This window comes from Salmo salar, chromosome ssa15 (assembly GCF_905237065.1).
Source record: "Salmo salar chromosome ssa15, Ssal_v3.1, whole genome shotgun sequence".
Classification (NCBI taxonomy): domain Eukaryota; kingdom Metazoa; phylum Chordata; class Actinopteri; order Salmoniformes; family Salmonidae; genus Salmo; species Salmo salar.
Window position 1 is genome coordinate 93,273,714 of NC_059456.1, and position 72,089 is coordinate 93,345,802.

At 46.3% G+C, this 72,089-nt stretch overlaps 1 protein-coding gene across 3 annotated transcripts; it reads left to right on the forward strand.

The window, feature by feature from the left end:
- Positions 1 to 9,728: 9,728 nt before the first annotated feature.
- calcoco1a (calcium binding and coiled-coil domain 1a) lies at positions 9,729 to 45,551 on the forward strand. 3 transcript variants are annotated; one of them, XM_045696295.1, is made up of 15 exons: positions 9,729 to 9,905; positions 23,027 to 23,192; positions 23,411 to 23,513; positions 29,344 to 29,546; positions 29,773 to 29,985; positions 33,842 to 33,990; positions 37,497 to 37,566; positions 37,744 to 37,899; positions 38,928 to 39,182; positions 39,717 to 39,842; positions 40,365 to 40,460; positions 40,770 to 40,857; positions 41,128 to 41,426; positions 42,060 to 42,148; positions 42,952 to 45,551. In XM_045696295.1, exons 2-15 carry the CDS (start codon positions 23,061 to 23,063, stop codon positions 42,977 to 42,979), a joined length of 2,007 nt encoding a protein of 668 aa, XP_045552251.1. In that variant the 5' UTR covers positions 9,729 to 9,905; positions 23,027 to 23,060; the 3' UTR covers positions 42,980 to 45,551. The 3 variants fall into 3 exon arrangements, with proteins under 3 accessions (XP_045552251.1, XP_045552253.1, XP_045552252.1); XM_045696297.1 differs by lacking the exons at positions 42,060 to 42,148; positions 42,952 to 45,551 and having other exon boundaries at positions 40,770 to 40,910; positions 41,128 to 41,298; XM_045696296.1 differs by lacking the exons at positions 9,729 to 9,905; positions 23,027 to 23,192; positions 23,411 to 23,513 and adding an exon at positions 27,119 to 27,679.
- The last annotated feature ends 26,538 nt before the right edge of the window (positions 45,552 to 72,089 follow it).

Genomic DNA, 72,089 nt, shown 5'->3' on the forward strand with positions numbered 1-72,089 from the left:
TGCTTGGTTTGTGACCACACTACATTACATAAAAACCCACAGGAGCCTAGTGGAAGTAAAAGCACAACAGCCTTCTGACGCTTTGCAGAGACGAGACGGGTTTGTTTTTAATGTTGCTAGCACACCGAAACACACCAGGCTCACTTGTAAAACGGAATGCCCCGTCTGCTTGTAAATGCAGGCCGCCCAGGAGAAGGGGATGATGGGGGAGGGGATGGTTTCTGGGTAGGACAGGATTAAAGGAAGGGAGGAGAAGGAATTCCATTCTCCCAACCCCCGGCTATCCATCTATCGTTCAGAAGGGGATCAATTTCCCCTCGCAAAAACTCCCAATCTCTTTTAAAAACTAAAACCCAATTCCAATCACAATTGCAATAAAGCATATCTTGTAAAAGGGGCCAGAGTGCGACCTTAGGCTTGTCTCTATTGAATGCCTGCTGCCTGTTGGCCCACTTTGCCTTGAAATACTGCAGCCCAGGACAGCCACCACAGCCCGTCTGGAGTGATTGAAAAATGGCAGAGCCCCCAATCCCTACACCAGAGTGAGCTGCATCCTCCTTCCTACAGGGGGTGTGTGTTTGGATCAGAGGGACCACAACAGAGAGAGAGAGAGAGAGAGAGAGAGAGAGAGAGAGAGAGAGAGAGAGAGAGAGAGAGAGAGAGAGAGAGAGAGAGAGAGAGAGAGAGAGAGAGAGATGGGACTGGGGGGGGGGTTGTCCTGTCCTACAGTGGGTTTGTGGGATAATGAGGCGGTCGGTTCTGTGCCAGTCAGCGTTGGAGGGGGTGGGAGAAAGGAGCTAGACCCAAGAACTCTGGGGTACAGCGGAGGTTCATGCTTGTGTGTGTTATTTCCACAGGGTGTGTGTGTGTTATTACCACAGGGTGTGTGTTATTATCACAGGGTGTGTGTTATTACCACAGGGTGTGTGTGTGTTATTACCACAGGGTGTGTGTGTGTTATTACCACAGGGTGTGTGTTATTACCACAGGGTGTGTGTGTGTTATTACCACAGGGTGTGTGTTATTATCACAGGGTGTGTGTTATTACCACAGGGTGTGTGTGTGTTATTACCACAGGGTGTGTGTGTGTTATTACCACAGGTTGTGTGTTATTACCACAAGGTGTGTGTTATTACCACAGGGTGTGTGTGTGTTATTACCACAGGGTGTGTGTGTGTGTTATTACCACAGGGTGTGTGTGTGTTATTACCACAATGTGTGTTTTATTACCACAGGGTGTGTGTTATTACCACAGGGTGTGTGTGTTATTACCACAGGGTGTGTGTGTGTTATTACCACAGGGTGTGTGTTATTACCACAGGGTGTGTGTGTGTTATTACCACAGGGTGTGTGTTATTACCACAGGGTGTGTGTGTGTTATTACCACAGGGTGTGTGTGTGTTATTGGCACAGGGTGTGTGTGTGTTATTACCACAGGATGTGTGTGTGTTATTACCACAGGGTGTGTGTTATTACCACAGGGTGTGTGTTATTACCACAGGGTGTGTGTGTTATTACCACAGGGTGTGTGTGTGTTATTACCACAGGGTGTGTGTGTGTTATTACCACAGGGTGTGTGTTATTACCACAGGGTGTGTGTGTGTTATTACCACAGGGTGTGTGTTATTACCACAGGGTGTGTGTGTGTTATTACCACAGGGTGTGTGTTATTACCACAGGGTGTGTGTGTGTTATTACCACAGGGTGTGTGTTATTACCACAGGGTGTGTGTTATTACCACAAGGTGTGTGTTATTACCACAGGGTGTGTGTTATTACCACAAGGTGTGTGTTATTACCACAGGGTGTGTGTGTGTTATTACCACAGGGTGTGTGTTATTACCACAGGGTGTGTGTTATTACCACAGGGTGTGTGTTATTACCACAGGGTGTGTGTGTGTTATTACCACAGGGTGTGTGTTATTACCACAGGGTGTGTGTGTGTTATTACCACAGGGTGTGTGTGTGTTATTACCACAGGGTGTGTGTGTTATTACCACAGGGTGTGTGTGTGTTATTACCACAGGGTGTGTGTTATTACCACAGGGTGTGTGTGTGTTATTACCACAAGGTGTGTGTGTGTTATTGGCACAGGGTGTGTGTGTGTTATTACCACAGGGTGTGTGTGTGTTATTACCACAGGGTGTGTGTTATTACCACAAGGTGTGTGTTATTACCACAGGGTGTGTGTGTGTTATTACCACAGGGTGTGTGTGTGTTATTACCACAGGGTGTGTGTTATTACCACAGGGTGTGTGTGTGTTATTACCACAGGGTGTGTGTGTGTTATTACCACAGGGTGTGTGTTATTACCACAGGGTGTGTGTGTGTGTGTTATTACCACAGGGTGTGTGTGTGTTATTACCACAGGGTGTGTGTGTTATTACCACAGGGTGTGTGTTATTACCACAAGGTGTGTGTGTGTTATTACCACAGGGTGTGTGTTATTACCACAGGGTGTGTGTGTGTTATTACCACAGGGTGTGTGTTATTATCACAGGGTGTGTGTTATTACCACAGGGTGTGTGTGTGTTATTACCACAGGGTGTGTGTGTGTTATTACCACAGGGTGTGTGTGTGTTATTGGCACAGGGTGTGTATGTGTTATTGGCACAGGGTGTGTTATTGCTTCAGGATGTGTGTTATGTTGCCAGTGGCATCAGGAATGTGTATCCCCTCTTCCATCTCCCTCCATGCTCAGGCATGGACGGTGTCTGATCAGATGGCCGATCAAACACTAATCATTCCCTCACGGCCCATAGCGAAGTAAAGCTGTCATTAATTTTGCAGAATTACGTCAAATGTGAGGCATTCTTTATGTGTCCGGGAGGCCGCAAGACAGTTATACGATGTGGGGCTGCTGCGCTAAGCAGATGGGGCAGCCAGGCCGTGCATACTAAATACCCACCCACCGTCCATCCATCCCCCAATCCCCCACTCCTCCACCTCACACCCTCTCACTCTGTTCTGCTCCCTTCTCAGTGACTCTGTGTATCACTTACTCTCTCCTTCACATCTCCTCTCCTCCATCTCCATCCCTTCCTCTGTTCTGCCCTCCTTTCAGTGACTCTGTCACTTACCCTCTCCTTCACATCTCCTCTTTTTCTTTGTCTACTACCCTTCCAGTGCCGTTTCTCAACTCAATTATCATATAACCCTTATTGGTTACACCCTTCCTCTCTTCCTCATCCCCTCCTCCTCCTCCCCCTCCTCCTCACCCCCTCCTCCTCATCCCCCGTCCTTCTCCTCCTCCCTCCCTCCTCCTCCTCACCCCCTCCTCCTCCTCATCCCCCCTCCTTCTCCTCCTCCCTCCCTCCTTCTCCTCCTCCTTCTCCTCCTCCTCCCCCCTTCTCCTCCCCCCCTCCTCCTCCTCTCCCTCCTCCACCTCACCCCCCTCCTCCTCCTCCTCATCCCTCCCTCCTTCTCCTTCTCCCCCTCCTTCTCCCCCTCCTCCTCCTTCTCCTCCTCCCCCTTCTCCTCCCCCCCTCCTCCTCCTCTTCCTCCTCCTCCTCACCCCCCTCCTCCTCCTCATCCCTCCCTCCTTCTCCTTCTCCCCCTCCTTCTCCCCCTCCTCCTCCTTCTCCTCCTCCCCCTTCTCCTCCCCCTCCTCCTTCTCTCCCTCCTCCTCCTCACCCCCTTCTCCCCCTCCTTCTCCTCCTCCCCCTCCTTCTCCTCCTTCTCTCCCTCCTCCTCCTCACCCCCTTCTCCCCCTCCTTCTCCCCCTCCTCCTCCTTCTCCTCCTCCCCCCTTCTCCTCCCCCCTCCTCCTCCTCTTCCTCCTCCTCCTCACCCCCTCCTCCTCCTCATCCCTCCCTCCTTCTCCTTCTCCCACTCCTTCTCCCCCTCCTCCTCCTTCTCCTCCTCCCCCTTCTCCTCCCCCCTCCTCCTCCTCCGCTTCCTCCTCCTCCTCACCCCCTCCTCCTCCTCATCCCTCCCTCCTTCTCCTTCTCACCCTCCTTCTCCTCCTCCCCTCCTTCTCCTCCTCCTCCCCCTCCTCCTCCTCATCCCTCCCTCCTTCTCCTCCTCCTCCCCCCCTCCTCCTCCTCACCCCCCCTCCTCCTCCTCATCCCTCCCTCCTTCTCCTCCCTCCTCCTCCCCTCCTCCTCCTCCTCACCCCCCTCCTCTTCCTCATCCCTCCCTCCTTCTCCTTCTCCCTCTCCTTCTCCTCCTCCCCCTCCTCCTCCTCCCTCCCTCCTCCTCCTCTCCCTCCTCCCCCTCCTCCTCCTTCTCCCCTTCCTCCTCCTCACTGATAGCATTATTCAACTTATGCCCCCTGTGCCTTAAGCTCTCCGTTATTTTAAAGTGACTTTGTCACCCAGCTTTGAATATTTGTATTTTTCATGTAGTCAGTCATCCATTGCTGCAGAAAAGACATCAAAGGAGAATCAGGCTTACTGCTGAAGACCTTTGTGGCTCAAATAAGATCATATCAAAGTGATTTTGAAGTGTTCTCACTTCTCAGTCTGACACATTGAATGGTGGGATTCCAATTGGACAACTATACTGAAAAAAATATAAACACAACATGCAACAATTAAAAAATGTTTGACCTACACTGTGTGCACAATTATTAGGCAAGTGAGTATTCTGATCTTATCATTGTTTCTATTCACATTTTCGAACTCCAAACCATATTAACTTGAATGCTTATTGGATTTAATCATTTTCAGGTGATATGTATTTGTGTAATGAGGGAGGGTGTGGCGAAAGTGAATAATTATTAAGCAGCCTCATTACCTCAGGTAAAATGGGCCAAAAAATACATTTAACTGACACTGAAAAGCCAAAAATGTAAAATGCCTTTCAGATGGATGTGACACTCTTTAAATAGCTAAACTATTGAGGTGTGACCACCGGACATTCAAATGTTTTGTTGCAAATAGTCAACTGGGGCGCAAAAAACGCATGGGGAAGAAAAGGCACAAATTAACTGCAAAAGACTTGAGAAGAATTAAACGTCAAACTACCAGGAACCCATTATCCTCCAGTGCCACCGTATTCCAGAACTGTAACCTACCTGGAGTGTTCAGAAGTACAAGGTGTCAAGTGCTCAGAGACATGGCCAAGGTCAAGAAGACTGAAACAAGACCACCACTGAATAAGATTCACAAGTTGAAGCATCAAGATTGGGCAAAGAAATACCTGAAGACAGATTTTTCAAAGGTTTAATGGACAGATGAAATGAAAGTGGCTCTTGATGGACCAAATAGATGGGGCCCGTGGCTGGATCAGTAATGGACACAGGGCACCACTTTGAGTCAGGTGCCAGCAAGGTGAAGGAGGGGTACTAGTATGGGCTGCTATCATCGAGGATGAGGTAGTTGGACCTTTTCGGGTTGAAGATGGACTGAAACTCAACTCCCAAACCTACTGCCAGTTTCTGGAAGATTCTTTCGTCAAACAGTGGTACAGGAAGAAGTCCTCAGCATTCTAGAAGGCCATGATCTTTATGCAGGACAATGCTCCATCACATGCATCCAAGTACTCCACTGCTTGGCTAGCCAGCAAGGGCCTCAAAGATGCCTGAATAATGACCTGGCCCCCTTCCTCACCTGACTTAAATCCTATTGAGAACTTGTGGGCCCTTCTCAAACGTGAGATTTACAGTGATGGAAGACAATACACCTTTTTGAACAGCATTTGGGAGGCTGTGGTTGCTGCTTCAGCGAAAATTGATCGTGAACAGATCAAGAAACTGACAGACTCCATGGATGGAAGGCTCATGGCAGTTATTGAAAATAAGGGTGGCTATATTGGTCACTGAATATTTTTGAAAGGCCAAAAATGTTATATAATTGTCATTTTGTGTTACTTATCTGTTACACTTACTCTAAAAATTGAGAATAAACAAATGAGTTGAGAGAAATAATTTTTGTAATTTAGTTGCCTAATAATTGTGCACACTTATATATTTCCATGAGAAAGACAAAACGTACTTTTCCTTTGTTAAACATTCAGGTTTGAGGTTCAATAACATTTCGGATTGACTGAGAGCATTGTGTTTGTTCAACAATAAAATGAATCCCGAGGAATACAATTCGCCTAATAATTGTGCACGCAGTGTAGTTCCAGTTCATATAAGGATATCAGTCAGTTTAAATAAATAAATTAGGCCCTAATCTATGGATTTCACATGACTGGACAGGGGTGCAGCCATGGGTGGGTCTTGGAGGGCATAGGCCCACCGACTTGACAGCCAGGCCCACACACTGGAGAGCCAGGCCCAGCCAATCAGAATGAGTTTTTCCCCACAATAGGGCTTTATAACAGATAGAAATACTCCTCAACAATCCCCCCTTGGTAACGGATGGGTGCTAGGGTCAAGGTACAGTTTATAACTACTGCATACCTGCCATTGTCTTTGAATGAGACATGTAGTGTCTGTAGTGCAGTAAACTAACACAGACCAAGACTGAACCAGAACTACATCCTGCAGGTATTTTCTACTGTCTTGAGACACATCCAAAGCCCATCTCTTACCAGTCTGACCAGCAACTGACAGACAGTGTAGGCTGCTACTAAACACAGAGGCCAAGATGTATAGTACAGCTAGTGGTCATGTTGTGATATGTTGTGTTGCTTCATTAAGCCCATCAGACCTCTGAACAGATTTATACTGCTCTTAAAGAAAAGTCAACACCAGGCCATCATTCTCTACCGGGCTTCCACACCATTTATTAACACCGATTTTCTTTTTTTTAAATGAATAAATAAAACAATTGGAGAGAGTAATGAAAGAAGAAGGCGGAGGAGAGGAAGGTGTGGCAGAGAGAGAGAGAGATTTGACAGGAGATGGCTAGCTGGACCTGCAGTCAGAACAGAAGACTGTGATCAGCCAGGTTGGTAACACGCTGTCCTACAACCATTAATCACCTGTGTGTGTGTGTGTGTGTGTGTGTGTGTGTGCCAGCCAACTCCACTCTGTTAAAACCATCTTAACACTCTTTATTGGCTACTCTTATACAGTACACTGTCTGTCTGCAAACAATGAACTATGTCTGATAGCCACTGTATTAGGATAAGGATCCCTACTCCTACAATGTGTTCATGTCCAGGTATCACGTCTCTGACAAGTGGGCTGGTGTGATTCGTGGTCACATTAGAAGCAATATGAGGAAAAAACGTCAAGAAAAAAACGACACGAAACCTTCATTTTCTGTAACATGGAAAGTCAGGTGAGTATTGTCTTACCTTCACACTACTGTCTGCACTGGCTGCTCGAGGAACTATAGCTGAACTATAGCGTTGTGTAGGACTGACATCAACAGTCAGAAGACAATCAAATCAGGGGGCCATGTATTGACATCATTTGAATGTGTCTACTGTATTTCGATGGTGAAGCCTAGTAACATGAAATAAATGATCTAACAAAGAGGAAGGGATCATTTGCTTTATACACATCATCATAATCTAGAAACATATCCCATATTTCCAGCTGGTGGAAGACAATTTCCAGTTCTGACTTACAGGGATAGACTGTGAACCTGACATGGTGAAGGCATCTGTTTATATCTACAGAATATCATCTGAGAGTGGAGGTTCTGGAGGCTTCATGCAGGTTTAGTAAAAGTACACTGCCATCTGGTGTCCACTGAGGCAGATTCTACCGGCACCATGAGGGGACTACACGGCATATCATTTCTCCACCCTTCTCTTAAAGTATGCACTTGTTGCACACTTCCCATCGTGGATTTCCCAATGGTGGACACTCCTTCTAGCCAATGATTACACCAATCCAATGCTTTTAAATTCATGAGTGCACACGTTGGACCCGTTCGAGAGGATCACTTTTGTCAAGACGTTGACCAACGTTGGTCACCGCCTTTCAAAGAGGGTTGCATTATGGGTATAAAAATTGTCTGACTTGCTGTCGACTGCATGACCTTTACAACAACCATACTGTATGATCAAAGGTCATGAACTTTCGACAGCGGTCAACTGGACATTTCTGCAGTTTCCCCTCACCAACTGCAACTTGAGGTCAGAACTAAAGCATTGTGGGAGACAACCTTCTTCTGTTTTTTTGGAAGCAAAAGGCACTACATGCTCATAAATTGTTGATGTCGGTACCCATCATTGGTTATTATTAACTGTTTTGAGTAGATTACGATTTAGAGCTTAAATATATCTTTATCCTTACATCCTTACAATCTAATTACATACTGTACACCCACATGTGATCCACATTTATAACATAAATAAGTGAAACATCCTACTTGCAACAATATAGCTAATGTATTTATCTAGATGTTACTGTAATGTTGTGTCCATGTTACAGCCTACAGTTTGTCTTATCTGTAATGTTGTTGTCACCAAACAAATTAGAATTTGTTGATTGTCTATTAAGTGTGAATAAAATTGAATACATATTGTAGGCTACAAATTGGTTATTGTGGGAGATTTCTACACTGGTAATTTTAGAGACTTCATCTATTTCCAGAAAACTGACCCTCAAGTACTCCAGACACCAGTCGCGGGCTCAATAACAAGTGCATTTGATTGCTTGGCATAGTGTTTACCCAGTAACTTATGTGATCTAATGTACATGTAGTCTAATCATTTTCACATTGTTTACACAGTAACTAATATGAACTGATGTACAGTACATATATAGTTTAATCATTTTCTGTACAGTGAGTGTTTTGTTCTTCATGTGATTGAGTCAAATTCTGTTCTCTATGCACTGGTTATATATTTTATAAAAACATCACAGAAATATAAAACCTTGATTGGAGCCTCAGTGTGAGCTGAATCAGGTGGAAGTGGTACTCGCTAAGCAAGCAGTGTGATGTCAGGAACAACAAGTCTGCCTAATACATCTCCCTTGGCTACTCTGGGTCAACATTTACACCCACATGTACAAACCACCTCACATCTACATTGCTGCTATAATGGTTATTGATTAGATGTATTACTACCATTATACTGCTGCTCATTGATTATTGATTCTCCATTACCATTTGTATCCATTTATCCTGCTACTGGTCACACTTACTCCTATTTACAGTATGTCCCCCCCACTTCTAAAGCCAAAGTTGTGCCCCTGGATAAGCATGATATGCTGTCAACACACTGCACACCAGGGATAGAGAGTGAGGGAGGCAGATACTTATTATTCTAGTACCTCTTCCCACATGGAGTGTTGTCAGGTAATATTACCTCGCCAACATCTCTCCTGTCATGTCTCTTCACCTGTCAATGCTGCCGTGCTCAAGTGTCATTCCGGAGTAAATTAAGACCTCTGCTTTTCCTGAAGATTGTCATGTAATTCATAGCCTATCATTTTACCGGACTAAATAAGACCATATTGGGAGCAGGCAGCTATGATGGACAGTAGGCAATTATAGTAATTACACATTTTGTTGTTGCAAATGCAGTGGATATGGTTGCTTTCATCAAAATCTCCCCTTCATCCATTATTTCGCAATTCATATTAAACCCGATGAGTTGTTTTTCTCTGCACATCAATGACTTGCCGCTGGAGTATGACCGTTTATTATAAGGCCATGGCATGACCAATGAGGGTGACCGTGTATTGCAATCCGCGAGTAAAACATAATGAACCAGCAGCCATGGACGCTACAAGCATCAACTTACAGTAGAACGTTATGCACCTTCAAGCGTCTCATCTGTGTTTGGGGGTTGTAGTTTTATTCTATAATCTCTAGCTTCAGATCTGTGCTTCAGCCAGTCATAAAGAACAGCAGTTCCCATAATACAGCAAACACACCACCACTCTGTGATGCATGTGTTTATGTTACTGTTCTAGGTTAGTGGAACAGTTGAGCCAAAGAGACGTCGTTATGCATCGTTAAAATCGTTGTTTTCTGACACCGTTTTCTGACACTTTGCCTCACTTTAATCTAATAGTGACGGCTCAATTGGAGACCAAAAAGGCCAGAATAAGGTACGTCTCAGTAGAAGAAACTCTGTCGATCTGTATCTGCGTAGAGTTCTCCCTCTGCAGACAAAGGAAAACTAGCTTATTGTCTTATTTAGTGATGCTAACGCACAAGTATTTGTTGTTGGTGCACAAGTTTTCTTTTCTATTTCAGATTACGGTGAGATCGGTTAACGGGTCCTATGGTCCTGATTATTAGGACTTTTGCGCATAAAGAGAGCGTTTATTTTGTACTAACTAGTCTAGTGCAATGGCTCTCAACCTTTTTCGTTTACTGTAGCACCAACGGAATTCTGCTTTACCCGCAGTAGCCCTGAAGTACCCCCTCATGTCCCTCATGTGCATTTTTACCAGTAGGCCAATGATCTCACGAGTCTTCTCAAGTACCCCCTGTGGTTAGGCCAAGTACCCCCAGGGATCCTAGTACCCCTATTTGGGAACCACTGGTCTAGTGCGTACACTGGAGGGTACTGCTGCTAGGCTACTGGGCCTTGTCTTGAACACTCATCTCCTGCGGTGTTATTTCAACACTCACACAGTTTAGAGGTATTTTTTGTTTTATCTTATAAAGTAAAATAAGTAGGTTTTTAATCACAGATTGTATTATTTGTGGACTTTTGTTAATTTCTAACAAAATAAACATAACACAAATGCTCTTGTCAAGCAGAATAATGCAGGTTGTTTTTGTTGTGCTTATTAATGGGTTATACATGTCCTATAAACGTGGTATTACCTAATACACATTCAAATCAAATGTTATTCGTAGTGTACATATATATTGCAGATGTTGCAGGTGTAGCGAAATGCTTATGTTCCTAGCTCCAACATTGCAGCAATACCTAACAATACAAAACAATACACAACAATACCTAACAATACACAACAATACACAACAATACCTAACAATACACAACAATACCTAACAATACACAACAATACCTAACAATACCTAACAATACACAACAATACCTAACAATACAAAACAATACACAACAATACCTAACAATACACAACAATACCTAACAATACCTAACAATACACAACAATACCTAACAATACACAACAATACCTAACAATACCTAACAATACACAACAATACCTAACAATACAAAACAATACACAACAATACCTAACAATACACAACAATACCTAACAATACACAACAATACCTAACAATACAAAACAATACACAACAATACCTAACAATACACAACAATACACAACAATACCTAACAATACACAACAATACCTAACAATACACAACAATACCTAACAATACACAACAATACCTAACAATACAAAACAATACACAACAATACCTAACAATATACAACAATACACAACAATACCTAACAATACACAACAATACCTAACAATATACAACAATACAAAACAATACACAACAATATATAACAATATACAACAATACCTAACAATACCCAACAATACACAACAATACCTAACAATACAAAACAATACACAACAATACCTAACAATACACAACAATACACAACAATACACAACAATACCTAACAATACACATTTTTTAAACATTTTTTTTTTACATTTTAGTCATTTAGCAGACGCTCTTATCCAGAGCGACTTACAGTAGTGAATGCATACATTTCCTAAATATTTATATATTTTTTTGTACTGGCCCCCTGTGGGAATCGAACCCACAACCCTATTTTGTTCATTTGAGGTTACATTGTATTACTGGGATTTAGAATGAGTCATGTAATCCTAAAGATAGTCACTTTACCTCTACCTACATGTACATATTACCTCAATTACCTTGACTAACCTGTACCCCACACATTGACTCTGTACCGGTACCCCCTGTATATATCCTCCACATTGACTCTGTACCGTAACACCCTGTATATAGCCTCCACATTGACTCTGTACCGTAACACCCTGTATATATCCTCCACATTGACTCTGTACCGTAACACCCTGTATATAGCCTCCACATTGACTCTGTACTGTAACACCCTGTATATATCCTCCACATTGACTCTGTACCGTAACACCCTGTATATAGCCTCCACATTGACTCTGTACCGTAACACCCTGTATATAGCCTCCACATTGACTCTGTACTGGTACCCCCTGTATATAGCCTCCACATTGACTCTGTACCGTAACACCCTGTATATAGCTTCCACATTGACTCTGTACCGTAACACCCTGTACATAGCCTCCACATTGACTCTGTACCGGTACCCCCTGTATATAGCCTCCACATTGACTCTGTACCGTAACACCCTGTATATATCCTCCACATTGACTCTGTACCGTAACACCCTGTATATAGCCTCCACATTGACTCTGTACCGTAACACCCTGTATATATCCTCCACATTGACTCTGTACCGTAACACCCTGTATATAGCTTCCACATTGACTCTGTACCGTAACACCCTGTATATAGCCTTGTTACTGTTATTTTATTGTTTCTCTTTAATTATTATTATTATTATTTATTTTTTTAATCTTAAATGTATTTATATTTTTTACTTCATTTTATTTGAGTAAATACCTTCTTAACACTTGTTTTTCTTAAAACTGCATTGTTGGTTAAGGGCTTGTAAGTAAGCATTTTACTGTACGGTCTACCTACACCTGTTGTATTCGGCGCATGTGACAAATAACATTTGATTTGATTTATGCCAGTACAATAGTGAACGGTATCGCACCTCTCCTGTTGGCTACTGTGTCTCGGCCTCAATACTAGATTATGCCTAACTGTGTGAAATGATTAGGGTAGTTGAGCTTTCAGCTTTGCAGTCAGCATGCTTAGAGTGCAATTGAAGTCCCACGTAGCTGTTGACTTTTTAAGCATGAAGTCAACTGTAGGCCTATATGCATGTCGACACATGACTAGAGTGGTGAACAATAACAATAACACGTTGGGCAATGGCTGAAATAAATAGTCTGTGACAGTGTTGGCATTTGGCAGAGTGTCTTTGTGTGTGTGTTGTCATGTAGTAGAGGTAATGAATCATGGTAGTTATGGGCCTCACTGCCATCGAGGTGTTAGTAGCCCAGGGGTCTGGGGGTGTCAGGACTGAGGGTGTCAGGGGGCTGGGGGTGTCAGGGGTCTGGGGGTGTCAGGGGTCTGGGGGTGTCAGGGGGGATGGGGGTGTCAGGGCTGAGGGTGTCAGGGGTCTGGGGGTGTCAGGGGTCTGGGGGTGTCAGGGATGGGGGTGTCAGGGGGATGGGGGTGTCAGGGCTGAGGGTGTCAGGGGTCTGGGGGTGTCAGGGATGGGGGTGTCAGGGTTCTGGGGGTGTCAGGGGTCTGGGGGTGTCAGGGATGGGGGTGTCAGGCTTCTGGGGGTGTCAGGGATCGGGGTGTCAGGGGTCCGGGGGTGTCAGGGGTCTGGGGGTGTCAGGGCTGAGGGTGTCAGGGATGGGGGTGTCAGGGGGCTGAGGGTGTCAGGGATGGGGGTGTCAGGCTTCTGGGGTGTCAGGATTCTGGGGGTGTCAGGGTTCTGGGGGTGTCAGGGTTCTGGGAGTGTCAGGATCTGGGAGTGTCAGGACGCTTGGGCGGTTGGGGACTTGGGGTGTCAGGGGCTGGGGGTGTCAGGGGGCTGGGGGTGTCAGGGGGCTGGGGGTGTCAGGGTTCTGGGGGTGTCAGGGGTCTGGGGGTGTCAGGGTACTGGGGGTGTCAGGATGCTGGGGGTGTGAGGGGCTGGGGGTGTCAGGGTACTGGGGGTGTCAGGATGCTGGGGGTGTCAGGGTTTTGGGGGTGTCAGGGGGCTGGGGGTGTCTTCCCCCATGCCTCTAAATGACCTCCATATGCTCATTGAAGAGATCCACTTACACTGAACAAACACTCCCAGAGTACACCTCTCTGTCTCTCAGCTGTTTGTTTCACAACAGTCACCTCTTACCTTCTTCTCAATGTGCTCCTCTGAACAGGTCCTTGAGGTCCAGACAAATATATACTGTATGTCATATTTTAAATTATTTGAGGTGTGCTTAATTTAGCTTGAAGTTTGCACTTTTGTGACTACTGTATTGGTTCTGTCTTATCAAACATTTCAATCAAGTGCAGCTCAAGTACGTTAAAGTGTTTGACTCATTTATTTGTGGTTATAGCTATTGTGAAATAAAAGGGATACCTGACTGTGTTCTTCCTCTCTTTACCATGTATAAACACAGGTGTTCACCAGTCTACCTGACTGTGTTCTTCCTCCCTTTACCATGTATAAACACAGGTGTTCACCAGTCTACCTGACTGTGTTCTTCCTCTCTTTACCATGTATAAACACAGGTGTTCACCAGTCTACCTGACTGTGTTCTTCCTCCCTTTACCATGTATAAACACAGGTGTTCACCAGTCTACCTGACTGTGTTCTTCCTCTCTTTACCATGTATAAACACAGGTGTTCACCAGTCTACCTGACTGTGTTCTTCCTCTCTTTACCATGTATAAACACAGGTGTTCACCAGTCTACCTGACTGTGTTCTTCCTCTCTTTACCATGTATAAACACAGGTGTTCACCAGTCTACCTGACTGTGTTCTTCCTCTCTTTACCATGTATAAACACAGGTGTTCACCGGTCTACCTGACTGTGTTCTTCCTCTCTTTACCATGTATAAACACAGGTGTTCACCGGTCTACCTGACTGTGTTCTTCCTCTCTTTACCATGTATAAACACAGGTGTTCACCTGTCTACCTGACTGTGTTCTTCCTCTCTTTACCATGTATAAACACAGGTGTTCACCGGTCTACCTGACTGTGTTCTTCCTCCCTTTACCATGTATAAACACAGGTGTTCACCGGTCTACCTGACTGTGTTCTTCCTCTCTTTACCATGTATAAACACAGGTGTTCACCGGTCTACCTGACTGTGTTCTTCCTCTCTTTACCATGTATAAACACAGGTGTTCACCGGTCTACCTGACTGTGTTCTTCCTCTCTTTACCATGTATAAACACAGGTGTTCACCGGTCTACCTGACTGTGTTCTTCCTCTCTTTACCATGTATAAACACAGGTGTTCACCGGTCTACCTGACTGTGTTCTTCCTCTCTTTACCATGTATAAACACAGGTGTTCACCGGTCTACCTGACTGTGTTCTTCCTCTCTTTACCATGTATAAACACAGGTGTTCACCGGTCTACCTGACTGTGTTCTTCCTCTCTTTACCATGTATAAACACAGGTGTTCACCGGTCTACCTGACTGTGTTCTTCCTCTCTTTACCATGTATAAACACAGGTGTTCACCGGTCTACCTGACTGTGTTCTTCCTCTCTTTACCATGTATAAACACAGGTGTTCACCGGTCTACCTGACTGTGTTCTTCCTCTCTTTACCATGTATAAACACAGGTGTTCACCGGTCTACCTGACTGTGTTCTTCCTCTCTTTACCATGTATAAACACAGGTGTTCACCGGTCTACCTGACTGTGTTCTTCCTCCCTTTACCATGTATAAACACAGGTGTTCACCGGTCTACCTGACTGTGTTCTTCCTCTCTTTACCATGTATAAACACAGGTGTTCACCGGTCTACCTGACTGTGTTCTTCCTCTCTTTACCATGTATAAACACAGGTGTTCACCGGTCTACCTGACTGTGTTCTTCCTCTCTTTACCATGTATAAACACAGGTGTTCACCGGTCTACCTGACTGTGTTCTTCCTCTCTTTACCATGTATAAACACAGGTGTTCACCAGTCTACCTGACTGTGTTCTTCCTCTCTTTACCATGTATAAACACAGGTGTTCACCAGTCTACCTGACTGTGTTCTTCCTCTCTTTACCATGTATAAACACAGGTGTTCACCAGTCTACCTGACTGTGTTCTTCCTCTCTTTACCATGTATAAACACAGGTGTTCACCGGTCTACCTGACTGTGTTCTTCCTCTCTTTACCATGTATAAACACAGGTGTTCACCGGTCTACCTGACTGTGTTCTTCCTCTCTTTACCATGTATAAACACAGGTGTTCACCAGTCTACCTGACTGTGTTCTTCCTCTCTTTACCATGTATAAACACAGGTGTTCACCAGTCTACCTGACTGTGTTCTTCCTCTCTTTACCATGTATAAACACAGGTGTTCACCAGTCTACCTGACTGTGTTCTTCCTCTCTTTACCATGTATAAACACAGGTGTTCACCAGTCTACCTGACTGTGTTCTTCCTCTCTTTACCATGTATAAACACAGGTGTTCACCAGTCTACCTGACTGTGTTCTTCCTCTCTTTACCATGTATAAACACAGGTGTTCACCAGTCTACCTGACTGTGTTCTTCCTCCCTTTACCATGTATAAACACAGGTGTTCACCAGTCTACCTGACTGTGTTCTTCCTCTCTTTACCATGTATAAACACAGGTGTTCACCAGTCTACCTGACTGTGTTCTTCCTCTCTTTACCATGTATAAACACAGGTGTTCACCAGTCTACCTGACTGTGTTCTTCCTCTCTTTACCATGTATAAACACAGGTGTTCACCAGTCTACCTGACTGTGTTCTTCCTCTCTTTACCATGTATAAACACAGGTGTTCACCAGTCTACCTGACTGTGTTCTTCCTCTCTTTACCATGTATAAACACAGGTGTTCACCAGTCTACCTGACTGTGTTCTTCCTCTCTTTACCATGTATAAACACAGGTGTTCACCAGTCTACCTGACTGTGTTCTTCCTCTCTTTACCATGTATAAACACAGGTGTTCACCAGTCTACCTGACTGTGTTCTTCCTCTCTTTACCATGTATAAACACAGGTGTTCACCAGTCTACCTGACTGTGTTCTTCCTCTCTTTACCATGTATAAACACAGGTGTTCACCAGTCTACCTGACTGTGTTCTTCCTCTCTTTACCATGTATAAACACAGGTGTTCACCAGTCTACCTGACTGTGTTCTTCCTCTCTTTACCATGTATAAACACAGGTGTTCACCAGTCTACCTGACTGTGTTCTTCCTCCCTTTACCATGTATAAACACAGGTGTTCACCAGTCTACCTGACTGTGTTCTTCCTCTCTTTACCATGTATAAACACAGGTGTTCACCAGTCTACCTGACTGTGTTCTTCCTCCCTTTACCATGTATAAACACAGGTGTTCACCAGTCTACCTGACTGTGTTCTTCCTCCCTTTACCATGTATAAACACAGGTGTTCACCAGTCTACCTGACTGTGTTCTTCCTCCCTTTACCATGTATAAACACAGGTGTTCACCAGTCTACCTGACTGTGTTCTTCCTCCCTTTACCATGTATAAACACAGGTGTTCACCAGTCTACCTGACTGTGTTCTTCCTCTCTTTACCATGTATAAACACAGGTGTTCACCAGTCTACCTGACTGTGTTCTTCCTCTCTTTACCATGTATAAACACAGGTGTTCACCAGTCTACCTGACTGTGTTCTTCCTCCCTTTACCATGTATAAACACAGGTGTTCACCAGTCTACCTGACTGTGTTCTTCCTCCCTTTACCATGTATAAACACAGGTGTTCACCAGTCTACCTGACTGTGTTCTTCCTCCCTTTACCATGTATAAACACAGGTGTTCACCAGTCTACCTGACTGTGTTCTTCCTCCCTTTACCATGTATAAACACAGGTGTTCACCAGTCTACCTGACTGTGTTCTTCCTCCCTTTACCATGTATAAACACAGGTGTTCACCAGTCTACCTGACTGTGTTCTTCCTCCCTTTACCATGTATAAACACAGGTGTTCACCAGTCTACCTGACTGTGTTCTTCCTCCCTTTACCATGTATAAACACAGGTGTTCACCAGTCTACCTGACTGTGTTCTTCCTCCCTTTACCATGTATAAACACAGGTGTTCACCAGTCTACCTGACTGTGTTCTTCCTCCCTTTACCATGTATAAACACAGGTGTTCACCAGTCTACCTGACTGTGTTCTTCCTCCCTTTACCATGTATAAACACAGGTGTTCACCAGTCTACCTGACTGTGTTCTTCCTCCCTTTACCATGTATAAACACAGGTGTTCACCAGTCTACCTGACTGTGTTCTTCCTCCCTTTACCATGTATAAACACAGGTGTTCACCAGTCTACCTGACTGTGTTCTTCCTCTCTTTACCATGTATAAACACAGGTGTTCACCAGTCTACCTGACTGTGTTCTTCCTCCCTTTACCATGTATAAACACAGGTGTTCACCAGTCTACCTGACTGTGTTCTTCCTCCCTTTACCATGTATAAACACAGGTGTTCACCAGTCTACCTGACTGTGTTCTTCCTCCCTTTACCATGTATAAACACAGGTGTTCACCAGTCTACCTGACTGTGTTCTTCCTCCCTTTACCATGTATAAACACAGGTGTTCACCAGTCTACCTGACTGTGTTCTTCCTCTCTTTACCATGTATAAACACAGGTGTTCACCAGTCTACCTGACTGTGTTCTTCCTCTCTTTACCATGTATAAACACAGGTGTTCACCAGTCTACCTGACTGTGTTCTTCCTCTCTTTACCATGTATAAACACAGGTGTTCACCAGTCTACCTGACTGTGTTCTTCCTCTCTTTACCATGTATAAACACAGGTGTTCACCAGTCTACCTGACTGTGTTCTTCCTCTCTTTACCATGTATAAACACAGGTGTTCACCAGTCTACCTGACTGTGTTCTTCCTCTCTTTACCATGTATAAACACAGGTGTTCACCAGTCTACCTGACTGTGTTCTTCCTCTCTTTACCATGTATAAACACAGGTGTTCACCAGTCTACCTGACTGTGTTCTTCCTCTCTTTACCATGTATAAACACAGGTGTTCACCAGTCTACCTGACTGTGTTCTTCCTCTCTTTACCATGTATAAACACAGGTGTTCACCAGTCTACCTGACTGTGTTCTTCCTCCCTTTACCATGTATAAACACAGGTGTTCACCAGTCTACCTGACTGTGTTCTTCCTCTCTTTACCATGTATAAACACAGGTGTTCACCAGTCTACCTGACTGTGTTCTTCCTCTCTTTACCATGTATAAACACAGGTGTTCACCAGTCTACCTGACTGTGTTCTTCCTCTCTTTACCATGTATAAACACAGGTGTTCACCAGTCTACCTGACTGTGTTCTTCCTCTCTTTACCATGTATAAACACAGGTGTTCACCAGTCTACCTGACTGTGTTCTTCCTCTCTTTACCATGTATAAACACAGGTGTTCACCAGTCTACCTGACTGTGTTCTTCCTCTCTTTACCATGTATAAACACAGGTGTTCACCAGTCTACCTGACTGTGTTCTTCCTCTCTTTACCATGTATAAACACAGGTGTTCACCAGTCTACCTGACTGTGTTCTTCCTCCCTTTACCATGTATAAACACAGGTGTTCACCAGTCTACCTGACTGTGTTCTTCCTCTCTTTACCATGTATAAACACAGGTGTTCACCAGTCTACCTGACTGTGTTCTTCCTCCCTTTACCATGTATAAACACAGGTGTTCACCAGTCTACCTGACTGTGTTCTTCCTCTCTTTACCATGTATAAACACAGGTGTTCACCAGTCTACCTGACTGTGTTCTTCCTCTCTTTACCATGTATAAACACAGGTGTTCACCAGTCTACCTGACTGTGTTCTTCCTCTCTTTACCATGTATAAACACAGGTGTTCACCAGTCTACCTGACTGTGTTCTTCCTCTCTTTACCATGTATAAACACAGGTGTTCACCAGTCTACCTGACTGTGTTCTTCCTCTCTTTACCATGTATAAACACAGGTGTTCACCAGTCTACCTGACTGTGTTCTTCCTCTCTTTACCATGTATAAACACAGGTGTTCACCAGTCTACCTGACTGTGTTCTTCCTCTCTTTACCATGTATAAACACAGGTGTTCACCAGTCTACCTGACTGTGTTCTTCCTCTCTTTACCATGTATAAACACAGGTGTTCACCAGTCTACCTGACTGTGTTCTTCCTCTCTTTACCATGTATAAACACAGGTGTTCACCAGTCTACCTGACTGTGTTCTTCCTCCCTTTACCATGTATAAACACAGGTGTTCACCAGTCTACCTGACTGTGTTCTTCCTCCCTTTACCATGTATAAACACAGGTGTTCACCAGTCTACCTGACTGTGTTCTTCCTCTCTTTACCATGTATAAACACAGGTGTTCACCAGTCTACCTGACTGTGTTCTTCCTCTCTTTACCATGTATAAACACAGGTGTTCACCAGTCTACCTGACTGTGTTCTTCCTCCCTTTACCATGTATAAACACAGGTGTTCACCAGTCTACCTGACTGTGTTCTTCCTCTCTTTACCATGTATAAACACAGGTGTTCACCAGTCTACCTGACTGTGTTCTTCCTCTCTTTACCATGTATAAACACAGGTGTTCACCAGTCTACCTGACTGTGTTCTTCCTCCCTTTACCATGTATAAACACAGGTGTTCACCAGTCTACCTGACTGTGTTCTTCCTCTCTTTACCATGTATAAACACAGGTGTTCACCAGTCTACCTGACTGTGTTCTTCCTCTCTTTACCATGTATAAACACAGGTGTTCACCAGTCTACCTGACTGTGTTCTTCCTCTCTTTACCATGTATAAACACAGGTGTTCACCAGTCTACCTGACTGTGTTCTTCCTCTCTTTACCATGTATAAACACAGGTGTTCACCAGTCTACCTGACTGTGTTCTTCCTCCCTTTACCATGTATAAACACAGGTGTTCACCAGTCTACCTGACTGTGTTCTTCCTCCCTTTACCATGTATAAACACAGGTGTTCACCAGTCTACCTGACTGTGTTCTTCCTCCCTTTACCATGTATAAACACAGGTGTTCACCAGTCTACCTGACTGTGTTCTTCCTCCCTTTACCATGTATAAACACAGGTGTTCACCAGTCTACCTGACTGTGTTCTTCCTCCCTTTACCATGTATAAACACAGGTGTTCACCAGTCTACCTGACTGTGTTCTTCCTCCCTTTACCATGTATAAACACAGGTGTTCACCAGTCTACCTGACTGTGTTCTTCCTCTCTTTACCATGTATAAACACAGGTGTTCACCAGTCTACCTGACTGTGTTCTTCCTCTCTTTACCATGTATAAACACAGGTGTTCACCAGTCTACCTGACTGTGTTCTTCCTCTCTTTACCATGTATAAACACAGGTGTTCACCAGTCTACCTGACTGTGTTCTTCCTCTCTTTACCATGTATAAACACAGGTGTTCACCAGTCTACCTGACTGTGTTCTTCCTCTCTTTACCATGTATAAACACAGGTGTTCACCAGTCTACCTGACTGTGTTCTTCCTCCCTTTACCATGTATAAACACAGGTGTTCACCAGTCTACCTGACTGTGTTCTTCCTCCCTTTACCATGTATAAACACAGGTGTTCACCAGTCTACCTGACTGTGTTCTTCCTCCCTTTACCATGTATAAACACAGGTGTTCACCAGTCTACCTGACTGTGTTCTTCCTCCCTTTACCATGTATAAACACAGGTGTTCACCAGTCTACCTGACTGTGTTCTTCCTCCCTTTACCATGTATAAACACAGGTGTTCACCAGTCTACCTGACTGTGTTCTTCCTCTCTTTACCATGTATAAACACAGGTGTTCACCAGTCTACCTGACTGTGTTCTTCCTCTCTTTACCATGTATAAACACAGGTGTTCACCAGTCTACCTGACTGTGTTCTTCCTCTCTTTACCATGTATAAACACAGGTGTTCACCAGTCTACCTGACTGTGTTCTTCCTCTCTTTACCATGTATAAACACAGGTGTTCACCAGTCTACCTGACTGTGTTCTTCCTCTCTTTACCATGTATAAACACAGGTGTTCACCAGTCTACCTGACTGTGTTCTTCCTCCCTTTACCATGTATAAACACAGGTGTTCACCAGTCTACCTGACTGTGTTCTTCCTCTCTTTACCATGTATAAACACAGGTGTTCACCAGTCTACCTGACTGTGTTCTTCCTCCCTTTACCATGTATAAACACAGGTGTTCACCAGTCTACCTGACTGTGTTCTTCCTCCCTTTACCATGTATAAACACAGGTGTTCACCAGTCTACCTGACTGTGTTCTTCCTCCCTTTACCATGTATAAACACAGGTGTTCACCAGTCTACCTGACTGTGTTCTTCCTCTCTTTACCATGTATAAACACAGGTGTTCACCAGTCTACCTGACTGTGTTCTTCCTCCCTTTACCATGTATAAACACAGGTGTTCACCAGTCTACCTGACTGTGTTCTTCCTCCCTTTACCATGTATAAACACAGGTGTTCACCAGTCTACCTGACTGTGTTCTTCCTCTCTTTACCATGTATAAACACAGGTGTTCACCAGTCTACCTGACTGTGTTCTTCCTCCCTTTACCATGTATAAACACAGGTGTTCACCAGTCTACCTGACTGTGTTCTTCCTCCCTTTACCATGTATAAACACAGGTGTTCACCAGTCTACCTGACTGTGTTCTTCCTCCCTTTACCATGTATAAACACAGGTGTTCACCAGTCTACCTGACTGTGTTCTTCCTCTCTTTACCATGTATAAACACAGGTGTTCACCAGTCTACCTGACTGTGTTCTTCCTCCCTTTACCATGTATAAACACAGGTGTTCACCAGTCTACCTGACTGTGTTCTTCCTCTCTTTACCATGTATAAACACAGGTGTTCACCAGTCTACCTGACTGTGTTCTTCCTCTCTTTACCATGTATAAACACAGGTGTTCACCAGTCTACCTGACTGTGTTCTTCCTCTCTTTACCATGTATAAACACAGGTGTTCACCAGTCTACCTGACTGTGTTCTTCCTCTCTTTACCATGTATAAACACAGGTGTTCACCAGTCTACCTGACTGTGTTCTTCCTCCCTTTACCATGTATAAACACAGGTGTTCACCAGTCTACCTGACTGTGTTCTTCCTCTCTTTACCATGTATAAACACAGGTGTTCACCAGTCTACCTGACTGTGTTCTTCCTCCCTTTACCATGTATAAACACAGGTGTTCACCAGTCTACCTGACTGTGTTCTTCCTCCCTTTACCATGTATAAACACAGGTGTTCACCAGTCTACCTGACTGTGTTCTTCCTCTCTTTACCATGTATAAACACAGGTGTTCACCAGTCTACCTGACTGTGTTCTTCCTCTCTTTACCATGTATCCCCACAGGTGTTCACCAGTCTACCTGTGTTACTGTGTTGCCATGGAGAAGGCTTGGAGGGTGGAGTTTAGGAACGTGGGTAGTAGTTACTTTCCTCAGAGCCGCGTGGAGTGCCACTACAGTGTCAGCTCAGGACATACCTGGGCCAGCCATGACTGGGTCGGACTCTTCAAGGTAAAGTTAACCTGATCAAGTTAACCTGATAACTAAAAATCGAGTGTGAGGAGTGGCAGACTCCCAAAGTGGAATGCAAAACAATTGTTGATGTATTAACAACCAGAATTGTTGTGTGTTTACGTGTGCCTCCCTGTCTATCTCCCTGTCCCCTTGTCAGTCTTTCTCTGTCTCAATGTTGATCTCTCTCTCTCTTCTCTCTCCTCTGACTCCCTCAGGTGGGATGGTCGTCAGTGAAGGACTACCACACCTTTGTCTGGGCCCTGGCCCCGGCAGGCTACCAGGACGGCACAGATGTCAACTGCTGTGTCCATTTCCAGGGTACTGCTCTCTTTTCAAACCCTTCCTCTATTTCTGACAGTGTGCCTGGTCAACATTAATACTCTGTTCAGAGACTATATCATACATAAATCCAGTAATTGACAGGTTTAGGGTATAAAGTAATGAAATAAAGCTAGATATCAACACTTAATAAAAGTGTTAGAGCGTTCAACAGTGTGTTGGTATAGATCAGTATCAGTATACAACATTCATACTCTGCCAAGGTCTGTGAGGTAAAGCTCTTAGAAACTTAGAATTGATCTTTCAGTAAATTGAATGAGCCTGTTGGAAGGTACTGTAAGCTCGTGAATGATATTTAAAGCAGAGAAAGGACTCAATAAGTTACATTGTGTTATAGAAAGGAGATGATCAGATTGTTTCCCTCTATCTCTTTCGCTCATTCTCTTTCTCTCTTTCACTCTCTCTCTCTCTCTCTCTCTCTCTCTCTCTCTCTCTCTCTCTCTCTCTCTCTCTCTCTCTCTCTCTCTCTCTCTCTCTCTCTCTCTCTCTCTCTCTCTCTCTCTCTCTCTCTCTCTCTTTCTCTCTCTCACTCTCTCTCTCTCTTTCTCTCTCTCCCTCTCTCTCTCTCTCTCTCTCTCTTTCTCTCTCTCTTTCTCTCTCTCACTCTCGCTTCCTTTCCCTTTCCCTGTTTGAATTTAAATAAGTCTTTGTCCGGCTCAGAATCAATTCTTTTAAGAAGTAGGAGCTTGAATAATGAGGATGAGCGAGACAATGGTACGAAGACCAGGCCAGACTGAATAACCAACCATACATTACATTACAGCAGTCAGGGGTGAATACAGAGTGACTAGTGTCCTCACATTAGTTTACAGACTTTATACTGTGACAAGTGTCCTCACAGTAGTTTACAGACTTTATACTGTGACAAGTGTCCTCACATTAGTTTACAGACTTTATACTGTGACAAGTGTCCTCACAGTAGTTTACAGACTTTATACTGTGACAAGTGTCCTCACATTAGCTTACAGACTTTATACTGTGACAAGTGTCCTCACAGTAGTTTACAGACTTTATACTGTGACAAGTGTCCTCACAGTAGTTTACAGACTTTATACTGTGACAAGTGTCCTCACAGTAGTTTAGAGACTTTATACTGTGACAAGTGTCCTCACAGTAGTTTACAGACTTTATACTGTGACAAGTGTCCTCACATTAGCTTACAGACTTTATACTGTGACAAGTGTCCTCACAGTAGTTTACATACTTTATACTGTGACAAGTGTCCTCACAGTAGTTTACAGACTTTATACTGTGACAAGTGTCCTCACATTAGTTTACAGAATTTATACTGTGACAAGTGTCCTCACATTAGTTTACAGACTTTATACTGTGAAAAGTGTCCTCACAGTAGTTTAGAGACTTTATACTGTGACAAGTGTCCTCACAGTAGTTTACAGACTTTATACTGTGACAAGTGTCCTCACAGTAGTTTAGAGACTTTATACTGTGACAAGTGTCCTCACAGTAGTTTACAGACTTTATACTGTGACAAGTGTCCTCACAGTAGTTTAGAGACTTTATACTGTGACAAGTGTCCTCACAGTAGTTTACAGACTTTATACTGTGACAAGTGTCCTCACATTAGCTTACAGACTTTATACTGTGACAAGTGTCCTCACAGTAGTTTACATACTTTATACTGTGACAAGTGTCCTCACAGTAGTTTACAGACTTTATACTGTGACAAGTGTCCTCACAGTAGTTTACAGACTTTATACTGTGACAAGTGTCCTCACAGTAGTTTACAGACTTTATACTGTGACATGTCCTCACAGTAGTTTACAGACTTTATACTGTGACAAGTGTCCTCACAGTAGTTTACAGACTTTATACTGTGACAAGTGTCCTCACAGTAGTTTACAGACTTTATACTGTGACAAGTGTCCTCACATTAGTTTACAGACTTTATACTGTGACAAGTGTCCTCACATTAGTTTACAGACTTTATACTGTGACAAGTGTCCTCACAGTAGTTTACAGACTTTATACTGTGACAAGTGTCCTCACAGTAGTTTACAGACTTTATACTGTGACAAGTGTCCTCACAGTAGTTTACAGACTTTATACTATGACAAGTGTCCTCACATTAGTTTACAGACTTTATACTGTGACAAGTGTCCTCACAGTAGTTTACAGACTTTATACTGTGACAAGTGTCCTCACATTAGCTTACAGACTTTATACTGTGACAAGTGTCCTCACAGTAGTTTACAGACTTTATACTGTGACAAGTGTCCTCACATTAGCTTACAGACTTTATACTGTGACAAGTGTCCTCACATTAGTTTACAGACTTTATACTGTGACAAGTTTCCTCACATTAGTTTACAGAATTTATACTGTGACAAGTGTCCTCACAGTAGTTTACAGACTTTATACTGTGACAAGTGTCCTCACATTAGCTTACAGACTTTATACTGTGACAAGTGTCCTCACAGTAGTTTACAGACTTTATACTGTGACAAGTGTCCTCACAGTAGTTTACAGACTTTATACTGTGACAAGTGTCCTCACAGTAGTTTACAGACTTTATACTGTGACAAGTGTCCTCACAGTAGTTTACAGACTTTATACTGTGACAAGTGTCCTCACATTAGCTTACAGACTTTATACTGTGACAAGTGTCCTCACAGTAGCTTACAGACTTTATACTGTGACAAGTGTCCTCACAGTAGTTTACAGACTTTATACTGTGACAAGTGTCCTCACAGTAGTTTACAGACTTTATACTGTGACAAGTGTCCTCACAGTAGTTTACAGACTTTATACTGTGACAAGTGTCCTCACAGTAGTTTACAGACTTTATACTGTGACAAGTGTCCTCACAGTAGTTTACAGACTTTATACTGTGACAAGTGTCCTCACAGTAGTTTACAGACTTTATACTGTGACAAGTGTCCTCACAGTAGTTTACAGACTTTATACTGTGACAAGTGTCCTCACATTAGTTTACAGACTTTATACTGTGACAAGTGTCCTCACAGTAGTTTACAGACTTTATACTGTGACAAGTGTCCTCACAGTAGTTTACAGACTTTATACTGTGACAAGTGTCCTCACAGTAGTTTACAGACTTTATACTGTGACAAGTGTCCTCACATTAGCTGTCACGGTTGTCGTAAGAACGGGACCAAGGTGCAGCATAATTAAAGTTCCACATCTTTATTTTAGTGAAACTTCAGCAAAACAAAACAATATACGAACAACGAAACGTGACAACGTGATGCACAAACACAAAATAATATCCCACAAACACAGGTGGGAAAAATAGCTACTTAAATATGATCCCCAATTAGAGACAACGATTACCAGCTGCCTCTAATTGGGAATCATACAAAACACCAACATAGAAAATATAAACTAGAACACAACATAGAAATATTAAACTAGACTACCCCCTAGTCACGCCCTGACCTACTACACCAAAGAGAAACAAGGGCTCTCTATGGTCAGGGCGTGACAGTAGCTTCCCTTTGTAATCTGTAATGGTTTGCAAGCCCTGCCACATCCGATGAGTGTCAGAGCCGGAGTATGATTCGATCTTAGTCCTGAATTGACGCTTTGCCTGTTTGATGGTTCGTTGGAGGGCATAGCGGGATTTCTTATAAGCTTCCAGGTTAGAGTCCCGCTCCTTGAAAGCTGCAGCTCTAGCCTTTAGCTCAGTGCGGATGTTGGCTATAATCCATGGGCATACTAATGTATAAGGGCAGGCGGAGCAGATGACCTAATTTCATTCCGGTTTGCGTTGTGAAGCATAAACTAAATAAACAGAAAATACGTCGACACACACCGGAAGCCAGGACTCCACAGATCATGAGGATGTCTTATTTATCTGCCTGTGACCTACCGTTATTGATCACCAACCCCGAGAGTCAAAATGTTATTTAACACAACGTTTTCACCCAAACATCTTACAAGGTAAGCTTTGATTTGGTCTGTGTTTGAGCTATAGATACATGGGGAGGTATGAAATGAATCCTTAGGTTGGTAGGAACAAATCTAGCCTATTGCCAATGTTATCTGATGATGTATGACTTAATGGAAACATTGAATGTCCACAGAGTGACTATATCTTTGCACATGATGATGAAAACACTTGGATATCCCCTGTATGTCCCCAGACACCACCACATTGTTTGAGAGAGGTTGGTGTTGTATAAATTCTGTTTTTATAGTGAACAATAACTTTTAGGTTCATCCAGTGTGCAATTACCACATTCGGTCACTTTGGAGAGGTTGAAAGGACACTTGAATGTACCCTGGATACCCCGTAACACCACCACAATGTTTGAGTAGGGTTGATATGATAGAAATTGTGTTTTCAAACTGAACAAATAGCATTTATGGATTGCACTTGGAAACGGACACTTGGAAACATCCCGTGACCACACCTGACACCACTTACTAAAACATCTGCCCATTTCTAGTTGTTAGGTCTATCAATCCCTTTTCTAGTTGTTAGGTCTATCAATCCCTTTTCTAGTTGTTAGGTCTATCAATCCCATTTCTAGTTGTTAGGTCTATCAAGCCCATTTCTAGTTGTTAGGTCTATCAAGCCCATTTCTAGTTGTTAGGTCTATCAATCCCTTTTCTAGTTGTTAGGTCTATCAAGCCCTTTTCTAGTTGTTAGGTCTATCAATCCCTTTTCTAGTTGTTAGGTCTATCAAGCCCATTTCTAGCTGTTAGGTCTATCAATCCCTTTTCTAGTTGTTAGGTCTATCAAGCCCATTTCTAGTTGTTAGGTCTATCAATCCCATTTCTAGTTGTTAGGTCTATCAATCCCATTTCTAGTTGTTAGGTCTATCAATCCCTTTTGTAGTTGTTAGGTCTATCAAGCCCATTTCTAGTTGTTAGGTCTATCAATCCCATTTCTAGTTGTTAGGTCTATCAATCCCATTTCTAGTTGTTAGGTCTATCAATCCCATTTCTAGTTGTTAGGTCTATCAATCCCATTTCTAGTTGTTAGGTCTATCAAGCCCATTTCTAGTTGTTAGGTCTATCAATCCCTTTTGTAGTTGTTAGGTCTATCAAGCCCATTTCTAGTTGTTAGGTCTATCAATCCCTTTTCTAGTTGTTAGGTCTATCAATCCCTTTTCTAGTTGTTAGGTCTATCAATCCCTTTTCAAGTTGTTAGGTCTATCAATCCCTTTTCTAGTTGTTAGGTCTATCAATCCCATTTCTAGTTGTTAGGTCTATCAATCCCTTTTCTAGTTGTTAGGTCTATCAAGCCCATTTCTAGTTGTTAGGTCTATCAATCCCTTTTCTAGTTGTTAGGTCTATCAATCCCTTTTCTAGTTGTTAGGTCTATCAAGCCCATTTCTAGTTGTTAGGTCTATCAATCCCTTTTCTAGTTGTTAGGTCTATCAATCCCTTTTCTAGTTGTTAGGTCTATCAATCCCATTTCTAGTTGTTAGGTCTATCAAGCCCATTTAGTTTCCTGATATTGTTCACATGTTGTGGAAGCGATCTGATGTGTTTCCAGCTCTGGGCATCAATAATTCACTCATAGAATACTTAAAAAATAAATAAACAACGGTTATTTTGTGTGTGTTTGATCTTGTGTATTCTGAACTACGTAACTCCTATCTATCTTCTGATCATTTCCTCATAATCTCCCAGATGTCTTCTTCAGTTTTTGCATGTCAGAATCATGTAATTACACATGAATAGCAGTTACTTTTGGGTATGTCTATTTAGGCGGAAATCTACATTTTGCCATTACATCTAAGAGGATAAGCATGTAGACATCTAGTTAAATAATCCACTGTCCATTTCCCTTTACCCCTCGCTCCCTCCCTCCCTCTTGCAGCCTCCTACCTGCCCAAGTCCAGTTCCCAACAGTACCAGTTTGTGTATGTGGATGGGAAGGGGGAGGTGTGCTCTGCCAGCCCCCAGTTTACCTTCAGTGCCCCCAAGCCTCTGGAAGACCTGGTCACCCTGGAGGAAGGAGCCCACGGAGAGGAGGGAGGGACTGACATGCTGCTGGTTGTACCCAGGGCTGAGCTACTGCAGGTGAGCAGAGAGGAGGAGGGGGGGAGGGAGGACAGTAAAGGGAAGTACATATTTCCATCTTTCACTTATAGAGAGAGTGAATGAAATTGGATATGAATGAAAGTGGATGAAATGTATAAACAGAGGTGGTAACCAATACACTGTTCCAAAGAGATGGAAGATGGAGATCTAGATTGATCATGTTTTAAGGGGACTCATTTTCTCTCTTTCTCTCTCTCTCGATCAGAGTCGCCTGCAAGAGTGTCTGCGTGAGCGGGCCGAACTGATCCATGCGCGGGAGGGGGCAGAAAGGATGAAGCAGAGAGAGAAGGAGAAGTACGGGAAGGCGAGAGAGGCTTGGGACAGAGGACGTGAGCAGCTGGAGAGGAACGTCTCTGAGCTGAAGGAAGAGCTGCGAGAGAGCAGAGACAGGATGGAAGAGATGGAGAGGAGGCAGGAGGTAATGTAACATTACAAGGTTGTTTGATTATGTCCAACTAGCCCCAGTGTCTGTGTAAAATGGGATTTAACGGAGATAGACAAGATCACAACCCCAGATGTAAATGATCCTGTTATGTTAACCTCTATGGGCTAGGTGCGTCCCACCTACTCAACAGCCAGTGTAATCCCGTGGCGCGTTATTCAAATTCCTCAAAAATGCAAAAACTTCAATTTTTCAAACATATGACTATTTTACACCATTTTAAAGACAAGACTCTCGTTAATCTAACCACACTGTCCGATTTCAAAAAGGCTTTACAACGAAAGCAAAACATTAGATTATGTCAGCAGAGTACCCAGCCAGAAATAATCAGACACCCATTTTTCAAGCTAGCATATAATGTCACATAAACCCAAACCACAGCTAAATGTAGTACTAACCTTTGATGATCTTCATCAGATGACAACCCTAGGACATTATGTTATACAATACATGCATGTTTTGTTCAATCAAGTTCATATTTATATCAAAAACCAGCTTTTTACATTAGCATGTGACTAGCATGTGACTAGCATTCCCACCGAACACTGCCGGTGAATTTACTAAATTACTCACGATAAACGTTCACAAAAAGCAGAACAATTATTTTAAGAATTATAGATACAGAACTCCTCTATGCACTCGATATGTCCGATTTTATAAATAGCTTTTCGGTGAAAGCACATTTTGCAATATTCTCAGTAGATAGCCCGGCATCACAGGGCTAGCTATTTAGACACCCAGCAAGTTTAGCACTCACCAAAGTCAGATTTACTATAAGAACATTTTTATTACATTTGCTGTCTTCGTCAGAATGCACTCCCAGGACTTCTACTTCAATAACAAATGTTGGTTTGGTTCAAAATAATCCATAGTTATATCCAAATAGCGGCGTTTTGTTCGTGCGTTCAAGACACTATCCGAAAGGGTAAATGAGGGTGACGAGCATGGCGCAATTCGTGACAAAAAAATTCTAAATATTCCATTACCGTACTTCGAAGCATGTCAACCGCTGTTTAAAATCAATTTTTATGCCATTTTTCTCATAAAAAAGCGATAATATTCCGACCGGGAATCTGCGTTTAGTTAAACAGACGAAAGAAAATAAAGCATGGGGTCGACTCGGGCACGTGCCTAAGCCCATAGTACTCTGATCGGCCACTTGCCAAACGCGATAAAGTGTTTCAGCCAGAGGCTGCCTCGATATCGTTCAGCTTTTTCCCGGGCTCTGAGAGCCTATGGGAGCCGTAGGAAGTGTCACATTATAGCAAAGATCCTCAGTCTTCAATAAAAAGAGCCAAGATGAAACACAACTTGTCAGACAGGCCACTTCCTGCATGGAATCTTCTCAGGTTTTGGCCTGCCATATGAGTTCTGTTATACTCACAGACACCATTCAAACAGTTTTAGAAACTTTAGGGTGTTTTCTATCCAAAGCCAATAATTATATGCATATTCTAGTTACTGGGCAGGAGTAGTAACCAGATTAAATCGGGTACGTTTTGTATCCGGCCGTGTCAATACTGCCCCCTAGCCCTAACAGGTTAAATGTCAAAACAGCAGGAGTTCATTTACAGGTCTAATGTGCTTTTCCATCTACAAGGAGGCTCAGGACACCATACTTTATAGAATATATACAGTTAAAGTCGGAAGTTTACATACACCTTAGCCAAATACATTTAAACTCAGTTTTTCACAATTCCTGACATTTAATCCTAGTAAAAATTCCCTGTTTTAGGTCAGTTAGGATCACCACTTTATTTTAAGAATGTGAAATGTCAAAATAATAGTAGAGAGAATGATTTATTTCAGCTTTTATTTCATTCATCACATTCTCAGTGGGTCAGAAGTTTACATACACTCACTTAGTGTTTGGTAGCATTGCCTTTAAATTGTTTAACTTGGGTCTAACATTTCGGGTAGCCTTCCACAAGCTTCCCACAATAAGTTGTGTGAATTTTGGCCCATTCCTCCTGACAGATCTGGTGTAACTGAGTCAGGTTTGTAGGCCTCCTTGCTCGCACATGCTTTTTCAGTTCTGCCGACAAATTTTCTATAGGGTTGAGGTCAGGGCTTTGTGATGGCCACTCCAACACCTTGACTTTGTTGTCCTTAAGCCATTTTGCCACAACTTTGGAAGTATGCTTGGGGTCATTGTCCATTTGGAAGACCCATTTGCGACCAAGCTTTAACTTCCTGACTGATGTCCGGAGATGTTGCTTCAATATAGCCACATCATTTTCCTTCCTGATGAAACCATCTATTTTGTGAAGTGCACCAGTCCCTCCTGCAGCAAAGCAACCCCCGCAACATGTTGCTGCCACCCACGTGCTTCACGGTTGGGATAGTGTTCTTCGGCTTGCAAGCCTCCCCCTTTTTCCTCCAAACATAACGATGGTCATTATGGCCAAACAGTTCTATTTTTGTTTCATCAGACCAGAGGACATTGCTCCAAAAAGTACGATCTTTGTCCCCATGTGCAGTTGCAAACCGTAGTCTGGCTTTTTTAAGGCGGTTTTGGAGTAGTGGCTTCTTCCTAGCTGAGCGGCCTTTCAGGTTATGTCAATATAGGCCTCGTTTTACTGTGGATATAGATGCTTTTGTACCTGTTTCCTTCAGCATCTTCAGAAGGTCCTTTGCTGTTGTTCTGGGATTGATTTGCACTTTTCGCACAAAAGTACGTTCATCTCTAGGAGACAGAACGCGTCTCCTTCCTGAGCGGTATGACGGCTGCGTGGTCCCATGGTGTTTATACTTGTGTACTATTGTTTGAACAGTTGAATGTGGTACCTTCAGGCGTTTGGAAATTGCTCTCAAGGTGAACCAGACTTGTGGAGGTCTACAATTTGTTTTCTGAGGTCTTGGCTGATTTCTTTTGATTTTCCCATGATGTCAAATGAAAAGGCACTGAGTTTGAAGGTAGGCCTTGAAATACATCCACAGGTACACCTCCAATTGACTCAAATGATGTCAATTAGCCTATCAGAAGCTTCTAAAGCCATGACATCATTTTCTGGAAATTTCCAAGCTGTTTGAAGGCACAGTCAACTTAGTGTATGTAAACTTCTGACCCACTGGAATTGAGATACAGCGAGTTATAAGTGAAATAATTTGTCTGTAAACAGTTGTTGTAAACACGCCTTGTGTCATGCACAAAGCAGATGTCCTAACCGACTTGCCAAAACTATAGTTTGTCAACAAGAAATTTGTGGAGTTGTTGAAAAACTAGTTTTAATGACTCCAACTGAAGTGTATGTAAACTTCAGACTTCAACTGTAGATTTTATAAGTCTCATTCTTTCTTGCTCTCTCTCTCTCTCTCTCTCTCTCTCTCTCTCTCTCTCTCCTCCCGTCGTCTCTCTCTCCCCGTCGTCTCTCTCTCCCGTCGTCTCTCTCCCGTCGTCTCTCTCTCCCGTCGTCTCTCTCTCCCGTCGTCTGTCTCTCCCGTCGTCTCTCTCTCCCGTCGTCTCTCTCTCCCGTCGTCTCTCTCTCCCGTCGTCTGTCTCTCCCGTCATCTCTCTCTCCCGTCGTCTGTCTCTCCCGTCGTCTCTCTCTCCCGTCGTCTCTCTCTCCCGTCGTCTGTCTCTCCCGTCGTCTCTCTCCCGTCGTCTCTCTCTCCCGTTGTCTCTCTCCCCGTCGTCTGTCTCTCCCGTCGTCTCTCTCTCCCGTCGTCTCTCTCCCGTCGTCTCTCTCTCCCGTCGTCTCTCTCTCCCGTCGTCTCTCTCTCCCGTCGTCTGTCTCTCCCGTCGTCTCTCTCTCCCGTCGTCTCTCTCTCTCCCGTCGTCTCTCTCTCCCGTCGTCTCTCTCTCCCGTCGTCTCTCTCTCCCCCATTACAGCAGGTGGAGGCGTCAGGGGAGGCCTTGGCTCAGGAGAAGAGTTCCATACTGGCCAAGAAAGCAGCCATCAAACAGCGAATCAGAGAGCTGGAGGATGACATTAAAGCGCTAACACTGAAAGCTGTGGAACGAGAGACTGAGATGGAGAGGTCAGAGACTTTCACCCTCAACCTCAATCTTAATCCTTCTTTTGATCTTTCCCTATCTCCCTCAACCTCAATCCCCATCCTTCTTTTGATCTTTCTCTATCTCCCTCAACCTCAATCTTAATCCTTCTTTTGATCTTTCTCTCTATCTCAATTCAATTTCAATTCAATTTAAGGTGCTTTACTGGCATAGGAATCATATGTTTACATTGCAAAAGCAAGTGAAATAGATATTAAACAAAAGTGAAATAAACAATAAAAAATGTACAGTAAAGATTACACTTACAAAAGTTCCAAAATAATAAAAACATTTCAAATGTCATATTATGTCTATATACAGTGTTGTAATGATGTGCAAACAGATAATTACAAAAGGGAAAATAAATAAACATAAATATAGGTTGTATTTACAAGGATGTTTGTTCTTAACTGCCTTTTCTTGTGGCAAATCTTGCTGCTGTGGTGGCACACTGTGGAATTTCACCCAGTAGATATGGGAGTTATCAAAATTGGATTTGTTTCGAATTCTTTGTGGGTCTGTGTAATCTGAGGGAAATATGTGTCTCTAATATGGTCATACATTTGGCAGGAGGTTAGGAAGTGCAGCTCAGTTTCCCCCTAATTTTGTGGACAGTGTGCACATAGCCTGTCTTATCTTGAGAGCCTGGTCTGCCTTCGGTGGCCTTTCTCAATAGCAAGGCTATGCTCACTGAGTCTGTACATAGTCAAAGATTTTGTTAATTTTGGGTCAGTCACAGTGGTCAGGTATTCTGGCATTGTGTACTCTCTGTTTAGGGCCAAATAGCATTCTAGTTTGCTCTGTTTTTTTATATTTTTTTCTAATGTGACAAGTAATTATCTTGTTGTTTTCTCATGATTTGGTTGGGTCTAATTGTGTTGCTGTTCTGGGGCTCTGTGGGGTGTGTTTGTGTTTGTGAACAGAGCCCCAGGGCCAGCTTGCTTAGGGGACTCTTCTCCAGGTTCATCTCTCTATAGGTGATGGCTTTGTTGCGGGAGGTTTGGGAATCGCTTCCTTTTAGGTGGTTGTAGAATTTAACGGCGCTTTTCTGGATTTTGATTATTAGCGGGTATCGGCCTAATTCTGCTCTGCATGCATTATTTGGTGTTTTACGTTGTACACAGAGGATATTTTTGTAGAATTGTGCATGCAGAGTCAATTTGGTGTTTGTCCCTTTGATGAATTCTTGGTTGGTGAGTGGACCCCAGACCTCACAAGTATTTTTCTCCAGATCCTAATTGGTATGTCGAATTTTATGTTCCTTTCGATGGCGTAGAAGGCCCTTCTTGCCTTGTCTCTCAGATCATTCACAGCTTTGTGGAAGTTACCTGTGGCGCTGAAGTTTAGGTCGAGGTATGTATAGTTTTTTGTGTGCTCTAGGGCAACAGTGTCTTGATGGAATTTGTATTTGTGGTCCTGGCAACTGGACCTTTTTTGGAACACCATTATTTTTGTCTTACTGAGATTTACTGTCAGGGCCCAGGTCTGACAGAATCTGTGCAGAAGATCTAGGTGCTGCTGTAGGCCCTCCTTGGTTGGATACAGAAGCACTAGATCATCAGCAAATTGTAGACATTTGACTTCAGATTCTAGTAGGGTGAGGCCGGGTGCTGCAGACCGTTCTAGTGCCCTCGCCAATTCGTTGATATATATGTTGAAGAGGGTGGGGCTTAAGCTGCATCCCTGTCTTATCCCCCGACCCTGTGGAAGGAAATGTGTGTGTTTTTTGCCAATTTTAACCCGCACACTTGTTGTTTGTGTACATGGATTTTATAATGTATATTTTCCCCAACACCACTTTCCATCAATTTGTATAGCAGGCCCTCATACCAAGTTGAGTCAAAAGCTTTTTTGAAATCAACAAATCATGAGAAGACTATGCCTTTGTTTTGGTTTGTTTGTTTGTTTGTCAATTAGGGTGTGCAGGGTGAATACGTGGTCTGTCGTACGGTAATTTGGTAAAAAGACAATTTGAGATTTGCTCAATACATTGTTTTCGCTGAAGAAATGTAGGAGTCTAATGTTAATGATAATGCAGAAGATTTTCCCAAGGTTGCTTTTGACACATATCCCATGGTAGTGATTGGGGTCAAATTTCTCTCCACTCCACTGGTTCCAAATATCGGAGAATATGCCAGAGCTGAGGATGATGTTAAAGAGTTTAACCTCTCTGGGACATGTGGGACGGTAGCGTCCCACCCGCGGGACACACTATTCAACAGCCAGTTAAATAGCAGGGCGGCAAATTCAAAACAACAAAAATCTAAAAATTCTAATTTCTCACCATACAACTATTATATCCCATTTTAAAGATACACTTCTCGTTAATCCAACCACATTGTCCGATTTCAAAAAGGCTTTACGGTGAAAGCATAACATTAGATTATGTTAGGACAGCGCCTAGACAAGAAAAAACCACACAGCCATTTTCCAAGCAAGAAGAGTCGTCACAAAAACCAGAAATACAGCTAAAATGAATCACTAACCTTTGATGATCTTCATCAGATGACACTCCCAGGACTCAATGTTATACAATACATGTATGTTTTGTTCGATAAAGTTCATATTTATATCCATAAACCCCATTTTACATTGGCACGTGATGTTCAGAAAATGTATTGCCTCCAAAACTTCCAGTGAATGACCACATCAATTTACAAAAATACTCATCATAAACGTTGATAAAATTTACAACAGTTATTGACAGAATTATAGATACACTTCTCCTTAATGCAACTGCTGTGTCAGATTTCAAAATAGCTTTACGGCGAAAGCACATTGTTCAATATTCTGAGTACAGAGCTCAGCCATCAAAGCAAGCTATACAGTTACCCGCCAAGTTCTGGAGACAACAAAACTAAATCTTCACTTACCTTTGCTGATCTTCGTTGGAATGCACTCCCAGGACTCCCACTTCCACAAGAAATGTTCGTTTTGTTCGATAAACTCCATATTTATGTCCAAATACCTCCGTTTTGTTCGTGCGTTCAGATCACTCAGAGTGTTTTCTATCCAAATCTACTAATAATATGCATATCCTACCTTCTGGGCCTGAGTAGCAGGCAGTTTCATTTGGGCACGTTATTCATCTGAATTTCTGAATACTGCCCCCTGTCACCAAGAAGTTAAGTATAGCCAATTGCAATTTGAGGTCTGTATATTTTATCATTTAATTTAGGATACCATCGACCCCACAGGCCTTTTTGGATTGGAGTGTTTGTATTTTGTCCTGTAGTTCATTCTCTCTCTCTCTCTCTCTCTCTCTCGCTCTCTCTCTCTCTCTCTCTCTCGGCATTTGGGAAAAATATGTTTACATTGCCAAAGCAAGTGAAATAAACAGAAAAATTTACATTACACTCACAAAAGTTCAAAATGTTATAGACATTTTCTCTCTCTTTCCTTGTCTCCCTCAATCTTTTATCTTTCCATCTGTGTGCTTGTTATTCTTAAACTATTCTCTGGTTAACGCTAACTCTGTCTCTGTGTGTAGGATGAAGGAGAGGGACAAAAAGCAAGCAGTTCAAATGATGGAAGATGAGAAAGAGAGGAAAGTTCTGCAGGTACTATAATGACTTGGATTGATTTAGTGCTTTTCTAAGTGTTTTCACTACCAACGTGTAGTGTCTTACCTGGGTGAAGCATAGCAGCCATTTTGTGCCCAAACCCTAACCACACATCATGTCTGATCCCAAACTCCTCATCCTCCTCTTCTTCCTCTCTCCCTGTGTCTTCCTCAGCTCAAGCTGGAGCAGACCGAGGGGGAGCTGCGCAGCCTGTCTGCTGAGTTCCAGGGTCTGAGGAGCTCCCTGGCCCAGAGAGACACACATGTCCTGCAGCTACGGGACACCATCACCACCCTCACACACAGACTCAACATGGCACAGAGGAAAGAGGTGAGCCTGGCACCACCCTTACACACCATCACCCACACACACAGGCTGAATACAGCACAGAGCAAACAGGCGTGACTGGCACCACCCTTACACACCATCACCCACACACAGGCTGAATACAGCACAGAGCAAACAGGTGTGACTGGCACCCCCCTTACACACCATCACCCACACACACAGGCTGAATACAGCACAGAGCAAACAGGTGTGACTGGCACCACCCTTACACACCATCACCCACACACACAGGCTGAATACAGCACAGAGCAAACAGGCGAGACTGGCACCACCCTTACACACCATCACCCACACACAGGCTGAATTCAGCACAGAGCAAACAGGCGAGACTGGCACCACCCTTACACACCATCACCCACACACAGGCTGAATACAGCACAGAGCAAACAGGCGAGACTGGCACCACCCTTACACACCATCACCTACACACAGGCTGAATACAGCACAGAGCAAACAGGCGAGACTGGCACCACCCTTACACACCATCACCTACACACAGGCTGAATACAGCACAGAGCAAACAGGCGTGACTGGCACCACCCTTACACACCATCACCCACACACAGGCTGAATACAGCACAGAGCAAACAGGCGTGACTGGCACCACCCTTACACACCATCACCTACACACAGGCTGAATACAGCACAGAGCAAACAGGCGAGACTGGCACCACCCAGAGAGGGATAAGTACAGTTAATAAAAGGATGTAAGGGATTGGGAGGGGAGAGAACAAAAGACAAGGCAACAGGGACATGGCAGTACACATTGTCCTTACCAGTCATCTAATAAAACACTGCTGTTGAGGTTATTGTAATGAACATTGCAAACTTTGCTGGTTGGAAGAATAGGGATGGGAAGTTGGATAGGGAGTGGCGAGGGTGATTAAATTCAATGCAACAGGAAAGTACTCAATGTCCCATGGCCTCACCAGTCATCTAACAAAACCATGTTATTGTTGTTGAACTATCATGGCGTCCCACTCTCACCCTCCTCTCATTTTTCTTATCAGGCGGAGAGTGAGGCCTCCCTGGCTGAGATGTGGGGCCTGCGGGAGCGTCAGGGGGTCAGCGAGCGTGGTGCTGAGGGCCTGAAGGAAGAGCTGTGTGCTCTGGTGGCTCAGAGGGACCAGGGCCAGACAGAGCTGCACCAGGCCAGGCTCCAGGCTGCACAGCTCACCCTGCAGCTAGCTGACGCCAGCCTGACTCTGAGGGAGGGCAGAGCACACTGGGCCCAGGAGAGACAGAGTCTGCAGTGCACCACTTCGGTAGGACACACCACCGCAGACAGTAATAATCATATGGATGGACCTAATCATATGAATTGGATTACTCAAGTAGTGATTCACCTTGAATGCAAGTAGCAGAATGTCTTAGCAGCAAAATAACATATCAACATTCTTTTGACTGTGTGGTAGCCTAGCGGCGGGTAGCCTAGCGGCGGGTAGCCCAGCGGCGGGTAGCCCAGCGGCGGGTAGCCCAGCGGCGGGTAGCCCAGCGGCGGGTAGCCCAGCGGCGGGTAGCCCAGCGGCGGGTAGCCCTGCGGCGGGTAGCCCAGCGGCGGGTAGCCCAGCGGCGGGTAGCCCAGCGGCGGGTAGCCCAGCGGCGGGTAGCCTAGTGGTTAAGAGTGTTGGGCCAGTTACCGAAACGTCGCTGGTTCGAATTCCTGAGCCAACTACGTGAAAGATATGTTGATGTGTCCTTGAGCAAGGCACTTAACCCTAATTGCTCCTGTAAGTCTCTCTGGATAAGAGCATCTGCTAAATGACTAAATGTTAACGGCATGTTTCTCACCCTGGCAGAAGGACAGAGAGCGTCTGGAGAAGCTGAATGGAGAGATGCAGCGGATTGAGGAGAAGCTTCAGGAGGAGAGGATGGAGAGAGAGAAGGTGGAAGTGGAGCTGGGAAGAGAGAAGGACTGTAACCGGGTAAAGAGGAACACCTACATTACCACATGGAAATCAACATTTACAGATATGACTAGATACAACAACAAACTTGGAAATCCAAATCAACTCTCTAAACACACCAGTGGAGGCTGCTGATGGGAGGACAGCTCATAATAATGGCCGAAATCGAGTAAATGGAATGATATCAAACACATGAAACCCCAAAAACCGTGTTTGATATCATTCCATTGACTCCATTCCGGACATTATTATAAGCTGTCCTCCACTGATACTCTAATGTGTCCTCTATAGTATTGAAAACCATTCAGACTTGTTGGTCCTGTATGGCTCAGTTGGTAGAGCATGGCGCTTGCAACTCCAGGATTGTGGGTTTGATTTCAATAAAATACTTTATTTTAGGTTATTATATATTTCTGTCAACATGCTGAAACCTTCAAACTGGAAAAAGGAGTCTCTTTGATTACTTATGATGTGCTGTGCTGCTGATCAGGCTGTGTATAGCAGTATATGACTCGTTCTTTTGATGACTGCCCCCTGCAGGTGCAGCTGGGTGAGACACGCAGGGAGCTCCAGGAGCTGAAGGCCAGTCTGAGGATGGCCCAGAAGGAGAAGGAACAGCTGCTGCTGGACAAACAGGCAGGACCCCTTCTCTACACCTGTCCACCTCTTCAACCACCATTTCCCCTCTCCCACTGTCCACATACATGCTCATTTCTGAATCAACTGCTATGCCCTACCCACTACTCCAGACGCTCTCTGTCCTTTTGCCATGGGGAGGGACACACGCACGCGCACGCACACACGCACACGCACACGCACACACACACACAGAGATAATAATTCCTATGTGTCTAGAGGTGTAGAGGCTAAGGGTTAATATGTTGTCTTGGGATAACAGTTGTGTGTGTAGCTGAGTGTCTGACGTCCCTGCTCTCCTCTGTACAGGACCTGATGGAGTACATGCGTCAGGTGGAACAGAGGATGGAGGCTGTGGCAGACGCCAAGTGGAGCACTGCAGTGTTCGCCCCCACCAGTGAGCGGACACACGCACACTAAAACATTGTGGACCCGCCCTAACACTGAGCTGTATGTACAGCAATACAGCAGTGCTCATTTGATCTGTGGGCTGTCACAACGAGAGATTCTATTTCTACACCGAATAGTATCTGAGATTAATTGAACCTATCATGAGGTAGATACGTAGACTAGAGCCAGGAGTTTTTCCCCTCCAGGGAGAACTCATGACCCTTGCCATGCTCTGTTGATCACTTAACACCGTTGTTTTCCACTGTGTGTTTGACAGGTCTCCCTGACAGTTCTCTGTCTGACTCTGAGGATGAAAACCCCGAGGCCCTGCAGCCCCGCCGCCAGCCCCGCCGCCAGCCCCCCTGCCAGCCCCCCAGCCTGTCCTCTCACCCTCTGGCCCACTACAGCCTGTGTGACCCCCAGGCCCAGCCTGACTCCCTGCTCCCCTCCACCCCCCCTTCCTCCCCCAGGGATATGTCACGGCCCCTCTCCCGAGGGGGCGTAGTCATCAGCCAGCCCGCCCCCCTTTCGTTGCCAAGCCAATCAGGAGATACCCTGACACACAGCTCTGAGTCGGTAAGAGACGGTATCAGATGCTCTTACACGCGCACATACACACACACACACACACACTCATTCTGGGCTCATATCCTGTACAATTAGCCTGGCTGTTTCCTTAGGCTGATAGCCTGGTGATAACATGACTTATCTTCTTTTGACTGTGACTCATTTGGTTTAGTTGTTATCATGTGAAGGTAATTAGGCCTGCCTGTGCACTATTCCATTATTGCACTATTGTGCCTTATTACACTATTATGGCTTATTACACTATGGCTTATTGTACTATTATAGCGTATTACATTGACTTATTATACTATTATAGCTTATTACATTGACTTATTACGGCTTATTGCACTATGGCTTATTACACTATTATGGCATATTACTCCATGGCTTATTGTACTATTATGGCTTATTACACTATTATGGCTTATTACACTATTATGGCCTATTACACTATTATAGCTTATTACATTGACTTATTACACTATTATGGCTTATTACATTGACTTATTACACTATTATGTCTTATTGCTGGACATGTGTATGATTATTACATGTGTGCCTCGCTGCTCTCTCTCTCTATTTCTGCGCGTGTGTATGTGTGTGTGTGTGTGTGTGTGTGTGTGTGTGTGTGTGTGTGTGCAGGAGGAGGAGGAGGGTGACACAGCCCTATGCGGAGGACACAGCTCTGGAGACGAGACAGCTCTGCTGCTGCCTGAGACCACTGTCCTCAGGTAACACACACACACACACACACACACACACACACACACACACACACACACACACACACACACACACACACACACACACACTGTCATTCTCCTCACACACACACACACACACACACACACACACACACACACACACACACACTGTACTGTCATTCTCCTCACACACGCATGCTTGCACCGACCCTCAGGCATTGCAGACACTCATACAGTCATGTATTGTACATGCACTGCACACTCAAGCAGACACTGTCACACATACTCTCTCTCTCTCTCACACACACACACACACACACACACACACACACACACACACACACACACACACACACACACACAGGGATGTTATTTACGATGATAGGCTGAGTATGGCTCTCAGAGATGGAAGTTTTCAATATCAGGTCATAAAAGAAGTTGAATGAGGGTGAGGAGGAGGAGGAGAAAGAGATGGTGTAAGACAGTGTAAGGCACAGTGAGTGACGCAGGGGGGGAGGGAGGGAATAAGGGAGGACATGGGGACAGATTCGTTGACAGCAGGCTGTAGCAATGATTTGCCTACAGGCTAGTACTGCAGTCACAGGCCAATTTTCAGCATCATTAAAGCACTCTCCCACCTTTTCCCTCTATATTTCTCCCTCCCTCCATCTCTCACCTCTTTTTTCTCATATGCATTCCTTTTCTAAAGTTCTGCTGTGCCCTGTCTCCACTACAAATTTAGCAATTGGGACAATAAAGATATTGATTGATTGATTTGATTGATTGATTGTTCAGCCCCTTTCCTTTCTTGGTTGTTCCCTGTCATCCAGTGACCTGGCTGATACCTCTCAGTGGTAGAGTGGCGATACAGGACCAGATCTACACCAGCACTGGCTGTTTGGCCATTACTTTAACTTGCCATTCAGCACACAAGCACACACACTACAACTCACCTCTACTCTTCACAAACTATGTTAATATGCAATTTGCTTTTACATTTTATATGAACTTTTTCTTTGACGTATGACTTTAAGGCTGTTGTGTTGCCCCCATTATACTTAACATGGCCTTACGAATGACATAATACCTGTCGTAACAGCTCAAATCGTAGTTTCGACCTGACATAAGACTGTTATAAAGCGTGAAACATTTGACATTTAAAAGGGTTAATTAGATGTTTAATAGTAATGTTTTATAACAGGGTTATTTCAGTTGCAGGAGGAGTTGATGAGCTTTATGAATTGTGTTATGTCACTTTATGAGACATCATGTCAGGTCACTAATTAACATAAGTCAGTTATTTAAGGCTCCCTCTCTGATTTCAGTCGAGCCAGAAAGAAATACTGTATAATTGTTTCAACGTTTCGTCTCCTAGAAAAGAACGATGAAAAACATGGCGTGTATTTGTTCCAGTAGTAGCCTGGTTGAGTCAGTCTGGTTGATGAGGACATATTGATAGGTCTCTCCATTTAAAACCTTTACCTCTTCAGAATACTGTAATAGTAGTTATTGTAACACACTACAACTATATTAGAAGAATCATTGTAAAGTACTGACACATAACAGGATTTTCCTCATATTCAAACCTAAGATTTTATATTATAAGCACTTTCTGTTCTTCATTATTATTTCATTCTTGCTTTATTAATGCTGTTCTAGTGCTTGCTGAGAGGATAATTACAGACAGAGAAGCATCTGAAATGGGAAAAACGATTGGTGGAAGTTTGGAAATAGAGAGATTAATCAAGATGAATGTTGAATGGTAGAGCAGAATGGTAGTTGTTAGAGTGGTCGGAGTGACATTTTAATGTTCTCTCATGTTTTTATTAATCTCATAATATATTCTATCCTCATCTACATAAAGCTATTGCTCCTGCAGGCTGGTAGCTGTAGAGTCCCTGCAATAAGAGCATACATCATACCACATTTTAACCTTAAATCAGTGTTTGGTTTTAAAGCTAAATCAATGTATTTGTTATAGAAGAAGTTGTTTTAGATGTTCAGTTTTATTAGACTAGACGTACTGTACATGGTATGCACAAAGCTCTGCTTTAGAGTGATGCAGTTCTACATTTGTGCCTAAATAACAAATTGGGAAATGAATAGTCTCTTCTTCAGCCAAGCATCATCAGTCTGGCAAACAAGACTAGTAAACTAAGGAATCTCATGATAACATCATGTAATTTATAGATACAGATGTTACAAGACTTTATGGAAGGTTTGCCTGGAAAAGATTATTAGTACTGGTTTAATAATACTATATTTTTCATGATTTTCTACCAATACTCAACTTTAGTTATATCGTAATGAAGCTATATTCTGGTTTAGTTTAAGCTAATGACGTTTGATAAGAAGAGAATACTAAAGCTAGGCTATCTGCGATTGTTGTTGTTTCAACTGCAGATTTCCCCGTCTAAGTTTCCTAGTGAAGAAAGAACAAGGTCATAGGGACACTTTTTGCTTGGTAGATTTGTAATTTGCTATATTTGCATCTGTTTGTTTTTTTTTGCAATAAGAGATGTTTTGGGGACTACTTTTTTTTTTAACACTTGGATACTCCTTATTAATCCAGTCTATGTTATCATAATCATTACCATAGTGTTTTGTTTACTCTTTTATTTTTCTTTCTCTGATTTTCTTTCTAAAGGTAAATGTAACCTCTCACAACTATATGGTAAGGTGTGAAATGTTAGTCCAAAGGGTAGAGATATTGGTTCTACTGTATAGGACATCACTGTGTTCCTTCACACAGAGGTGCAGCTGTAGTGAAAGTGTGACATCTGTAACAAATACAATGCCTTCAGAAAGTATTCATACCCCTTGACTTATTCCACATTTTGTTGTGTTACAGCCCAAATTCAACATGGATTAAATATATGTTTTCTCTCAACCATCTACACACAATATGCCGTAATGAAAAAGTGAAAACATGCTTTTATTTGCACATTTATGAAAAATGAAATACAGAAATGCACTGTAATTCAACTGTGATGGACATCCGTGATCATTGAAGGCTGTGCTTCAGTGGGTTTTGGAGTTCCCGTCTTCGTCTCTACACCCTTTCAGCTCTAACTATAGTGTAATCTAGTACTTACACCTCTATTTGCTACTGTGGGTGGGTGAATTTGACATCCTGGTATGTGCACCAAAAGTTGCGTAGCACTGAGATCTATCCTTTTTGTTGACGTCATTTTAGATTTCTGTGGGAGTTCTATTCTATGTCTACAGTGAGCTGTAACTTCCTTCCAGGATACCTACCTACTCTCATTGCAATACGGCTCCAGTGGTTCGCTGGTGTGTATGATGTTTTGTTTGTTGAGGTCATCTTACTTATTTAAAAAATGTATATTCTTTGGTATTTATATATAGGGTCATTAAGCGTGTGGATTGGTTTCTGTAATAATAATTTTTAAAAACGGATCTGTGTCAATTGTGTCTAATGTGTCTGTTTTCTTGATGAAAGAGAAATATTCAAACATTTTGGGTTGCTTCCTTCAGGGTATGACATTTCTGATACTAATTTGCTAATCACATGTCTCATCTTCTCTTCTGAATATCTATCTCTTTCTCCTCACTCTCTCTCTTCCATTCCCTCACTCACTTGCTCTCTTCTCTGACCTCAGACCACATTCTGCATTCTCTTCTTACCCTCCGGCCCCTCTTTACCTGTACCTCTGTCCTTCCCCAACTCCCCCTCTCCTTAATCTCCTCTGCTCTGCTCCCTCCAGCTGATGTCTGGGGTGACGGTAGCTAATTATAAAATCAATGATGCCGGGCTGCCTGGTTTACAGCCTGCTCTAAAACCTTAACTGGGAAATCACCGGTGGATTGATGTCTCCCTCACTCTTTATCTGTTTTAATTAGAAATGTAAAAGATATGAAGAGCCAGAGGCATCTTACTAGGATTCGTCTCAAATGGCACTCTGTTTCCTATATAGTGCACTACATTTAATCAGAGCTCTGGTTAAAAGTAGTGCACTATACAGGGAAATTGGTGCCATTTGGGATACAGACATAGGCTTTATGACCTCTGCCAGGCAGGCTGCGTGCCCCCCAGCTCTCTTTGCCTCTCTTACCCAAATCACATTTTTTCTTCCACTTTATTTCTTGTTTAATTCTCCCCCCCCCCCTTTTTTTTTCTTCCCTGATCCCTTCCTAGTCTACCTTCCTCACTCGCCCTTGTCTGGTATATTCACTCATCTCTCTCACTTTCTCCATTACCCTTTTAAGAGCAGCTCTCTCTATCATTCCTCTCTCTCCCGTCCTCCCTCTTCATGCTTGTCGCTTCCTATAGTGAAGGTTTTAAATGGATGATAACTGTTGAGTGTGAAAAACCCTCATTCTTAGCAAGCTAGCTGAAGTTATACTGCATCTAAAGTAAATCTGGCTACATCACAATGATTAAAAAAAAGAAGTTTGTCAGACTAATTATTTGCCTCCTTTTGAAATGTCATCGCGTTTGGTGTGACGTTGATTATAAACTCAGCAAAAAAAAGAACTGTCCTCTCACTGTCAACAGTGTTTATTTTCAGCAAATTTAACATGTGTAAATATTAGTATGAACATAACAATATTCAACAACTGAGACATAAACTGAACAAGTTCCACAGACATGTGACTGACAGAAATGGAATGATGTGTCCCTGAACAAGGGGGGGTGGGGGGGTCAAAATCAAAAGTAACAGTGAGTATCTGGTGTGGCCACCAGCTGCATTAAGTACTGCAGTGCATCTCCTCCTCATGGACTGCACCAGATTTGCCAGTTCTTGCTGTGAGATGTTACCCCACTCTTCCACAAAGGCACCTACAAATTACCAGACATTTCTGGGAGGAATGGCCCTAGCCCTCAACCTCCGATTCAACAGGTCCCAGACGTGCTCAATGGGATTGAGATTCGGGCTCTTCACTGGCCATGGTAGAACACTGACATTCCTGTCTTGCAGGAAATCATGCACAGAACAAGCAGTATGGCCGGTGGCATTGTCATGCTGGAGGGTCATGTCAGGATGAGCCTGCAGGAAGGGTACCACATGAGAGAGGAGGATGTCTCTCCTGTAACGCACAGCGTTGAGATTTCCTGCAATGACAACAAGCTCAGTCCGATGATGCTGTGACACACCGCCCCAGACCATGACGGACCCTCCACCTCCAAATCGATCCTGCTCCAGAGTACAGGCCTCGGTGTAACGCTTATTCCTTCGACGATAAATGTGAATCCGACCATCACCCCTGGTGAGACAAAACCGCAACTCGTCAGTGAAGAGCACTTTTTGCCAGTCCTGTCTGGTCCAGCGACGATGGGTTTGTGCCCATAGGCGACGTTGTTGCCGGTGATGTCTGGTGAGGACCTGCCTTACAACAGGCCTACAAGCCCTCAGTCCAGCCTCTCTCAGCCTATTGCAGACAGTCTGAGCACTGATGAAGGGATTGTGCGTTCCTGGTGTAACTCGGGCAGTTGTTGTTGCCATCCTGTACCTGTCCCGCAGGTGTGATGTTCGGACGACCAGCTGTCCGTCCTGTCTCCCTGTAGCATTGTCTTAGGCGTCTCACAGTACGGACATTGCAATTTATTGCCCTGGCCACATCTGCAGTCCTCATGCCTCCTTGCAGCGTGCCTAAGCCACGTTCACGCAGATGAGCAGGGACCCTGGGCATCTTTCTTTTGGTGTTTTTGTGATGAAGATTCTGAGAACATGGTAATCACATTCTGGGTAAATTGTGTTTGACATTAAGGGAGTGGTGTCTTGGAAACAGTCCTTGCACAGTCCTTGCACATCAATGGCACATTCCTATGAAAACATTAGACTCTTAAAGGGAAAGCTCTCTAATGCTTTGGGAACATTTGTTGTTAGGTGGGTTACTGCCTACTTATATGTCTCTGGGATGTCCTCATAGCCCCTGAATGTTTCATCACACACAGCCTTCCCTGTAGCCCTGTAGCTCAGTTGGTAGAGCATGGTGTTTGCAACGCCAGGGTTGTGGGTTCGATTCCCACGGGGGGCCAGCACAGAAAAAAAATGTATGAAATGTATGCATTTACTACTGTAAGTCGCTCTGGATAAGAGCGTCTGCTAAATGACGTAAATGTAAATGTCCAAGTCATGACCTTTTCTCTCTTTATCATACACTCTGATCTAACTTTTGTTCTTTACGTCTGGTCTGGTCTGGTGCTACCATGCTGCTGGTCTGGTGCTACCATGCTGCTGGTCTGATCTAGTGCTACCATGCTGCTGGTTTGGTCTGGTGTTACCATGCTGCTGGTCTGATCTAGTGCTACCATGCTGCTGGTTTGGTCTGGTGTTACCATGCTGCTGGTCTGATCTAGTGCTACCATGCTGCTGGTCTGATCTAGTGCTACCATGCTGCTGGTCTGGTGTTACCATGCTGCTGGTCTGATCTAGTGCTACCATGCTGCTGGTTTGGTCTGGTGTTACCATGCTGCTGGTCTGGTGTTACCATGCTGCTGGTCTGATCTAGTGCTACCATGCTGCTGGTTTGGTCTGGTGTTACCATGCTGCTGGTCTGGTCTAGTGCTACCATGCTGCTGGTTTGGTCTGGTGCTACCATGCTGCTGGTCTGATCTAGTGCTACCATGCTGCTGGTCTGGTGTTACCATGCTGCTGGTCTGGTCTAGTGCTACCATACTGCTGGTTTGGTCTGGTGTTACCATGCTGCTGGTCTGATCTAGTGCTACCATACTGCTGGTCTGGTGTTACCATGCTGCTGGTCTGATCTAGTGCTACCATGCTGCTGGTTTGGTCTGGTGTTACCATGCTGCTGGTCTGGTGTTACCATGCTGCTGGTCTGATCTAGTGCTACCATGCTGCTGGTTTGGTCTGGTGTTACCATGCTGCTGGTCTGGTCTAGTGCTACCATGCTGCTGGTTTGGTCTGGTGTTACCATGCTGCTGGTTTGGTCTGGTGCTACCATGCTGCTGGTCTGATCTAGTGCTACCATGCTGCTGGTTTGGTCTGGTGTTACCATGCTGCTGGTCTGGTGTTACCATGCTGCTGGTCTGATCTAGTGCTACCATGCTGCTGGTTTGGTCTGGTGTTACCATGCTGCTGGTCTGGTCTAGTGCTACCATGCTGCTGGTTTGGTCTGGTGTTACCATGCTGCTGGTTTGGTCTGGTGCTACCATGCTGCTGGTCTGATCTAGTGCTACCATGCTGCTGGTCTGGTCTGGTGTTACCATGCTGCTGGTCTGATCTAGTGCTACCATACTGCTGGTCTGGTGTTAACATGCTGCTGGTCTGATCTAGTGCTACCATGCTGCTGGTTTGGTCTGGTGTTACCATGCTGCTGGTCTGATCTAGTGCTACCATACTGCTGGTTTGGTCTGGTGTTACCATGCTGCTGGTCTGATCTAGTGCTACCATACTGCTGGTCTGGTGTTACCATGCTGCTGGTCTGATCTAGTGCTACCATACTGCTGGTCTGGTGTTACCATGCTGCTGGTCTGATCTAGTACTACCATACTGCTGGTCTGGTGTTACCATGCTGCTGGTCTGATCTAGTGCTACCATGCTGCTGGTCTGGTGTTACCATGCTGCTGGTCTGGTCTAGTGCTACCATGCTGCTGGTTTGGTCTGGTGTTACTATGCTGCTGGACTGATCTAGTGTTACCATGCTGCTGGTCTGGTGTTACCATGCTGCTGGTCTGATCTAGTGCTACCATGCTGCTGGTCTGGTGTTACCATGCTGCTGGTCTGATCTAGTGCTACCATGCTGCTGGTCTGGTGTTACCATGCTGCTGGTCTGGTCTAGTGCTACCATGCTGCTGGTTTGGTCTGGTGTTACCATGCTGCTGGTCTGGTCTAGTGCTACCATGCTGCTGGTTTGGTCTGGTGTTACCAAGCTGCTGGTCTGATCTAGTGCTACCATACTGCTGGTCTAGTGCTACCATGCAGCTGGTTTGGACTGGTGTTACCATGCTGCTGGTCTGGTCTAGTGCTACCATGCTGCTGGTTTGGTCTGGTGTTACCATGCTGCTGGTCTGATCTAGTGCTACCATACTGCTGGTCTGGTGTTACCATGCTGCTGGTCTGATCTAGTGCTACCATACTGCTGGTCTGGTGTTACCATGCTGCTGGTCTGGTCTAGTGCTACCATGCTGCTGGTTTGGTCTGGTGTTACCATGCTGCTGGTCTGATCTAGTGCTACCATGCTGCTGGTCTGGTCTGGTGTTACCATGCTGCTGGTCTGATCTAGTGCTACCATGTTTCTGGTTTGGTCTGGTGTTACCATGCTGCTGGTCTGATCTAGTGCTCCCATCCTGCTGGTTTGGTCTGGTGTTACCATACTGCTGGTCTGGTGTTACCATGCTGCTGGTTTGGTCTGGTGCTACCATGCTGCTGGTCTGATCTAGTGCTACCATGCTGCTGGTTTGGTCTGGTGTTACCATGCTGCTGGTCTGGTGTTACCATGCTGCTGGTCTGGTCTGGTGTTACCATGCTGCTGGTCAGATCTAGTGCTACCATACTGCTGGTCTGGTGTTACCATGCTGCTGGTCTGATCTAGTGCTACCATGCTGCTGGTTTGGTCTGGTGTTACCATGCTGCTGGTCTGATCTAGTGCTACCATACTGCTGGTTTGGTCTGGTGTTACCATGCTGCTGGTCTGATCTAGTGCTACCATACTGCTGGTCTGGTGTTACCATGCTGCTGGTCTGATCTAGTGCTACCATACTGCTGGTCTGGTGTTACCATGCTGCTGGTCTGATCTAGTGCTACCATACTGCTGGTCTGGTGTTACCATGCTGCTGGTCTGATCTAGTACTACCATACTGCTGGTCTGGTGTTACCATGCTGCTGGTCTGATCTAGTGCTACCATGCTGCTGGTCTGGTGTTACCATGCTGCTGGTCTGGTCTAGTGCTACCATGCTGCTGGTTTGGTCTGGTGTTACTATGCTGCTGGTCTGATCTAGTGTTACCATGCTGCTGGTCTGGTGTTACCATGCTGCTGGTCTGGTGTTACCATGCTGCTGGTCTGATCTAGAGCTACCATACTGCTGGTCTGGTGTTACCATGCTGCTGGTCTGGTGTTACCATGCTGCTGGTCTGATCTAGAGCTACCATACTGCTGGTCTGGTGTTACCATGCTGCTGGTCTGATCTAGAGCTACCATGCTGCTGGTCTGGTGTTACCATGCTGCTGGTCTGATCTAGTGCTACCATACTGCTGGTCTGGTGTTACCATGCTGCTAGTCTGATCTAGTGCTACCATACTGCTGGTCTGGTGTTACCATGCTGCTGGTCTGATCTAGTGCTACCATGCTGCTGGTTTGGTCTGGTGTTACCATGCTGCTGGTCTGATCTAGTGCTACCATACTGCTGGTCTGGTGTTACCATGCTGCTGGTCTGATCTAGTGCTACCATGCTGCTGGTCTGGTGTTACCATGCTGCTGGTCTGATCTAGTGCTACCATACTGCTGGTCTGGTGTTACCATGCTGCTGGTCTGATCTAGTGCTACCATGCTGCTGGTCTGGTGTTACCATGCTGCTGGTCTGATCTAGTGCTACCATGCTGCTGGTTTGGTCTGGTGTTACCATGCTGCTGGTCTGGTCTAGTGCTACCATGCTGCTGGTTTGGTCTGGTGTTACCAAGCTGCTGGTCTGATCTAGTGCTACCATACTGCTGGTCTAGTGCTACCATGCAGCTGGGTTGGACTGGTGTTACCATGCTGCTGGTCTGGTCTAGTGCTACCATGCTGCTGGTTTGGTCTGGTGTTACCATGCTGCTGGTCTGATCTAGTGCTACCATACTGCTGGTCTGGTGTTACCATGCTGCTGGTCTGATCTAGTGCTACCATACTGCTGGTCTGGTGTTACCATGCTGCTGGTCTGGTCTAGTGCTACCATGCTGCTGGTTTGGTCTGGTGTTACCATGCTGCTGGTCTGATCTAGTGCTACCATTCTGCTGGTTTGGTCTGGTGTTACCATGCTGCTGGTCTGATCTAGTGCTACCATGCTGCTGGTTTGGTCTGGTGTTACCATGCTGCTGGTCTGATCTAGTGCTCCCATCCTGCTGGTTTGGTCTGGTGTTACCATGCTGCTGGTCTGATCTAGTGCTACTATACTGCTGGTCTGGTGTTACCATGCTGCTGGTCTGATCTAGTGCTACCATGCTGCTGGTTTGGTCTGGTGTTACCATGCTGCTGGTCTGATCTAGTGCTACCATGCTGCTGGTCTGATCTAGTGCTACCATGCTGCTGGTCTGATCTAGTGCTACCATGCTGCTGGTCTGGTGTTACCATGCTGCTGGTCTGGTCTAGTGCTACCATACTGCTGGTTTGGTCTGGTGTTACCATGCTGCTGGTCTGATCTAGTGCTACCATACTGCTGGTCTGGTGTTACCATGCTGCATGCCTGATCTAGTGCTACCATGCTGCTGGTTTGGTCTGGTGTTACCATGCTGCTGGTCTGGTCTAGTGCTACCATGCTGCTGGTTTGGTCTGGTGTTACCATGCTGCTGGTTTGGTCTGGTGCTACCATGCTGCTGGTCTGATCTAGTGCTACCATGCTGCTGGTTTGGTCTGGTGTTACCATGCTGCTGGTCTGGTGTTACAATGCTGCTGGTCTGGTCTGGTGTTACCATGCTGCTGGTCTGATCTAGTGCTACCATACTGCTGGTCTGGTGTTACCATGCTGCTGGTCTGATCTAGTGCTACCATGCTGCTGGTTTGGTCTGGTGTTACCATGCTGATGGTCTGATCTAGTGCTACCATACTGCTGGTTTGGTCTGGTGTTACCATGCTGCTGGTCTGATCTAGTGCTACCATACTGCTGGTCTGGTGTTACCATGCTGCTGGTCTGATCTAGTGCTACCATACTGCTGGTCTGGTGTTACCATGCTGCTGGTCTGATCTAGTGCTACCATACTGCTGGTCTGGTGTTACCATGCTGCTGGTCTGATCTAGTGCTACCATACTGCTGGTCTGGTGTTACCATGCTGCTGGTTTGGTCTGGTGCTACCATGCTGCTGGTCTGATCTAGTGCTACCATGCTGCTGATTTGGTCTGGTGTTACCATGCTGCTGATCTAGTGCTACCATGCTGCTGGTTTGGTCTGGTGTTACCATGCTGCTGGTCTGATCTAGTGCTACCATACTGCTGGTTTGGTCTGGTGTTACCATGCTGCTGGTCTGATCTAGTGCTCCCATCCTGCTGGTTTGGTCTGGTGTTACCATGCTGCTGGTCTGATCTAGTGCTACTATACTGCTGGTCTGGTGTTACCATGCTGCTGGTCTGATCTAGTGCTACCATGCTGCTGGTTTGGTCTGGTGTTACCATGCTGCTGGTCTGATCTAGTGCTACCATGCTGCTGGTCTGATCTAGTGCTACCATGCTGCTGGTCTGATCTAGTGCTACCATGCTGCTGGTCTGGTGTTACCATGCTGCTGGTCTGGTCTAGTGCTACCATACTGCTGGTTTGGTCTGGTGTTACCATGCTGCTGGTCTGATCTAGTGCTACCATACTGCTGGTCTGGTGTTACCATGCTGCATGCCTGATCTAGTGCTACCATGCTGCTGGTTTGGTCTGGTGTTACCATGCTGCTGGTCTGGTCTAGTGCTACCATGCTGCTGGTTTGGTCTGGTGTTACCATGCTGCTGGTTTGGTCTGGTGCTACCATGCTGCTGGTCTGATCTAGTGCTACCATGCTGCTGGTTTGGTCTGGTGTTACCATGCTGCTGGTCTGGTGTTACAATGCTGCTGGTCTGGTCTGGTGTTACCATGCTGCTGGTCTGATCTAGTGCTACCATACTGCTGGTCTGGTGTTACCATGCTGCTGGTCTGATCTAGTGCTACCATGCTGCTGGTTTGGTCTGGTGTTACCATGCTGATGGTCTGATCTAGTGCTACCATACTGCTGGTTTGGTCTGGTGTTACCATGCTGCTGGTCTGATCTAGTGCTACCATACTGCTGGTCTGGTGTTACCATGCTGCTGGTCTGATCTAGTGCTACCATACTGCTGGTCTGGTGTTACCATGCTGCTGGTCTGATCTAGTGCTACCATACTGCTGGTCTGGTGTTACCATGCTGCTGGTCTGATCTAGTGCTACCATACTGCTGGTCTGGTGTTACCATGCTGCTGGTTTGGTCTGGTGCTACCATGCTGCTGGTCTGATCTAGTGCTACCATGCTGCTGATTTGGTCTGGTGTTACCATGCTGCTGGTCTGGTGTTACCATGCTGCTGGTCTGGTCTGGTGTTACCATGCTGCTGGTCTGATCTAGTGCTACCATACTGCTGGTCTGGTGTTACCATGCTGCTGGTCTGATCTAGTGCTACCATGCTGCTGGTTTGGTCTGGTGTTACCATGCTGCTGGTCTGATCTAGTGCTACCATACTGCTGGTTTGGTCTGGTGTTACCATGCTGCTGGTCTGATCTAGTGCTACCATACTGCTGGTCTGGTGTTACCATGCTGCTGGTCTGATCTAGTGCTACCATACTGCTGGTCTGGTGTTACCATGCTGCTGGTCTGATCTAGTACTACCATACTGCTGGTCTGGTGTTACCATGCTGCTGGTCTGATCTAGTGCTACCATGCTGCTGGTCTGGTGTTACCATGCTGCTGGTCTGGTCTAGTGCTACCATGCTGCTGGTTTGGTCTGGTGTTACTATGCTGCTGGTCTGATCTAGTGTTACCATGCTGCTGGTCTGGTGTTACCATGCTGCTGGTCTGTTGTTACCATGCTGCTGGTCTGATCTAGAGCTACCATACTGCTGGTCTGGTGTTACCATGCTGCTGGTCTGGTGTTACCATGCTGCTGGTCTGATCTAGAGCTACCATACTGCTGGTCTGGTGTTACCATGCTGCTGGTCTGATCTAGAGCTACCATGCTGCTGGTCTGGTGTTACCATGCTGCTGGTCTGATCTAGTGCTACCATACTGCTGGTCTGGTGTTACCATGCTGCTGGTCTGATCTAGTGCTACCATTCTGCTGGTTTGGTCTGGTGTTACCATGCTGCTGGTCTGATCTAGAGCTACCATACTGCTGGTCTGGTGTTACCATGCTGCTCGTCTGATCTAGTGCTACCATACTGCTGGTCTGGTGTTACCATGCTGCTGGTCTGGTCTAGTGCTACCATGCTGCTGGTTTGGTCTGCTGTTACCATGCTGCTGGTCTGGTCTAGTGCTACCATGCTGCTGGTTTGGTCTGGTGTTACCAAGCTGCTGGTCTGATCTAGTACTACCATACTGCTGGTCTGGTGATACCATGCTGCTGGTCTGGTCTAGTGCTACCATGCTGCTGGTTTGGTCTGGTGTTTCCATGCTGCTGGTCTGATCTAGTGCTACCATACTGCTGGTCTGGTGTTACCATGCTGCTGGTCTGATCTTGTGCTACCATGCTGCTGGTCTGGTGTTACCATGCTGCTGGTCTGGTCTAGTGCTACCATACTGCTGGTCTGGTGTTACCATGCTGCTGGTCTGATCTAGTGCTACCATACTGCTGGTTTGGTCTGGTGTTACCATTCTGCTGGTCTGATCTAGTGCTACCATGCTGCTGGTCTGGTGTTACCATGCTGCTGGTCTGGTCTAGTGCTACCATGCTGCTGGTTTGGTCTGGTGTTACCATGCTGCTGGTCTGATCTAGTGCTACCATACTGCTGGTCTGGTGTTACCATGCTGCTTGTCTGATCTAGTGCTAACATACTGCTGGTCTGGTGTTACCATGCTGCTAGTCTGGTCTAGTGCTACCATGCTGCTGGTTTCGTCTGGTGTTACCATGCTGCTGGTCTGATCTAGTCCTACCATACTGCTGGTCTGGTGTTACCATGCTGCTGGTCTGATCTAGTGCTACCATGCTGCTGGTTTGGTCTGGTGTTACCATGCTGCTGGTTTGGTCTGGTGCTACCATGCTGCTGGTCTGGTGTTACCATGCTGCTGGTCTGGTGTTACCATGCTGCTGGTCTGATCTAGTGCTACCATACTGCTGGTCTGGTGTTACCATGCTGCTGGTCTGATCTAGTGCTACCATGCTGCTGGTTTGGTCTGATGTTACCATGCTGCTGGTCTGATCTAGTGCTACCATACTGCTGGTTTGGTCTGGTGTTACCATGCTGCTGGTCTGATCTAGTGCTACCATACTGCTGGTCTGGTGTTACCATGCTGCTGGTCTGATCTAGTGCTACCATACTGCTGGTCTTGTGTTACCATACTGCTGGTCTGATCTAGTGCTACCATACTGCTGGTCTACTGTTACCATGCTGCTGGTCTGATCTAGTGCTACCATACTGCTGGTCTGGTGTTACCATGCTGCTGGTCTGATCTAGTGCTACCATACTGCTGGTCTGGTGTTACCATGCTGCTGGTGTGATCTAGTGCTACCATGCTGCTGTTCTGGTGTTACCATGCTGCTGGTCTGGTCTAGTGCTACCATGCTGCTGGTTTGGTCTGGTGTTACTATGCTGCTTGTCTGATCTAGTGTTACCATGCTGCTGGTCTGGTGTTACCATGCTGCTGGTCTGGTGTTACCATGCTGCTGGTCTGATCTAGAGCTACCATACTGCTGGTCTGGTGTTACCATGCTGCTGGTCTGGTGTTACCATGCTGCTGGTCTGATCTAGAGCTACCATACTGCTGGTCTGGTGTTACCATGCTGCTGGTCTGATCTAGAGCTACCATGCTGCTGGTCTGGTGTTACCATGCTGCTGGTCTGATCTAGTGCTACCATACTGCTGGTCTGGTGTTACCATGCTGCTGGTCTGATCTAGTGCTACCATACTGCTGGTCTGGTGTTACCATGCTGCTGGTCTGATCTAGTGCTACCATGCTGCTGGTCTGGTGTTACCATGCTGCTGGTCTGATCTAGTGCTACCATGCTGCTGGTCTGGTGTTACCATGCTGCTGGTCTGATCTAGTGCTACCATACTGCTGGTCTGGTGTTACCATGCTGCTGGTCTGATCTAGTGCTACCATGCTGCTGGTCTGGTGTTACCATGCTGCTGGTCTGATCTAGTGCTACCATGCTGCTGGTCTGGTGTTACCATGCTGCTGGTCTGGTCTAGTGCTACCATGCTGCTGGTTTGGTCTGGTGTTACCATGCTGCTGGTCTGATCTAGTGCTACCATGCTGCTGGTTTTGTCTGGTGTTACCATGCTGCTGGTCTGGTCTAGTGCTACCATGCTGCTGGTTTGGTCTGGTGTTACCATGCTGCTGGTCTGATCTAGTGCTACCATTCTGCTGGTCTGGTGTTACCATGCTGCTGGTCTGATCTAGTGCTACCATACTGCTGGTCTGGTGTTACCATGCTGCTGGTCTGGTCTAGTGCTACCATGCTGCTGGTTTGGTCTGGTGTTACCATGCTGCTGGTCTGATCTAGTGCTACCATGCTGCTGGTTTGGTCTGGTGTTACCATGCTGCTGGTCTGATCTAGTGCTACCATTCTGCTGGTTTGGTCTGGTGTTACCATGCTGCTGGTCTGATCTAGTGCTCCCATCCTGCTGGTTTGGTCTGGTGTTATCATGCTGCTGGTCTGATCTAGTGCTACTATACTGCTGGTCTGGTGTTACCATGCTGCTGGTCTGGTCTAGTGCTACCATGCTACTGGTTTGGTCTGGTGTTACCATGCTGCTGGTCTGATCTAGTGCTACCATACTGCTGGTCTGGTGTTACCATGCTGCTGGTCTGGTCTAGTGCTACCATGCTGCTGGTTTGGTCTGGTGTTACCATGCTGCTGGTCTGATCTAGTGCTGCCATGCTGCTGGTTTGGTCTGGTGATACCATGCTGCTGGTCTGATCTAGTGCTACCATGCTGCTGGTCTGATCTAGTGCTACCATACTGCTGGTCTGGTGTTACCATGCTGCTGGTCTGGTCTAGTGCTACCATGCTGCTGGTTTGGTCTGGTGTTACCATGCTGCTGGTCTGATCTAGTGCTACCATGCTGCTGGTTTGGTCTTGTGTTACCATGCTGCTGGTCTGATCTAGTGCTACCATACTGCTGGTCTGGTGTTACCATGCTGCTGGTCTGGTCTAGTGCTACCATGCTGCTGGTTTGGTCTGGTGTTACCATGCTGCTGGTCTGATCTAGTGCTACCATACTGCTGGTCTGGTGTTACCATGCTGCTGGTCTGATGTAGTGCTACCATGCTGCTGGTCTGGTGTTACCATGCTTCTGGTCTGGTCTAGTGCTACCATACTGCTGGTCTGGTGTTACCATGCTGCTGGTCTGATCTAGTGCTACCATACTGCTGGTTTGGTCTGGTGTTACCATTCTGCTGGTCTGATCTAGTGCTACCATGCTGCTGGTCTGGTGTTACCATGCTGCTGGTCTGGTCTAGTGCTACCATGCTGCTGGTTTGGTCTGGCGTTACCATGCTGCTGGTCTGATCTAGTGCTACCATACTGCTGGTCTGGTGTTACCATGCTGCTGGTCTGATCTAGTGCTAACATACTGCTGGTCTGGTGTTACTATGCTGCTGGTCTGGTCTAGTGCTACCATGCTGCTGGTTTGGTCTGGTGTTACCATGCTGCTGGTCTGATCTAATGCTACCATACTGCTGGTCTGGTGTTACCATGCTGCTGGTCTGGTCTAGTGCTACCATGCTGCTGGTTTGGTCTGGTGTTACCATGCTGCTGGTCTGATCTAGTGCTACCATACTGCTGGTCTGGTGTTACCATGCTGCTGGTCTGATCTAGTGCTAACATACTGCTGGTCTGGTGTTACCATGCTGCTGGTCTGGTCTAGTGCTACCATGCTGCTGGTTTGGTCTGGTGTTACCATGCTGCTGGTCTGATCTAGTGCTACCATACTGCTGGTCTGGTGTTACCATGCTGCTGGTCTGATCTAGTGCTACCATGCTGCTGGTCTGGTGTTACCATGCTGCTGGTCTGATCTATTGCTACCATGCTGCTGGTTTGGTCTGGTGTTACCATGCTGCTGGTTTGGTCTGGTGTTACCATGCTGCTGGTCTGGTGTTACCATGCTGCTGGTCTGGTCTGGTGTTACCATGCTGCTGGTCTGATCTAGTGCTACCATACTGCTGGTCTGGTGTTACCATGCTGCTGGTCTGATCTAGTGCTACCATGCTGCTGGTTTGGTCTGGTGTTACCATGCTGCTGGTCTGATCTAGTGCTACCATACTGCTGGTTTGGTCTGGTGTTACCATGCTGCTGGTCTGATCTAGTGCTACCATACTGCTGGTCTGGTGTTACCATGCTGCTGGTCTGATCTAGTGCTACCATACTGCTGGTCTGGTGTTACCATGCTGCTGGTCTGATCTAGTGCTACCATACTGCTGGTCTGGTGTTACCATGCTGCTGGTCTGATCTAGTGCTACCATACTGCTGGCCTGGTGTTACCATGCTGCTGGTCTGATCTAGTGCTACCATACTGCTGGTCTGGTGTTACCATGCTGCTGGTCTGATCTAGTGCTACCATGCTGCTGGTCTGGTGTTACCATGCTGCTGGTCTGGTCTAGTGCTACCATGCTGCTGGTTTGGTCTGGTGTTACCATGCTGCTGGTCTGATCTAGTGCTACCATACTGCTGGTCTGGTGTTACCATGCTGCTGGTCTGATCTAGTGCTACCATGCTGCTGGTTTGGTCTGGTGTTACCATGCTGCTGGTCTGGTCTAGTGCTACCATGCTGCTGGTTTGGTCTGGTGTTACCAAGCTGCTGGTCTGATCTAGTGCTACCATACTGCTGGTCTAGTGCTACCAAGCAGCTGGGTTGGACTGGTGTTACCATGCTGCTGGTCTGGTCTAGTGCTACCATGCTGCTGGTTTGGTCTGGTGTTACCATGCTGCTGGTCTGATCTAGTGCTACCATACTGCTGGTCTGGTGTTACCATGCTGCTGGTTTGATCTAGTGCTACCATACTGCTGGTCTGGTGTTACCATGCTGCTGGTCTGGTCTAGTGCTACCATGCTGCTGGTTTGGTCTGGTGTTACCATGCTGCTGGTCTGATCTAGTGCTACCATGCTGCTGGTTTGGTCTGGTGTTACCATGCTGCTGGTCTGATCTAGTGCTCCCATCCTGCTGGTTTGGTCTGGTGTTATCATGCTGCTGGTCTGATCTAGTGCTACTATACTGCTGGTCTGGTGTTACCATGCTGCTGGTCTGGTCTAGTGCTACCATGCTGCTGGTTTGGTCTGGTGGTACCTAACTGCTGGTCTGATCTAGTGCTACCATACTGCTGGTCTGGTGTTACCATGCTGCTGGTTTGGTCTGGTGTTACCATGCTGCTGGTCTGATCTAGTGCTGCCATGCTGCTGGTTTGGTCTGGTGTTAACATGCTGCTGGTCTAATCTAGTGCTACCATGCTGCTGGTCTGATCTAGTGCTACCATACTGCTGGTCTGGTGTTACCATGCTGCTGGTCTGGTCTAGTGCTACCATGCTGCTGGTTTGGTCTGGTGTTACCATGCTGCTGGTCTGATCTAGTGCTACCATGCTGCTGGTTTGGTCTGGTGTTACCATGCTGCTGGTCTGATCTAGTGCTACCATACTGCTGGTCTGGTGTTACCATGCTGCTGGTCTGGTCTAGTGCTACCATGCTGCTGGTTTGGTCTGGGGTTACCATGCTGCTGGTCTGATCTAGTGCTACCATACTGCTGGTCTGGTGTTACCATGCTGCTGGTCTGATCTAGTGCTACCATGCTGCTGGTCTGGTGTTACCATGCTGCTGGTCTGGTCTAGTGCTACCATACTGCTGGTCTGGTGTTACCATGCTGCTGGTCTGATCTAGTGCTACCATACTGCTGGTTTGGTCTGGTGTTACCATTCTGCTGGTCTGATCTAGTGCTACCATGCTGCTGGTCTGGTGTTACCATGCTGCTGGTCTGGTCTAGTGCTACCATGCTGCTGGTTTGGTCTGGTGTTACCATGCTGCTGGTCTGATCTAGTGCTACCATACTGCTGGTCTGGTGTTACCATGCTGCTGGTCTCATCTAGTGCTAACATACTGCTTGTCTGGTGTTACCATACTGCTGATCTGGTCTAGTGCTACCATGCTGCTGGTTTGGTGTGGTGTTACCATGCTGCTGGTCTGATCTAGTGCTACCATACTGCTGGTCTGGTGTTACCATGCTGCTGGTCTGATCTAGTGCTACCATGCTGCTGGTCTGGTGTTACCATGCTGCTGGTCTGATCTAGTGCTACCATGCTGCTGGTTTGGTCTGGTGTTACCATGCTGCTGGTTTGGTCTGGTGTTACCATGCTGCTGGTCTGGTGTTACCATGCTGCTGGTCTGGTCTGGTGTTACCATGCTGCTGGTCTGATCTAGTGCTACCATACTGCTGGTCTGGTGTTACCATGCTGCTGGTCTGATCTAGTGCTACCATGCTGCTGGTTTGGTCTGGTGTTACCATGCTGCTGGTCTGATCTAGTGCTACCATACTGCTGGTCTGGTGTTACCATGCTGCTGGTCTGATCTAGTGCTACCATACTGCTGGTCTGGTGTTACCATGCTGCTGGTCTGATCTAGTGCTACCATACTGATGGTCTGGTGTTACCATGCTGCTGGTCTGATCTAGTGCTACCATGCTGCTGGTCTGGTGTTACCATGCTGCTGGTCTGGTCTAGTGCTACCATGCTGCTGGTTTGGTCTGGTGTTACTATGCTGCTGGTCTGATCTAGTGTTACCATGCTGCTGGTCTGGTGTTACCATGCTGCTGGTCTGGTGTTACCATGCTGCTGGTCTGATCTAGAGCTACCATACTGCTGGTCTGGTGTTACCATGCTGCTGGTCTGGTGTTACCATGCTGCTGGTCTGATCTAGAGCTACCATACTGCTGGTCTGGTGTTACCATGCTGCTGGTCTGATCTAGAGCTACCATGCTGCTGGTCTGGTGTTACCATGCTGCTGGTCTGATCTAGTGCTACCATACTGCTGGTCTGGTGTTACCATGCTGCTGGTCTGATCTAGTGCTACCATACTGCTGGTCTGGTGTTACCATGCTGCTGGTCTGATCTAGTGCTACCATGCTGCTGGTTTGGTCTGGTGTTACCATGCTGCTGGTCTGATCTAGTGCTACCATACTGCTGGTCTGGTGTTACCATGCTGCTGGTCTGGTCTAGTGCTACCATGCTGCTGGTTTGGTCTGGTGTTACCATGCTGCTGGTCTGATCTAGTGCTAACATACTGCTGGTCTGGTGTTACCATGCTGCTGGTCTGATCTAGTGCTACCATGCTGCTGGTCTGGTGTTACCATGCTGCTGGTCTGGTCTAGTGCTACCATACTGCTGGTCTGGTGTTACCATGCTGCTGGTCTGATCTAGTGCTACCATACTGCTGGTTTGGTCTGGTGTTACCATTCTGCTGGTCTGATCTAGTGCTACCATACTGCTGGTCTGGTGTTACCATGCTGCTGGTCTGATCTAGTGCTACCATACTGCTGGTCTGGTGTTACCATGCTGCTGGTCTGATCTAGTGCTAACATACTGCTGGTCTGGTGTTACCATGCTGCTGGTCTGGTCTAGTGCTACCATGCTGCTGGTTTGGTCTGGTGTTACCATGCTGCTGGTCTGATCTAGTGCTACCATACTGCTGGTCTGGTGTTACCATGCTGCTGGTCTGATCTAGTGCTACCATGCTGCTGGTCTGGTGTTACCATGCTGCTGGTCTGATCTAGTGCTACCATGCTGCTGGTTTGGTCTGGTGTTACCATGCTGCTGGTTTGGTCTGGTGTTACCATGCTGCTGGTCTGGTGTTACCATGCTGCTGGTCTGGTCTGGTGTTACCATGCTGCTGGTCTGATCTAGTGCTACCATACTGCTGGTCTGGTGTTACCATGCTGCTGGTCTGATCTAGTGCTACCATGCTGCTGGTTTGGTCTGGTGTTACCATGCTGCTGGTCTGATCTAGTGCTACCATACTGCTGGTTTGGTCTGGTGTTACCATGCTGCTGGTCTGATCTAGTGCTACCATACTGCTGGTCTGGTGTTACCATGCTGCTGGTCTGATCTAGTGCTACCATACTGCTGGTCTGGTGTTACCATGCTGCTGGTCTGATCTAGTGCTACCATACTGCTGGTCTGGTGTTACCATGCTGCTGGTCTGATCTAGTGCTACCATGCTGCTGGTTGGCTGGTGTTACCATGCTGCTGGTCTGATCTAGTGCTACCATACTGCTGGTCTGGTGTTACCATGCTGCTGGTCTGATCTAGTGCTACCATACTGCTGGTCTGGTGTTACCATGCTGCTGGTCTGATCTAGTGCTACCATACTGCTGGTCTGGTGTTACCATGCTGCTGGTCTGATCTAGTGCTACCATACTGCTGGTCTGGTGTTACCATGCTGCTGGTCTGATCTAGTGCTACCATGCTGCTGGTCTGGTGTTACCATGCTGCTGGTCTGGTCTAGTGCTACCATGCTGCTGGTTTGGTCTGGTGTTACTATGCTGCTGGTCTGATCTAGTGTTACCATGCTGCTGGTCTGGTGTTACCATGCTGCTGGTCTGGTGTTACCATGCTGCTGGTCTGATCTAGAGCTACCATACTGCTGGTCTGGTGTTACCATGCTGCTGGTCTGGTGTTACCATGCTGCTGGTCTGATCTAGAGCTACCATACTGCTGGTCTGGTGTTACCATGCTGCTGGTCTGATCTAGAGCTACCATGCTGCTGGTCTGGTGTTACCATGCTGCTGGTCTGATCTAGTGCTACCATACTGCTGGTTGTCGGTGTTACCATGCTGCTGGTCTGATCTAGTGCTACCATACTGCTGGTTGTCTGGTGTTACCATGCTGCTGGTCTGATCTAGTGCTACCATGCTGCTGGTTTGGTCTGGTGTTACCATGCTGCTGGTCTGATCTAGTGCTACCATACTGCTGGTCTGGTGTTACCATGCTGCTGGTCTGGTCTAGTGCTACCATGCTGCTGGTTTGGTCTGGTGTTACCATGCTGCTGGTCTGATCTAGTGCTACCATACTGCTGGTCTGGTGTTACCATGCTGCTGGTCTGATCTAGTGCTACCATGCTGCTGGTCTGGTGTTACCATGCTGCTGGTCTGGTCTAGTGCTACCATGCTGCTGGTTTGGTCTGGTGTTACCATGCTGCTGGTCTGATCTAGTGCTACCATGCTGCTGGTTTGGTCTGGTGTTACCATGCTGCTGGTCTGATCTAGTGCTACCATGCTGCTGGTCTGATCTAGTGCTACCATACTGCTGGTCTGGTGTTACCATGCTGCTGGTCTGGTCTAGTGCTACCATGCTGCTGGTTTGGTCTGGTGTTGCGATGCTGGTGGTCTGATCTTGTGCTACCATGCTGCTGTTTTGGTCTGGTGTTACCATGCTGCTGGTCTGATCTAGTGCTACCATACTGCTGGTCTGGTGTTACCATGCTGCTGGTCTGGTCTAGTGCTACCATGCTGCTGGTTTGGTCTGGTGTTACCATGCTGCTGGTCTGATCTAGTGCTACCATACTGCTGGTCTGGTGTTACCATGCTGCTGGTCTGGTCTAGTGCTACCATGCTGCTGGTTTGGTCTGGTGTTACCATGCTGCTGGTCTGATCTAGTGCTACCATACTGCTGGTCTGGTGTTACCATGCTGCTGGTCTGATCTAGTGCTACCATGCTGCTGGTCTGGTGTTACCATGCTGCTGGTCTGGTCTAGTGCTACCATACTGCTGGTCTGGTGTTACCATGCTGCTGGTCTGATCTAGTGCTACCATACTACTGGTTTGGTCTGGTGTTACCATTCTGCTGGTCTGATCTAGTGCTACCATGCTGCTGGTCTGGTGTTACCATGCTGCTGGTCTGGTCTAGTGCTACCATGCTGCTGGTTTGGTCTGGTGTTACCATGCTGCTGGTCTGATCTAGTGCTACCATACTGCTGGTCTGGTGTTACCATGCTGCTGGTCTGATCTAGTGCTACCATACTGCTTGTCTGGTGTTACCATGCTGCTGGTCTGATCTAGTGCTACCATACTGCTGGTCTGGTGTTACCATGCTGCTGGTCTGATCTAGTGCTACCATGCTGCTGGTCTGGTGTTACCATGCTGCTGGTCTGATCTAGTGCTACCATGCTGCTGGTCTGGTGTTACCATGCTGCTGGTCTGGTCTAGTGCTACCATGCTGCTGGTTTGGTCTGGTGTTACCATGCTGCTGGTCTGATCTAGTGCTACCATACTGCTGGTCTGGTGTTACCATGCTGCTGGTCTGATCTAGTGCTACCATACTGCTGGTCTGGTGTTACCATGCTGCTGGTCTGGTCTAGTGCTACCATGCTGCTGGTTTGGTCTGGTGTTACCATGCTGCTGGTCTGATCTAGTGCTACCATACTGCTGGTCTGGTGTTACCATGCTGCTGGTCTGGTCTAGTGCTACCATGCTGCTGGTTTGGTCTGGTGTTACCATGCTGCTGGTCTGATCTAGTGCTACCATACTGCTGGTCTGGTGTTACCATGCTGCTGGTCTGATCTAGTGCTACCATGCTGCTGGTCTGGTGTTACCATGCTGCTGGTCTGGTCTAGTGCTACCATACTGCTGGTCTGGTGTTACCATGCTGCTGGTCTGATCTAGTGCTACCATACTACTGGTTTGGTCTGGTGTTACCATTCTGCTGGTCTGATCTAGTGCTACCATGCTGCTGGTCTGGTGTTACCATGCTGCTGGTCTGGTCTAGTGCTACCATGCTGCTGGTTTGGTCTGGTGTTACCATGCTGCTGGTCTGATCTAGTGCTACCATGCTGCTGGTCTGGTGTTACCATGCTGCTGGTCTGATCTAGTGCTACCATACTGCTTGTCTGGTGTTACCATGCTGCTGGTCTGATCTAGTGCTACCATACTGCTGGTCTGGTGTTACCATGCTGCTGGTCTGATCTAGTGCTACCATGCTGCTGGTCTGGTGTTACCATGCTGCTGGTCTGATCTAGTGCTACCATACTGCTGGTCTGGTGTTACCATGCTGCTGGTCTGATCTAGTGCTACCATGCTGCTGGTCTGGTGTTACCATGCTGCTGGTCTGATCTAGTGCTACCATGCTGCTGGTCTGGTGTTACCATGCTGCTGGTCTGGTCTAGTGCTACCATGCTGCTGGTTTGGTCTGGTGTTACCATGCTGCTGGTCTGATCTAGTGCTACCATACTGCTGGTCTGGTGTTACCATGCTGCTGGTCTGATCTAGTGCTACCATGCTGCTGGTTTGGTCTGGTGTTACCATGCTGCTGGTCTGGTCTAGTGCTACCATGCTGCTGGTTTGGTCTGGTGTTACCAAGCTGCTGGTCTGATCTAGTGCTACCATGCTGCTGGTCTGATCTAGTGCTACCATACTGCTGGTCTAGTGCTACCATGCAGCTGGTTTGGACTGGTGTTACCATGCTGCTGGTCTGGTCTAGTGCTACCATGCTGCTGGTTTGGTCTGGTGTTACCATGCTGCTGGTCTGATCTAGTGCTACCATACTGCTGGTCTGGTGTTACCATGCTGCTGGTCTGATCTAGTGCTACCATACTGCTGGTCTGGTGTTACCATGCTGCTGGTCTGGTCTAGTGCTACCATGCTGCTGGTTTGGTCTGGTGTTTAATGCTGCTGGTCTGATCTAGTGCTACCATGCTGCTGGTTTGGTCTGGTGTTACCATGCTGCTGGTCTGATCTAGTGCTACCATTCTGCTGGTTTGGTCTGGTGTTACCATGCTGCTGGTCTGATCTAGTGCTACCATGCTGCTGGTTTGGTCTGGTGTTACCATGCTGCTGGTCTGATCTAGTGCTCCCATACTGCTGGTTTGGTCTGGTGTTACCATGCTGCTGGTCTGATCTAGTGCTACTATACTGCTGGTCTGGTGTTACCATGCTGCTGTTCTGGTCTAGTGCTACCATGCTGCTGGTTTGGTCTGGTGTTACCATGCTGCTGGTCTGATCTAGTGCTACCATACTGCTGGTCTGGTGTTACCATGCTGCTGGTCTGGTCTAGTGCTACCATGCTGCTGGTTTGGTCTGGTGTTACCATGCTGCTGGTCTGATCTAGTGCTACCATGCTGCTGGTTTGGTCTGGTGTTACCATGCTGCTGGTCTGATCTAGTGCTACCATGCTGCTGGTCTGATCTTGTGCTACCATACTGCTGGTCTGGTGTTACCATGCTGCTGGTCTGGTCTAGTGCTACCATGCTGCTGGTTTGGTCTGGTGTTACCATGCTGCTGGTCTGATCTTGTGCTACCATGCTGCTTTTTTGGTCTGGTGTTACCATGCTGCTGGTCTGATCTAGTGCTACCATACTGCTGTTCTGGTGTTACCATGCTGCTGGTCTGGTCTAGTGCTACCATGCTGCTGGTTTGGTCTGGTGTTACCATGCTGCTGGTCTGATCTAGTGCTACCATACTGCTGGGCTGGTGTTACCATGCTGCTGGTCTGGTCTAGTGCTACCATGCTGCTGGTTTCGTCTGGTGTTACCATGCTGCTGGTCTGATCTAGTGCTACCATACTGCTGGTCTGGTGTTACCATGCTGCTGGTCTGATCTAGTGCTACCATGCTGCTGGTCTGGTGTTACCATGCTGCTGGTCTGGTCTAGTGCTACCATACTGCTGGTCTGGTGTTACCATGCTGCTGGTCTGATCTAGTGCTACCATACTACTGGTTTGGTCTGGTGTTACCATTCTGCTGGTCTGATCTAATGCTACCATGCTGCTGGTCTGGTGTTACCATGCTGCTGGTCTGGTCTAGTGCTACCATGCTGCTGGTTTGGTCTGGTGTTACCATGCTGCTGGTCTGATCTAGTGCTACCATACTGCTGGTCTGGTGTTACCATGCTGCTGGTCTGGTCTAGTGCTACCATGCTGCTGGTTTGGTCTGGTGTTACCATGCTGCTGGTCTGATCTAGTGCTACCATACTGCTGGTCTGGTGTTACCATGCTGCTGGTCTGGTCTAGTGCTACCATGCTGCTGCTTTGGTCTGGTGTTACCATGCTGCTGGTCTGATCTAGTGCTACCATACTGCTGGTCTGGTGTTACCATACTGCTGGTCTGGTGTTACCATGCTGCTGGTCTGATCTAGTGCTACCATACTGCTGGTCTGGTGTTACCATGCTGCTGGTCTGATCTAGTGCTACCATACTGCTGGTTTAGTCTGGTGTTACCATGCTGCTGGTCTGATCTAGTGCTACCATGCTGCTGGTTTGGTCTGGTGTTACCATGCTGCTGGTCTGATCTATTGCTACCATAGTGCTGGTCTGGTGTTACCATGCTGCTGGTCTGATCTAGTGCTACCATGCTGCTGGTCTGGTGTTACCATGCTGCTGGTCTGGTCTAGTGCTACCATACTGCTGGTCTGGTGTTACCATGCTGCTGGTCTGGTCTAGTGCTACCATGCTGCTGGTTTGGTCTAGTGTTACCATGCTGCTGGTCTGATCTAGTGCTACCATACTGCTGGTCTGGTGTTACCATGCTGCTGGTCTGATCTAGTGCTACCATGCTGCTGGTTTGGTCTGGTGTTACCAAGCTGCTGGTCTGGTCTAGTGCTACCATGCTGCTGGTTTGGTCTGGTGTTACCATGCTGCTGGTCTGATCTAGTGCTACCAAGCTGCTGGTCTGGTCTAGTGCTACCATGCAGCTGGTTTGGACTGGTGTTACCATGCTGTTGGTCTGGTCTAGTGCTACCATGCTGCTGGTTTGGTCTGGTGTTACCATGCTGCTAGTCTGATCTAGTGCTACCATACTGCTGGTCTGGTGTTACCATGCTGCTGGTCTTATCTAGTGCTACCATACTGCTGGTCTGGTGTTACCATGCTGCTGGTCTGGTCTAGTGCTACCATGCTGCTGGTTTGGTCTGGTGTTACCATGCTGCTGGTCTGATCTAGTACTACCATGCTGCTGGTTTGGCCTGGTGTTACCATGCTGCTGGTCTGATCTAGTGCTACCATACTGCTGGTTTGGTCTGGTGTTACCATGCTGCTGGTCTGATCTAGTGCTACCATGCTGCTGGTTTGGTCTGGTGTTACCATGCTGCTGGTCTGGTCTAGTGCTACCATACTACTGGTTTGGTCTGGTGTTACCATGCTGCTGGTCTGATCTAGTGCTACCATACTGCTGGTCTGGTCTTACCATGCTGCTGGTCTGGTCTAGTGTTACCATGCTGCTGGTTTGGTCTGGTGTTACCATGCTGCTGGTCTGATCTAGTGCTACCATACTGCTGGTCTGGTGTTACCATGCTGCTGGTCTGATCTAGTGCTACCATGCTGCTGGTCTGGTGTTACCATGCTGCTGGTCTGATCTAGTGCTACCATGCTGCTGGTCTGGTGTTACCATGCTGCTGGTCTGATCTAGTGCTACCATGCTGCTGGTCTGGTGTTACCATGCTGCTGGTCTGATCTAGTGCTACCATGCTGCTGGTCTGATCTAGTGCTACCATACTGCTGGTCTGGTGTTACCATGCTACTGGTCTGGTCTAGTGCTACCATGCTGCTGGTTTGGCCTGGTGTTACCATTCTGCTGGTCTGATCTAGTGCTACCATACTGCTGGTCTGGTGTTACCATGCTGCTGGTCTGGTGCTACCATGCTGCTGGTTTGGTCTGGTGTTACCATGCTGCTGGTCTGATCTAGTGCTACCATACTGCTGGTCTGGTGTTACCATGCTGCTGGTCTGATCTAGTGCTACCATGCTGCTGGTCTGGTGTTACCATGCTGCTGGTCTGGTCTAGTGCTACCATACTGCTGGTCTGGTGTTACCATGCTGCTGGTCTGATCTAGTGCTACCATACTGTTGGTTTGGTCTGGTGTTACCATTCTGCTGGTCTGATCTAGTGCTACCATGCTGCTGGTTTGGTCTGGTGCTACCATGCTGCTGGTCTGATCTAGTGCTACCATGCTGCTGGTTTGGTCTGGTGTTACCATGCTGCTGGTCTGGTCTAGTGCTACCATGCTGCTGGTTTGGTCTGGTGCTACCATGCTGCTGGTCTGATCTAGTGCTACCATACTGCTGGTCTGGTTTTACCATGCTGCTGGTCTGATCTAGTGCTATCATACTGCTGGTCTGGTGTTACCATGCTGCTGGTCTGATCTAGTGCTACCATGCTGCTGGTTTGGTCTGGTGTTACCATGCTGCTGGTCTGATCTAGTGCTACCATGCTGCTGGTTTGGTCTGGTGTTACCATGCTGCTGGTCTGATCTAGTGCTACCATACTGCTGGTTTGGTCTGGTGTTACCATGCTGCTGGTCTGATCTAGTGCTACCATGCTGCTGGTTTGGTCTGGTGTTACCATGCTGCTGGTTTGGTCTGGTGTTACCATGCTGCTGGTTTGGTCTCGTGTTACCATGCTGCTGGTCTGATCTAGTGCTTCCATACTGCTGGTCTGATCTAGTGCTACCATACTGCTGGTCTAGTACTACCATGCTGCTGGTTTGGTCTGGTGTTACCATGCTGCTGGTCTGGTCTAGTGCTACCATGCTGCTGGTCTGGTCTAGTGCTACCATGCTGCTGGTTTGGTCTGGTGTTACCATGCTGCTGGTCTGATCTAGTGCTACCATACTGCTGGTCTGGTGTTACCATGCTGCTGGTCTGATCTAGTGCTACCATGCTGCTGGTCTGGTGTTACCATGCTGCTGGTCTGGTCTAGTGCTACCATACTGCTGGTCTGGTGTTACCATGCTGCTGGTCTGATCTAATGCTACCATACTACTGGTTTGGTCTGGTGTTACCATTCTGCTGGTCTGATCTAATGCTACCATGCTGCTGGTCTGGTGTTACCATGCTGCTGGTCTGGTCTAGTGCTACCATGCTGCTGGTTTGGTCTGGTGTTACCATGCTGCTGGTCTGATCTAGTGCTACCATACTGCTGGTCTGGTGTTACCATGCTGCTGGTCTGGTCTAGTGCTACCATGCTGCTGGTTTGGTCTGGTGTTACCATGCTGCTGGTCTGATCTAGTGCTACCATACTGCTGGTCTGGTGTTACCATACTGCTGGTCTGGTGTTACCATGCTGCTGGTCTGATCTAGTGCTACCATACTGCTGGTCTGGTGTTACCATGCTGCTGGTCTGATCTAGTGCTACCATACTGCTGGTTTAGTCTGGTGTTACCATGCTGCTGGTCTGATCTAGTGCTACCATGCTGCTGGTTTGGTCTGGTGTTACCATGCTGCTGGTCTGATCTAGTGCTACCATACTGCTGGTCTGGTGTTACCATGCTGCTGGTCTGGTCTAGTGCTACCATGCTGCTGGTTTGGTCTGGTGTTACCATGCTGCTGGTCTGATCTAGTGCTACCATACTGCTGGTCTGGTGTTACCATGCTGCTGGTCTGGTCTAGTGCTACCATGCTGCTGCTTTGGTCTGGTGTTACCATGCTGCTGGTCTGATCTAGTGCTACCATACTGCTGGTCTGGTGTTACCATACTGCTGGTCTGGTGTTACCATGCTGCTGGTCTGATCTAGTGCTACCATACTGCTGGTCTGGTGTTACCATGCTGCTGGTCTGATCTAGTGCTACCATACTGCTGGTTTAGTCTGGTGTTACCATGCTGCTGGTCTGATCTAGTGCTACCATGCTGCTGGTTTGGTCTGGTGTTACCATGCTGCTGGTCTGATCTATTGCTACCATAGTGCTGGTCTGGTGTTACCATGCTGCTGGTCTGATCTAGTGCTACCATGCTGCTGGTCTGGTGTTACCATGCTGCTGGTCTGGTCTAGTGCTACCATACTGCTGGTCTGGTGTTACCATGCTGCTGGTCTGGTCTAGTGCTACCATGCTGCTGGTTTGGTCTGGTGTTACCATGCTGCTGGTCTGATCTAGTGCTACCATACTGCTGGTCTGGTGTTACCATGCTGCTGGTCTGATCTAGTGCTACCATGCTGCTGGTTTGGTCTGGTGTTACCATGCTGCTGGTCTGGTCTAGTGCTACCATGCTGCTGGTTTGGTCTGGTGTTACCATGCTGCTGGTCTGATCTAGTGCTACCATGCTGCTGGTCTGATCTAGTGCTACCATACTGCTGGTCTAGTGCTACCATGCAGCTGGTTTGGACTGGTGTTACCATGCTGTTGGTCTGGTCTAGTGCTACCATGCTGCTGGGTTGGTCTGGTGTTACCATGCTGCTAGTCTG

Coding starts and splice junctions, on each gene's coding strand:
- calcoco1a (XM_045696295.1), top strand. CDS start 23,061: ATGGAGAAGGCTTGGAGGGTGGAGTTTAGGAACGTGGGTAGTAGTTAC. Junction 37,567..37,743: donor AAGAGAGGAAAGTTCTGCAG/GTACTATAATGA, acceptor TGTCTTCCTCAG/CTCAAGCTGGAGCAGACCGA. Junction 40,461..40,769: donor AGCTGCTGCTGGACAAACAG/GCAGGACCCCTT, acceptor TCCTCTGTACAG/GACCTGATGGAGTACATGCG.